At 40.4% G+C, this 72,089-nt stretch overlaps 2 protein-coding genes and 1 non-coding gene across 3 annotated transcripts; 1 reads left to right on the top strand and 2 right to left on the bottom strand.

The window, feature by feature from the left end:
• Window positions 1-2,064: 2,064 nt before the first annotated feature.
• On the bottom strand, window positions 2,065-3,046 carry LOC114353785 (segmentation polarity homeobox protein engrailed; the record flags this gene model as incomplete). Its single annotated transcript, XM_028305891.1, has 1 exon — window positions 2,065-3,046. A coding segment is annotated over exon 1 (778 nt), but the record flags the coding sequence as incomplete, so codon positions are not given.
• Window positions 3,047-26,983: 23,937 nt separating this feature from the next.
• Window positions 26,984-56,343, bottom strand: LOC114353784 (ral GTPase-activating protein subunit beta-like). The gene is made up of 29 exons (XM_028305890.1): window positions 56,100-56,343; window positions 55,686-55,817; window positions 52,971-53,103; window positions 52,445-52,750; window positions 51,435-51,595; window positions 49,923-50,065; window positions 47,970-48,090; window positions 46,141-46,278; window positions 44,479-44,568; window positions 43,977-44,105; window positions 43,486-43,563; window positions 43,128-43,293; window positions 42,362-42,571; window positions 41,521-41,723; window positions 40,852-40,956; window positions 39,735-39,869; window positions 38,445-38,666; window positions 37,434-37,540; window positions 36,807-36,975; window positions 35,849-36,023; window positions 33,951-34,080; window positions 33,364-33,465; window positions 32,422-32,627; window positions 31,254-31,401; window positions 28,885-28,991; window positions 27,998-28,158; window positions 27,649-27,735; window positions 27,293-27,521; window positions 26,984-27,059 (listed from the first exon to the last, which is right to left on the bottom strand). Exons 1-29 carry the CDS (start codon window positions 56,341-56,343, stop codon window positions 26,984-26,986), a joined length of 4,413 nt encoding a protein of 1,470 aa, XP_028161691.1.
• A 14,703-nt stretch (window positions 56,344-71,046) lies between these two features.
• TRNAR-CCG (transfer RNA arginine (anticodon CCG)) lies at window positions 71,047-71,118 on the top strand. Its single transcript has one exon. It is a non-coding gene; the product is annotated as a tRNA-Arg (tRNA).
• Window positions 71,119-72,089: the final 971 nt, after the last annotated feature.

The raw sequence follows: 72,089 nt of genomic DNA, 5'->3' as shown, positions 1-72,089 counted from the left end.
GTAAAAAACTATTTTTCAACACAAAAATTCACTTTTATAAGTGTAGGCATTATTTTTGTACCACAAAATGATAGTTTCTTATTAGTTTAAAATTCTTACAAGAAAAAATAACTTATTAGAATTTTCATTACTTTAACCTAAAAAACAGTTAAAAAAAAAACGTTTAAGAAAAACAATACCACAGACAAGTGAAAAAGAATTATTATAATCTGTATTTCAAGTGCGTCAATGCGTTAAAAGGTCAAAGGTGTCGACCCGTTGTTGAATTATTCTATGGAAATGATTAGTACCTATTTGTAAATTGAATGTTGTATAGTAATGGATAATTTGTTGATTTTATAAGTGGGTGAGGCATGTTTGTGTACGTCTACAATAAATTTGGAAGTCAATAAGTTGTTCTTTGATATTTACAACTACAACTAAGCTTAGTTCGAAACTTTTATAATGATAATGGTTTCAAAAAATCTTGATTGAGCCGGGTATTTTTTGCAGGCTTGTGTCTGCAATTTGAACCACTATCTTGAAATGTAAACCCTATGAAAGTGCTTAAAAAAACGTCTAAAGTACGTAGTTAGTTCATGATCGCGTGAGCATCACGGGCGGATCAAAACAATTGATTTTCTATAATAATTACCAACTCAAATGTTAATTGTAAAGAATTAAGAAATCTTATTAAGCAAAAACTTTGAGTTAAAATTTTAACAACGGGCAATTCAATAACATCCAAATAATGAAACGTCGTAAGTATGAACCTTTCAATTGGCCAATTTGGTTCGTGACTAAATAAAAAAAATGCTTTATTATTAAGATGCGCCCGAATCGCTTAATTTAGCCAATAATAAAGACTGATATCGATCAATATTAAAGCAATTGAAATTCAAAAACATGATTTTTGAAGCAATCAAATTATAGTATTGAGTTATTATATCCTTCAACTAGTTGTGCCCGCGACTTCGTACGCGTGAAAATAGTTTGAATAATTTTCCCGTTTTTGAAACATTTTTCTTTACTGCTCCACCCCTATAGGCTATAGGGGTGGAGCCTTCCTGGCTAAATGGGCTCACCAACAAAAAAAAAGTTTTTCAATCGGCCCAGTAGCTTAACGCTTTTAAGCAAACAAACAAACTTTTCTACTTTATAATATTAGTATAGATAAGGACCTTCAACTAAGCTTGCCTGATATAAGAACTACGTTGTTACTTTAGTAAATATTCGATCATACAGCATCGGGTTCTACCAGGTAGTAGAAAAATAGAGCTCACTTTATTGTAGACAAAAGACAAGAAAAGAATAAAACTCATTTATTTTGCAAGTAAGTAGGCTTTTAAAAAGCACCTTTACACCTCCCAGTATTAACCCTACCACTGCTTCGCGACAATAAATGGGCCGGTGCTGAGAAGAAGCAGCGCAAGAAACTCGGAAGAATAAAATAAATACAAATACAAAAGTACTAAAGTAGTTACCAAAACAAGTTCAAAATACTATTATCGTTAACAAAATTACTGTTTGCAAAACAAGCGCCTTAAAAGGTGTTTAAATTGCGCATTAATTAATTAAGGCTCATTAACCTGACACCGAACTTATTTTAAGAAGTTTGACACATGAGTCAGATATAAATACCTACTATTGATCATTGCACAAAAATTTGACCCATATGAGATCCGAAACCGGAACCATTAACTGTATGGTAGAGCGCAAACTAGTAAAAAAGAATCAAAATTAAAAAAAAGATTAAAATTCTTCGAACTGCTTTTAATACCTGTCTGAAAAGCCGCATATTCTTCCGAAAAAAACGTTCAGTTGTTGACTCTACATTAAGTTTCAATAACAATTAATCTATTTTTGTTGTCTATATCCATAATAAAGTTTACTTTTTATGGTTACGTCACTTTTTTTCCAAAAAATATTTCAATACTGTCCCAAATTGGAAAAAAATACTCCTAAATATTGCGTTAAGGATATCAATTCAATATTGATAGCGCAAAATGACTGGTTACGGCTGCTGCATCGCTAGAAGCTGCTGCTGTATTACTATAAGTCATTTAATAAAGAAAAAAGACTTACCAGAACTAGGTCGGTCACTGTATCTGGTGCAATACACCCACGCCGGCCATAGGGTCGCGTTGGAGCCCTGGTTGTTGGTGTCAGTGCTCCCACAAGTCGACGGTGCCCCGCTCGACGTCGAAGAAACGATCGAACTCGCAGAATCTGGCCTCTTCTGCGGTTCCACTATCTTTGGTATCTCCTTCTCTTTCTGCACCTCCCCAATTTGAGAGACAGTCTGCCTCAAACCCCCCAAAGGAGGTAAAGGATTGAACTCGCTCTCTTTTGATTTTAAATAATCGAAACTGTACTTCTGATAATCAGTTTGCGCTTTCGATAAATCGTACGGTTTGTACAAAATACTGTGGTTGGGTCCAACGGGTTTCGGACCTTCGATCTTGCTTGTTTTTCTTATAGCTGTCAACCCAAATTCAGGATGCAAGATATTGGTTATAGAAAAGGCTATGGGAGTGGTTTGTTGTTGGGCACGCATTCGCTCCGGGTCGAATCTGTCGTCCGCAATGCGAGGCTTGACGTCCGGAGTCTCAGGTCTGTAATAATTTTGGTAGTTTTCTTCGCTTTGGTTTTGTTCCGGACTGGGAGGTGGTGAGGTCGGTTGAACCTTCACGATGGTCATATTGGGGGATCCTCTCTCGTACCTTGATTCAATCGTCGTGCAAGTATACTGGCTGGGCGGGCAGTAGCTCATCGGATTCTCGGGGTGAGGAGGCGGCACTCTCCCTGCCACTGGGCCTGGGCTGTTCGCCTGGTTCGGACTGCACCGGTCTTCGAAAGCCATCACTGAATCGTCCGTAAAAACTAACACACTCAGTTTCAATTCACGTTAAAATTCATGAAAACATGTCTTTGCGTCCGCGTCGATTATCTGTATGCGCTTTAAATATATTAATATTTATTGAGCTGATGATTTCTTAATCTGTCGTCGCGTCAGCTGTCACTAATTGAAACGTCAGCGCACGAGACTGCGTTCGCCACGGCTGCGGCCGATCGACTGGCCGCATCGCGCCCTGCTAGACACGCCCCCAAACAAATTACCTCTTTCCCTACCCTCCTTTCTGTAGGCGGCAACTTTAACCGCACCGTCAAACGACACCTCTCTCGCTCTAGCATATAAACTAGTACGTTGCCAGAAAGGGACAGCACGACCACAATTGATTTAGCCCGATTGTGTGTTTAGTGGGTCCACAGATTTGTAATCCAGTTGTAAATTGACGGCACGGCTCTTTGCGGCCTCGTAATGTATCAATAATACAGCTTTAAGTCCGGAATTTCAATTAAAGTTTGACAGAATTATTATATTGATAGACAGACGCGAGTTTGATGAATTATTGAGGTTCGGGCCATTTTTACGGGGACAACATTAAGTTGTTTGTAAGCAATTATTCTTAAGACAAGATTAGGCGTGCGAATAATCGGTTTGAATGGTTATTCGACTTTTTCGAGCAATTAAGTAATTTGGAAGAATCGAATATTAATTGATTGGCTGAAATAGTGCCCCAAATTGCTACCAGTTTATCCACTGGTAGTTATTTTCGTTGTTTTATCACTTTCGGACATTTTATTGTATTGTTGGTGTTTACTGCCGGTTAATGGTATGGTTTGCGTTCGCAATTGGGTTAAAAGAGTAACGACAAAAGCGTAGAGTTTCAATCTCTACATTGTTCTTCGGAGCACTCTATTTATCTATTTAATTATTTATTTAAGACAGTAAAGGCAAAAGCGTAGAGTTTCTATTCTCTAACATTGTTTTTTAAGAACTCTATTTATCTATTTAATTAATTATTTAAGACCATAACGACTATGGTGTAGAGTACCATCCACTGAAATTGTTCTTCGAAGCACTTTATTTATTACTATGTTACTCGTGAGTAATGTAGCTTTCGAATGGTGAAAGACTTTTTAAAATCGGTCCAGTAGTTTTTGAACCTATCTATCCATTACAACTAAACAAACAAACAAACAAACAAACAAAGTTTTCCTCTTTATAATATTAGTGTAGATAATATAATACACAGCTATAGATAATCTGTTTTGCCTAAGGTTAGCTGTGAGAGAATGCCACATGGCATTAAATTCGATTTTTTGTACCTACCGCTTTTTTTGTGTGTGAACTAACTTAAAAAATACATTTGACACATTATAACAATACATAGCATTAAGTCTGAACTCTAGCCATTTTTTTTTGTCTCTAGGTAATCAATTATAGAGCAAGAACATGACACAAGAAAGGATTTTTTTTAGTAACTATGTTTTATTGAGATGTAATAATATTAACTAAACTAATTAGATAATTAACTATACTAATTAGAGAATCAAATATTAGACTATTGATAATGTAATAAATTATTCATAAATTTTAGAGGATGTTATAATACAACAATAGTTATACCCGCGACTTCGTACGCGTGAAAATAGTTTGAATAATATTTACCGTTTATTCAACATATTTCTTTACTGCTCCGCCCCTATTGGCTATAGAAAGAAAGAAAGAAAGAAAGAAAATAATTTTATTTATAGGGTGATGTTATATAGCCTGAAGCCTTCCTCGATAAATGGGCTATCCAACACAAAAATATTTTTTCAAATCGGACCAGTAGATCCTGAAATTAGCACTTTCAAGCAAACAAACTCTTTAGATTAGTCATATTATCATCATCATCATCATCATTTCAGCCATAGGACGTCCACTGCTGAACATAGGCCTCCCCTAATGCTTTCCACGTTGATCGATTGGTAGCGGCCTGCATCCAGCGCTTCCACCTTGACGGTGGACGTCTCACGCTGCGTTTTCCGGTACGCGGCCTCCACTCCAGAACCTTGCTGCCCCATCGGCAGTCAGTTCTGCGTACTATGTGCCCTGCCCATTGCCACTTCAGCTTGCTAATCCGTCAGTCATATTGTAGATTTTCTTTTTATGTAATTAAAATTTTACACTAACTTAAGTCTTTAAAAATGCAGTAAGTGAAAGAATTTCACATATAGGTAATTTTAATGTAAGTGAAACAAAAACGACTTTTCTTTATGTTTAAAAAATGAAACCTAATTAGTACTGCTGACAGATAATTAGAGAATCAAATTAAATAACCGTTACAGTCATGGACCTATAAAAAAAGGCGGACGGAACTCGCGCTACAACAAAACTGTGACGCAAAATTTTGGCGTTTGTCTATAGTGTGAGTGAATTTAGGGATGCCATGTTAGCCAAAACATTTTACCCATTTATTTTAAGAAAAACATAGATCGGCAGATGGTACTTGGAAATGTAGACAGAATTATTCCGGGCCATTTTAAAAGGATGAAAGGTGAATGCGTTGAGGTAGGCGCGATTTTCAATGTTCAAATTTTCTTACTTTGTTTGCAAGTCAGTGTGTCAGGGTATGTACTTAATGTTGATCAAAAATGTTTCACGCAGTTACAAATTATGAATCTTGTGTACATTATAATCATAATCTTATGCATCATCAATATTTATCATTATTATCTCTGATAGATTTTTTTAACATACAACCTGACACTGACTTGCAATCAATGTAAGAAAATTTGAATTTCGCAGTTTCACATTTTTGGGAAGGATCAAATTTGCCTATGAAAATATATCCCAATAAAACTGCTGAACATAGGCCTCCCCCAATGACTTCCACGATGGCCGGTTGGTGGCGGCCTGCATCCAGCGCCTTCCCGCTAACTGTATAAGGTCGTCGGTCAACCTTGTGTGACGTCCTACGCTGCGCTTTCCGGTGTGATTTAGTAATCAGAGCTCCCTAGAGCTAATGTCCGCCACAACATTTATGTTGTGTTGTATAGTTGTTGCTACTGATGGGATGATAGTCACCTTTTGTGGTACAAATGAGAAATAAGGAATACATAATACAATCTATACTTATAATAAATCTGTAGAGAGGTCAATTCTGTACATGAAATATATTCTGTATATCAAAATAACTATCAGGGGGTGATTAGTGATCGATACTGATGCTAAAAATGCAATGAGGAAAATTTTTGTCTGTCTGTATGTTCCCTATAGAAACAAAAACTACTCAACGGATTTTAACGAAACTTGGTACAATTATTCTTTATACTCCTGGACAGGTTATAGTATACTTAGGAATTCCCACGGGAACGGGAATTAGCGGGAAAATCCTTTTGTATGAAAAATCTAAACCGCTTAAGATAGACGCTTGAAATTTGGCATGCATACCTTAGTTAACTTAAAGCTTAGTTCAACTGGATATTTAAATTTCCCACGGAAACGGGAGTTAGCGGGAAAAAACATTTGTATCAAAAAATCCAAACCACGTAAGATAGATGAAGGGGGTAAAAAGTCGCGGGCGGCCGTTAGTAATAAATACGAGTAATATCCTTGGACATTTTACACTGCGACACTAGTCCCAAACTATATATTATAGACAACAGATATGAACATACTTAAATACTTTTTTTTAAAACATACATAATATTATACCTACATAGAAAACACCCAGACCCGTAAAATTCATCATTTTAATTTCTGCCCGGCCGGGAATCGAACCCGGGACCTCTCGGCATAGTAGTCCGTTCTGAACCACTACTCCAAACGGCTGACAAAAAAGTATACACTATTTTTGATTGACTCTATATAAGTAATTGAGGTTTAATTTTGGAGAGAGAGACACCTTCTAAGAAATTTTCGTGTAGGTACCTAAAGTGTAGGTAGTTGGAAATTGGCAATATAAAACAGAAGCGACTCGCTTACTTTAGAAACTCGAATTGTTTTGCATTATCGATTTATTCGAGTTGATTGTTCTCTCTCACTCCCATTGTATAGATGTAAGTGAGAGAGACAATAAAAAAGAGATAATGCCTATGTACCTACAATATTGTTCTAGAATACTAAATTTTAGCCTAGCTAAATCTTTCTACAAATTAATGTAGAGTTGCATTTCTATTTTGTGTTACGGACGGGAATAATCCCACCTCTCGTTCCCACCACTGCAACTCCTGTGTAGCCAGGATCTACAGCTTGACCGCCAATAACCCACCCAGTGAGAAGTTTGTCCCAGGAAAAGTTAAACTGTCATTGGACCCGCAACGAAATTAATCAGAAGAACATAGAAGTTCGTACAACATTTTGGTAATAAGTAAAATATTTCTACTGACAAAATCTGTTGGCGTTCCTTCATTTTATTTTACAAACACTTTAAAAAACAACACAAACGTCGACTAGTCGTGTGCCCCGACCCCACAACAATAGTCGGTGACTTCACAAGCCATGAGTTAACACTATGACACTCATATGGTAATCCTCCATTGTTTATATTTTCAGTGTTGTTAGCATTGTCGCTGCTTTGTCAAAGTTACAACGTTGACTGGATCATTCGTGATTCAAAATTCAAATTGACTTTTTAAGAACCAGTAGCTGAATATTTTACTTTTATTATTTTTAGACTAAGAGCTGGTGAACGCCAGATCTACGTCATTTTATAAAAGCTGAAAGTTTGTCAGCGTATGCTCCCAATATAGGATAGAATGTTGGTGAATCATGAAGTTTGGGTCATAAAAAACGGGTTCCCTGCCAAGGAGATATATTGGGAGCATACGCTGACAAACTTTCAGCTTTTATAAAATGATGTAGGTCTGGCGTTCACTAGCTCTTAGTCTATTTTCTATACAAATATTATAAAGAGGAAACATGTAATTGATTATTTGTTTAAACGGAATATTTTTTGAAACTACTGGATCAATTTGAAAAATTCTTTGACCATAAGAATCCTTATTTTTTTCTTCTGAACATAGGCTATAAACACACATAGGGGCACATAGCTGGTAGAGACGATGGCCGTTGGGGCAGAACAGAAAAGTTCTCCAGTGGCGACCACGGGCCGGAAGACGTAGCATGGGCAGGCCTTTCACTAGATGGACCGACGATCGCGGGAGGAGTCTGAATGCGGGTAGCGCAGGACCGATCGTTATGGAAATCCTTGGGGGAGGCCTTTGTCCAGCAGTGGACGTCAATTATTGTCTGTGAAGAACGAATGAATTATAGGCTAAATAAATAAGTTACTTAAAATAGGTATTTACTCCGCCGGCTTTCGCGATTGACACCTCATGTCAAAGTTCGCAGCGCCAGCTACTGTCAAATGTAGGCGTCAAACAGGATACATTCCAGAGTAATGTATCGATATTATAGAATGACTAGCGGCCGCTCGCGACTTCGTACGTGTGGATCCCGTTTTACCCCCTTAGGGGTGGAGTTTCGTAAAATCCTTTCTTAGCGGATGCCTACGTCATAACATCTACCTGCATGCCAAATTTTAGCCCGATCCGTCCAGTGGTTTGGGCTGTGCGTTGATAGATCACTATGTCAGACAGTCAGTCAGTCACCTTTGTATATTTAGATGACTTTTACTGGCGGTACGAAGTTCGCCGGTACAGTGGTAATAAAATAAAAAAACAAGTGTTTCTTTGCGCCTTTTTTGATAGGCACTAATTGTTGAAATCGCCACCGTTTAATGACTCGGCTGTAATTAGTTGTTTAACTAGTAATCAGCTGACGTAATGAGCGGATTGATAATCAATTATTAATACCTTATTATCTTTTGTAAATTGCAGTGGAATTACAGCGCTTCACTCAATGGGGACGGCACGGGAGGGGTGACTTAACATTATGACGTGACAGAGCGCATACAAAAATGAAGGAGGTCTGAAATCTCGCTGACGTTTAACGTCACAAAAACACCCTACCATACCCCTCTCATACCTCAGACACTGACTAAGTTGAGCGCAAATTTTTCTGACATCGGTTGCCAATGAGGGCTATCGTTTTAGCGCTCACCAGTTAGCGCCACTGTAGAGTAAGGTCCTGTCACTTGCTAGTAGCGAAGACAGTGGCACCAACTGGTGAGCGCTAAAGTGGTAGGAGGACTATCGCATTTGCACTCATCAAGATGGCGCCACTGTAGAGTAAGGTCCTGTCAATCGCCAGGGGTGCCAACTGTTAAGTATAAAAACGATAGCCCTCATTGCCAAATAATAGGCCTAGATATTTGGCAACCGATGTCAGAAAAATTACAATAACCCTGTATAAAGTGAGATTGTTGCTTTTCCAAGTTTTCCAATTTTGATTGGATGCTTTTCTAGCTTTTCTGTGCTTTACTTTCGTCATCATCATCATTTCAGCCACAGGAAGTCCACTGCTGAGCATAGGCCTCCCCCAATGACTTCCACATCGCCCGGTTGGTAGCGGCCTGCATCCAGCGCCTTCCTGCTACCTTCATTAAGTTGTCGGCTCTATGCTCTATTTTTCAAACATGGCGCAATAAAGATTTGAATTTGAAGGTTTGTTAAAGTTAAAGTAACATGGTGCAACTCAGACTAACTTTCGTATGTGTGTGTGCACGAGTACATGCACATAACGATAGTGTAATGTCTATCAACACTTTTGGAAAACGAACAGTAGCGAGCCACCACACATGTAAAGCTCACTCGCCTTTGTGAATTGCAACAACTTTAATAATAATGTATGAATTTTACGTTAAATATGTTGTGTATGTTAAAAACAGGATATAGTGGCACACTTTCGCAGTAGTACAAGTAAATAAATATGTATAATGTTCACATTTCCTGTGACCACTTATTTTCGGTGCCAAAATATTGTCCAATGATGTCTAACTTTTTGTAATGATGTTGTCAAACAGCTTATGATTAGCGGATGATTAACAATTTAAATGAAGCGGAATATGATTTTATAAAATATTGAACTCGCAAACCCGTTGTCAATGAAGTTAATGTTGAAGGTACATAATTACGTCCACCCAAGGTGGACCGACGACATCATAAAGGTAGCAGGGAAGCGCTGGACGCAGGCCGCTACCAATCGATCAACATGGAAAGCATTGGGGGAGGCCTATTTTCAGCAGTGGACGTCCTATGGCTGAAATGATGATGATGATGTACATAATTATGCTATGTATGTCACTATTAAAGACTTATCAACTCGGAAAGGGATCGTAACCGTATCGCCTTTCGCGAGCTGTTACGGTGCGGATAAGTGTGCGTTGCAGCATGGAGTTTCATACAAAGAATACTGACCGCCTCGAATTGGTACAGTTACGACTTACGATCCCAGGTTGATAAGTGTGCTACGTCCGTAATTTTGACTACTACTACTCTTGCAGACTTCTTCAAGATAGTAATTTAAGCTATTTCAGCTTTTTTGTCAAAGGTCCAAGTATATTTAACCAATCGGAAATGCAAATTCAAATTCTTTATTGCGCCATGTTGGAAAAATAGAGCACAGAGCCGACGACCTCATAAAGGTAGCAGGAAGGCGCTGGATGCAGGCCGCTACCAACCGGCCATTCTGGAAATCATTGGGGGAGGCCTATGTTCAGCATTGAACGTCCTGTGATGATGATGACGTGTGTTCACACCAGAGTCCAGCTTTGCGGGATCCAGTAATGCATCCCGCAAAACTGGACAAAACAGGACGCCACGCAGAACAGAAAATCTAAGTACACTTTTAAATTAAAAGTAAGTCCCCTAAGACAGGAAACAACTAGGTACTGTATAAACTGTAAATTATTTTGCAATTTTTCTAATCAACACTCCATACTAATTATTCAAAACACACTTAAACGCCATGCTTCATTTAGCTAAGTATACCTCATTAAGTAGGTACGTTTATTTAGTACCTATGTCTAGGTAAAAACTAATAAGACCTTATTTGATGGCTATAGAGTCGGTTTTGCAACAGAAATGTGTAGCCTGATACACGACAGCTGTAGGGAATGGTATATGCAATATACTTGGTTCTGTAAGGAGGTAATTAACAATTATATGACATGGGTGAGAGATATAAATGATTGAGGGTTTTGTAATCAAAAACTATCCAGAACTAGCGGCCACCCGCAACTTCGTACGCGTGGATCCCGTTTTACCTCCTTAGGGGTTGAATTTAACAAAATCCCGTCTTAGTGAGCACCTACATTCTAAAAGGAACCTCCATGCAAAATTCGAAACTCTTACCACTTGTAGTTTCTGAGATTTCGGGATGAGTGAGTCAGTGACCTTTCGCTTTTATAGATGATGCGCGAATTTCAACTTCAAATTCTTAGTAAAATTAGTAAGTAGGTATGTAAGTCCTTTTCGGGGCACTTATACACGTCTCAAATATAAGTTGCCTGTCTCCACTTGTCGGGACTACTTATGGGCTGGTGCTGAGAAGTGGCGGTAGAAACTCAGTCACCCTTGAATTCTAAATCCGTCACTTAGTTTTAAAATCTGAAAAAGGTTCGTAAATAGAACATTTGGAAAATCTTGCCAGAAAACTGTAGGTAATTTTTTGAGTTTGTAGGAACTAATCTGCGGAAATACTGAACTAATTTCGAAAATTACTTTCCCAGTAAAAAGCTACATTATTCCTGAGTGACATCATCATCATCATCATCATCTCAGCCATAGGACGTCCACTGCTGAATATAAGCCTCTCCCAATGCTATCCATGTGGCCCGGTATAGTACCAAAACCACTAGCCTCGTCAGTCGTTACTATTCGCCTACGGACCCCTAAAAACAGCTGTTTCAGCGCGGTAGGTGCGGATAATCTTACTGATATTATCCAGAAGGGATAATTATCGTAAGAACTACAGAATAATCTAATGGTTTATAAGTTTATTGCATCTGTGTTCATTTGGAATTAATTTATGAAGGTGTTATCCATACTAATATTATAAACGCGAAAGTAACTCTGTCTGTCTGTCTTGCTTTCACGCCTACACGATTTTGATGAAAGGCATAGAGATAGTTTGAGTCCCGGGAAAGGACATAGGATAGTTTTATCCCGATTTTTGAAACAGGGACGCGCGCGATAAAGTTTTTCTGTGACAGACAAAATTCCACGCGGGCGAAGCCGCGGGCGGAAAGCTAGTACATACATAATTTACCGCTTTAATAAGGTCTTACTCATCTAAACAAACACATCGAACAATGCGTGCGCCGACAGCCTTTCAATAACAAATTATTGTAGCAAATTATACAAGGCCCGCGACTACAATGCCCGCGATTGACGTTTGACAGCTATTTAGGCGGGAAAACGGAGTGACAGCTGTCGCCTCGTTAGGCAGCCATGCTGCTTTTTAGGGTTCCGTAGCCAAAATGGCAAAAACGGAACCCTTATAGTTTCGTCATGTCCGTCTGTCCGTCTGTCCGTCTGTCCGTCTGTCCGTCTGTCCGTCTGTCCGTCTGTCCGTCTGTCACAGCCGATTTACTCGGAAACTATAAGTACTACAGTGATGAAATTTGATGGGAATATGTGTTGTATGAACCGCTACAAAATTATGACACTAAATAGTAAAAAAAAGAATTGGGGGTGGGGCCCCCCATACATGTAACTGAGGGATGAAAATTTTTTTTCGATGTACATACCCGTGTGGGGTATCAATGGAAAGGTCTTTTAAAATGATATAAAGTTTTCTAAAAAACATTTTTCTTAAAGTGAACGGTTTTTGAGATATCAGCTCTCAAAGTCGTAAAAAGTATGTCCCCCCCCCTCTATTTTTATAACTACGGGGTATAAAATTCTAAAAAAAATAGAGGTGATGCATGCTAATTAACTCTTTCAACGATTTTTGGTTTGATCAAAGTATCTCTTATAGTTTTTGAGATAGGTTGATTAAATTGACATAATAAGTTTATTATATTTGCTGCTACGGAACCCTTTGTGCGCGAGCCCGACTCGCACTTGGCCGGTTTTTTCTTTTTCCGTTTTTTTTTTCTCAACACCTACGTGCTTCGAGAAAACTTTTTGGTGGATTATTTTTTTAAATGTAAATTTTAATGTATTTTTTGTGCCAGTGCGTTTGTGTTTGTGAGCAAAACTAATAAATGCAAAGAGGTTTTGTTTGCATTGTTTATTTGATTTTTTAATCGCGCAAAAAGTAGCCGCTTTGATATTAAGTTTTTGCGCCGTCGTATTGTAATAGATGTTGAATAAGAAATAAAATCCATTTTAGAAATAAACTTTTACGTGACGATTGTAGTTTTATTGCTCGCCATAAACTGTATCACTTTTTACGCTTCAGAAACGCTTGTTTTCAAAGCAAACCGCTTATTTAATATGATTGCAACAAAAAACAGACAAGACATACGTATTATTTATACGTATATTATATTTATTGCATTGCTATCTTGCGTGGGTATATACTATTGCTTTTTTGTTGTTATATGATTTTATTTATTTATGCAGAGTAAGTATATGTTAGATGTGATGTTATGTATCTTTATGTGTTTAAATTGATATTTTTATATTGTTTTTACAATGAAGCCGTACTTCAAACTGCTTATAATTATTATTTAGTATAATATTAAAGAGTAAAGAGTATTTATATGTATTTAGCATAGACAAAGAATTTTTTGTGTGAATGCATGATTTAAAATGTAGCGGGAATTGTTAAAAACTGTCTCTAACATAATAGAAATTATTACTTTTGAGCTTCTTGAGTTCATCGGTTGTAATAGAGTGACAGAGTTTTTATAACAATAAGTTCAGTATTTCTACTAAAGTACCTATTAAATAAATTACCTCAGGGTTGACATTTTAGTGAGTAGAAAAATACTAAATAAAAAAAAAGATTTGTTAACATGAAACTGGCCATTAAAAGAACTTCAACTCAATTCAATATTTAAAAGAAATAACATGGGTGCAAACTGCAAAGCGTTCTTAATTCAAATAATCCAAACGTATTCCATATTCGAATCGAACTGTAACTGAAAGAAACGTAACGTAACTCAAAACATCTATTTCCGGGCGCGCTGTGTGGTCCGTTTACGATGTTGATTCACCAGCGCGGCGGGAAAACTGGGCGGCTTGGAGCTGGTAACACCACCATGGTCAGTAGGGGTATCACATTAGAGTTGGTATAACCACCATAGTAAATTAAGTATTTAATTCAATTCTATTAAAAAAAATCCCTAGATGCGCGCATCGCAGGACCGGCCATTATGGAAATCCATGGGGGGAGGGAGGCCTTTGTCCAGCAGTGGACATGATTTGGCTGAAACGAACAAACGAGTAACTAATAATTCTTCTTCCTCGCTCTACTAGCCTCTAGCTTAAAGTTAAAATATTTTTAGTAGCTTAAAAAAAACATACATATGTACAACCGAACATTTATGGAAGGAATGAGAATTTGGCCTACACTCCCCACGCTGTCCCAGACGGGTTGGGAAGGCCTGATACTCACATTTGTGTATTAGTTCTTGCAACTCACGAAAGCGAGTGAGCTTAACTTGTGTGTGTACGTGTACTTGACATGCACATAACGATAGTGTAATGTCTATCAACACTTTTGAAAAACGAACAGTAGCGAGCCACCACACATGTAAAGCTCACTCGCCTTTGTGAATTGCAACAACTATATGTATATGTTTATTTTAGAGCTCGTTTCAGCCAAATTACGTCCACTACTGGACAAAGGCCTCTCTCACATTTTTGTTATGCTATATCCCAATAAAAATGTATAGACTGCTGCTGCTGTACAAACTGTGCTCATTTTTATTTGGTCTACTTATGTAATTTTCGCATAACTTTTCCATAAAACCTACACTAAAAAAGTAGAAAAATAATTACTAATTACCTACTTATTTATTAGGACGAATTATTAATATTTATGTAGGTATACCATGATTGATACTTCTGGAGTCGGTGCCAAGATTATGAAACATGTAAAGTTTGCCTGCACCGACTCCAAAAGTATCAATCATGGTATACCTACATAAATATTAATAATTCGTCCTAATAAATAAGTAGGTAATTAGTAATTATTTTTCTACTTTTTTAGTGTAGGTTTTTTGGAGTCGGTTTTATTTTTTTTTATAAAATTTAACTTATTTCTTGCTTTTTAGTTGACTAATTATTACCTTGATGTTACCACTGAAGGTAGGCAGTACATTGAGACCATATTCTTAATGTATTTTATAAGAAAGTTCATCCCCAATTTTCCACCCTTGGGGGTGAAATATTTTCTTCAAATTCGCATGAAACCACCCTTTTGATAATACCTATTCAACAAAAAAATAATCGTTCAAATTGGTTCATAATCGGCGGAGATATTGCGTATAAAAAAGTTCATCCCCAATTTTCCACCCTTGGGGGTGAAATATTTTCCTCAAATTCGCATGAAACCACCCTTTTGATAATACCTATTCAACAAAAAAGTAATCATTCTAATTGGTTTATAATCGGCGGAGATATTGCGTATAAAAAAGTTCATCCCCAATTTTCCACCCTTGGGGGTTGTTTTTTTTAATATTAAATTTAAATGGGACCACCCTTGAGATATTACCTATACGCTGAAAAAAGATTTGTTCAAATCGGTTCATAATTGGCGGAGCTATCGCGTAACAAAACAAAAAACCTCCTCCTTTTTTTGAAGTCGGTTGAAAAATGCACTAACTCAATACAACAATGTAGTATGAAACGTGTATTTCTTCACGGTTTGCAGTTGATCCCATAAATATGGCTCGCACATTGTAAACTTCATAAATTTTGATCAATTAACATCTCACTTTAGACTTTAGTTTTTATCTGTAACAGACCAGCACTTCAACCTGCCATTTAAAACGTTCAATTCATTTTGCTCTTTATAGTAAAAGAAATAAGTTTCAAAATTCTCTGGAGTAATTTTTCATGTTATAAAGCGAATTTGTCTCGCGACTGTACAAAATGAACGTAATAATTCACTTATTTAAAAAAACATTTGACATTTGATGGAAAACTCCTTTCGTCAGTCATAGACAATGTTTGCGTGAAAAGGTTGGCAAATAGTTGTCATTTTAGAGCTCGCGCCAATAGAAGAGTTCAAAAGTAATTCGAAATTCAAATTCGAATAATGGCAAACATGGCCGACTGATGTTAACACTGATGATGGTTAAGTATGATATTACACAATAGAAAAATAATTACTTATTTATTTACTAGATTTAGCCCACAGAATATCTTTATCGATCCCTTATTCTATAGCCCATAATAATAATAATTATGTTCACCAGGGACCAGGGATAATGTAGAAATCTAAATGGTGAAAGAATTTTTCAAATCGGTCCATTAATTTCGGAGCCTATTCAATACAAGCAAACGATTAATTCTTTCCTCTCTATAATCAGTGTAGATTGTATTTACTTTTTGAACAATTAAATTCACAAATACAATGCTTAAGCTTAGTTGTTTAACTACAAGGCTGAAACGAATGTTCCTTCAGATGAGATGCGAGTCAAGAGCATCCTCGTTGTGGGTAAAAAAAGGTACTAACTACTGTAAAAACTGCGTAAACGTTATAAACTCATAAAAACTGTCATAAAACTCATTTTATTTTTGCAAGGCTTTTAAATGTCACTTTTTACACGTCCCAGTATTAACCCTACCATTGCTTCGGGACAATAAATGGGCCAGTGCTGAGAAGAAGCGGCGCAAGAAACTCAGTCACTATTAAATATGTAACTCAATTTTTAAAGAGATAGCTGTAACTATTTATTAACTTCACATTTACCCCTATCTTTTAACTCGCCCTTATAACACTTCTCGGAACCATCGAATGTGTCTATCGTATTAATTAGTTATAAATTACAATTAACAGCGTAATTAACACCATCTATAGATCAAAATGCTGCATTTGTCTGTATTGTTATGCAATTATTTCGAATGGAACCTTCGCTGGGAGGGTTCCGTTGGGAAATGAAGAATGGACCTCTCATATTTTCAATTAATTTCAGTGCTTATATTTACATACTAGAGGCCGCCCGCGTCTTTGTACGCGTTGACACCGTTTTGCTCCCCTAAGGGTTGAATTTTGCAAAATCCCGTCTTAGTGAGCACCTACGTTCTAAAAGGAACCCCCATGCAAAATTTCAGACTCCTAGCACGTGTAGTTTCTGAGATTTCGTGATGAGTGACTGACCTTTCGTTTTTATAATACATGTTATTATTTTAATATTTTTATGTACCTTTTGTCTCCATTTCAGGAGCACAACTCTCAAACTTACCAACGGCAAATGAAGGATTTTCCCAACACTCCCCACCCTGGTCAGGGTTAGGGTATAAGTGAAAAAAAAGTGTTTAACTTTTTCCCGGGACAAACTTGACCTTCACTGGTTGGGTTTTAGCGGTCAAGCTGTAAATCCTGGCTACACAGGAGTTGCAGCGATGTGAACGAGAGGTGGGAATAGTCCAGTTATCCACTTTTTACTGTACGGAACCCACAATACTGTCCCCTAACTCACCCAAAGCCCCATAATTAATGCAAAACACCAACACCCATACAAATACCTGCAAGTATCGTCTACATGTCGTTAGCGAGGTATTTGCTACCGTCGTGAATACATTACGATGTGAGAATACGGTATATTGACTTCAATTGAATGATTACTATCTTAGGCTGGGTTGCACCATCTTACTTTAACTTTGACAAACGTCAAAAATCTGTCAAATTCCATACAAAAAGCACCGGTTATCGTCATAGTTACCATTGAAGTTAGGTGGTGCAACTCAGCCTTAGAGTATGAAATGGACTGCTGACATGATAGCTTCTTCAGTTTTTTTCATACTAATTTGTTTTTGTGGTTTTTTTTTCATAAGTGTACGACTAAAGTGTGCATGAGCAGTAAAAGCTTATATTAAGACCGTTAAAAAGTCCTAAGCTAAATTAAATATGCTTCTGTTACGTCACGTCTTGAAAAGGCCTGGATTATTATATTCGGGAAAGACAGCAGCAGGCAGCGAATTCCAGTCCCTAACTGTTGGCATTATTATTTGTTTGTTTTGTATAAAATCATTTCACATTGGACATGTCATTCTCGGAAACTTTCCTTGCAAACAAACATCAGAACTATCATCAGCCGCTAAATAATTTGCTATGATAGCCGCGGCTAGTCTGGGGAGTAGGGTGACCATGATGCATCTAAAATCTATGCCTACAAGGTAAAACCCAAAAAAAACATTTTTTTTTCAATAATAAATAAATCCACGCTATAAAGAATACTGTATCAAAAACTTGTCTTGCCAGCGTGGGTAGTATAGGCCATGTCCTCTATTTACCTCTACTTAATTAGAGAAGTCCTTGTTATTATCCTTTCTCACCAATAAGCAAACAGACCAAAAACATTTTCATGTTAAAATGACAACGAGACTCGCATTGACACATCGCAAGGACACTAAATTGTCGCTGGAAGTCCACTTTGATCACCTGTATGTAGTGCCCTTGCACTTTGGCACTCAAGCCGTGTGCCCGTGTCCCTAGATTCACCTCCTTTTTGTTTAGACAAGCACTATTTTTTGTGTCAAAAAAATATCTCCTTTTTTCTCCACAACCCATGGTCACCCCTAAGCAAATAATAGTGCAACAGTTACCGCATCCGACCCGGCAATTATTACATAAGAAAATTACAGACTACCCGCGTACGAGACCTAGGACTAGAATTATAGTGTTTCTAGAATTGGGGGTTTAGAGCAATGACAGTGTTTATGGACTATGGTGTTATTTGCTTTACTAGATTGTCATTTTGAATGCGTGTTTTGAAGGGTTATATTGAGGACTAGCAGCCGCCCGCGACTTCGTACGCGTGGATCCCGTTATTTATTTAAATCTGTCAAACTCCATACAAAAAACACCGGTTGTCGTCAAAGTTAGGTGGTGCAACTCAGCCTTAGTGGTGACCGAAATTTTCTGTATTTTTTTTAATACCTACTTGAAATGTTTGTTAGGGCGCTGGTAGGGCTCCTTCTTCTAATTTTTTGACGTTTTTACTAAACTAAAGCAAAATTATAGTCAAAAGTGAATAAAGTTTTAATTTCTTAAAGTTTGAAGGCATAGTAATGCCCATAAATGGAAGCATGTTCGTATAAAATAGCAAATATTTACAATAGCAAACGTCTTTTTGTCTCTTCCAACGATGCGGTTTCATGTCAGCACACCAACCTAAACACTACGCTCCCTTATTATAGTTGTAATAGAGTTCAGTTTGCAATAAAAATGTACATTATGATGTGCTGTCAACAGTACATAGGGCTGCGGGCACACGGGTAGCACATTAACGGTGCACCTGGCCTATCCCAAGCGGTAGGGTGACCATGAATACGATTTTATGACGAAACTTGCTTTACAACTAATTTACCACGAATTTACAACGAAAGGTGACTGAGTTTCTTCCGCCACTTCCTTCTCAGCACCAGCCTATTTATATTGTTCTGAAGTGGTGGTAGGAGCTATATTTGGGACGTATAAGAGCCCTAAATGGCCTAAGTACTGAATAGTTACTTCTGACTTTGACTTTATTTTCGTGGCTCTCCGTCTCTATAGTTGCAAAGAAACTTAATTGACTAAGTTATTGGTTACAGGTTGCTACACACTTTATTTTACAGGTAATTAAAAGTAATTTCAGGTTTTTAAGGGTGTTACGCCATGAAATTATTTGGAAATAGTGTCAAATTAAAATAGAAAACCCGTCTTAATTATTTTTTTCACATTTAATCAAATCCTAAACGTTAATTTTACGATCATTTTACGATAATTTTACAATTTTACAATGGGCTTTTACATCAGATCAAGCGTTTTCAAGGTGAGAGTGAATAGGCACAATTACAGGGCACTATATGAACCATCCTAGACTACATCTCACTTAACATCAGGAGCGATTGCGGTCAATACCTGCCTTGTTCTGCATGTTGTTTTTTCCCTGTAGCTGTGCCTTAAATAAATAAAATAAAAAGAGCGACATTTAGACTAGGTACCTTTATTTATTAATTCTTCCGAGAAAAGTTTTTAATTCCATAATATCCCTTAGTCCCTTCCTTACCATGGTCACCCTACCCCACCCCCGAACTGGCATAATATTTTACAGCTCAGCGAACATTTTTCTTAATCTACTTCAGTAGGTGTGTATTTAGGGGTCGTAGATTAAATAGAGGTACCCATAGAATTGTCTATGTATAGAGTTTTATATAGATAAGGAGGTTGCATATTGCGTTGGTGTAGGTAGTCATAGTCATATTATGTTTATTGCATCATGTTGGTACATTTGGATCTTAAATATTAACACAGAGTCCCGAAACATGGCCCTATAAGGGCATTGCAACATTATAGGTACATACAATATTAAAATCTAAATTATCAAAATAACAATATTACAGACAATTGCTTAGGTATATTTATTTATTTATCTAGAGTTGAGATCAAAGAATTCTTTTAACGTGTAGAAACATTTACTTAATAGCCATTCTTTTAATTTTTTACAAAACAAATTATCTTTTTCAATGCCTTTTATTTCCTTAGCTATCATGTTATATATTTTTATCGACATATGATAGGTTCCTGAGCTAACTAGATGTAGTTTGCGTTGTAGCGGGTTTGAATCCCTATGGGGTCATAAAATATGAGATTTTGTGAACTGAAAAAAGAGTTTTTCTATGTGTATGTAAGTAATATTTATCCGTTATTTAGTCAGTTAATACAAATGCTATTTATTTTGAGACTAAGCAGCTTTACCTTAACTGTAAGAATCGTTGTTAACGTTCTATTATAATGGAAAGAAAAACTTAATTACTTACTTATCCACTTTATCACCGTAACTATTACTATAACCGGTGTTTTTGTATGGAGTTTGACAGACTTTTGACATTAATTGTTAAAGTTAAATAATGTTTAAATGTGGGCTACATCAATCCAAACGTTATTGTTCTCTTGTCAGATTTGAATTTTTGAAAATAGAGCTCAAAATGGTTCTCCTACTTAGTTAAAATAGGACCTATTTACCCGACTGCGCCAGAAGGAGGGTTATTTACTACAAAATTTTACTACATACAGCCTGTGTGTAAGACGGGGTGTCTTTTTGTCGGCCGATAGTTGGGTCTTGCTGTTATTCAGTATGAACATGTATGAAAGTGCGCACATTACACCGATTTGATATCGGCCGATTTCTCATACAGAACTGTAACTATCGGCCGATCAAAAAGTCTGTAGTGTCTAAGTATCTACAATAAATACAGCCGATTAGCATTAAAATTAACACAATAGGTACCACCGCATCAACTACATTTCCACCCTCTATTTGTCAAAATGACAGATGTCAATTTTCCCGCGCGGGCGTGCCCGTTCGACTCACTGAATTTCTGTAAACATACAATATATTATCGTCTATTCCGTTCCACGCGAACGAAACGTCGTAACAGTGCGTTTGGAACGTACAATTGCGCGCCTACTTCTTTTGAACGTCGAATTGTATCGCTGCGCCGTCATTGCCGTGTAATGAAACGACGTAAGCCCGCGCTTTTGTACAGAAAAAAAAAGTCAACGCAATAAGTTTTAAGGTTGGTTTTTGGGTATTAGAGCTTTTTGGTTACGATTTTTCTTTTGTTGTAATAATGGTTGGTTTTGCGTGTTCATTGTAGGCCCGAAATATTCTGCTTGTTAAAGCATCCATTGAATTCGTTAATAGTTTGTGTCTAATGCCCTCGTTTTGTCCGACATCCATTTTTGGATCAATTAGCCGTGAGGATAGAGAAATTTTAGTTTTATTAAAATTGACCCGCTACGGGCGGTTGGGTTGAGTAATTTACTAGATTGCTGTATTTCTATGAGTTGTATTAATGTTTGTTTGATGATAGTATTTAGTTCACGGTTAAAATTACTTCGGTTTTAATGTTCTGGACGGTTTTGAGGACACCGATCATTGTTCTGTGTCCCGTTGTGCGTAGAACGCGAAGTACATTGTTATTCTGTGGTAGAACATCCCAATTTTCAAGGGATATTCCAAGGGGCAAAGCCGCGTGCAAAAGCTAGGCTATAAATTTGGAGCCATAAAATTATTGTACACTAGCGGCCGCCCGCGACTACGTAGGTACGCGTGGACCCCCTTAGTTAGGGGTGTAGTTTCAATACTCAATACTCAATATTTTATTGCATCCATTATGTACTTAAAATTAGAACATTATGGGCCCTGTAGAGCACGGCAATTAGGAGAGAGGAGGACCACCCTAGATCAACCGAAAGATGTCAGAAGTTAGAGCCTAGTAATTTATCATTGAGATACGAGTTTTTTTAGTTTTCCCGGAAAGTATTCAAACTTTTCTCGCCGTAAAAAACATCCTTGGACGTCAACGAACATTTAAAAAAACAATTGGTGAAATTGATCCAGGCATTGTTGAGTTATGCGCTTACCAAGACATTTTGCGATTCATTTTTATATTACACCTACCTACATTTGATATGGTCTTATAGGCATTAATCTACCTTCACTTCTCTCATCAAATGATTTCTCCAACGTCTTATACTGCTATTAATTAGAAAGTTTATCAAGTTGATTGTCTGTCACAGGGACAGGATAATAGAGGACTAATTACGCATTTAATATTAATTAATTATTTACATTCTAAATATCAACATCATTCAATTGAGGCGCTTTTTGAAAGCTGTCAAAAAGAAGTTTCTCTATAAGTAGAGTTACACAAGCTGCATTGTAGAGAACTATAAACTTTGTCAATTTAGAGGTTTTTGGGTTTAATTTCAAGATAATTTAGTTAAATCTACTTAAAATTTTTTAAATACTGTTTGTAATGTAAGAAAGTTTAGATCCCTAGGATTACTTAACAAGTTTTTGGCATTTTAATTAAAATCTTTCAAAGTTTCAATCCTTTTTCGCTCTACTCATATCAAATAAACTAATAGATTATAAATCCTAATTATAATACATTGCCAGACGATTTTAAATAAATAGTCCAGTCATTTGGCAGTTATAACTTCAAAGTTTTCCGGGAGTTCTGCAAATTGGTAATTTAACCTCATTATTTAAAACCTACTGGACTGGTCTAGAATTGGCCCCATAGAGTGCGTGGATTTTACCTGCCTAGCTCGCACTTATTGCGTGTCATGTAAGCTACACTATATTGGATTGATGAAAAAGAGGCTGACAAAAGTGACTGAGTATCTTCCGCCACTTCTTCTCAGCACCAGTCCATATGTTGTCTCGAATTGGTGGTAGGGCAAGCCATATTTGGGACGTGTGAAAGGCCCTATGTACTGAATAAACTGTTTGAATTTGAATTTGAATTTTCCAAAATCCATCCCCTAAAGGGATGAAACGGGGATCCAAAGCTTTCAAGCAAAACCACGTGCAGAAGCTAGTTTAACGAATCTGTCGTATCTCTCCAATCTCGCGTTCACTAATCAACACACTGTTAATTCCCCCGTTAAGTTAACGACAAGCCCCCAGGCGATGCCGAAGTAAAATGTCAAATTATGGCGACAGATGTCAAATTTAGCATAGATAGCAATCTTGAAGGTAATTTAATGAACCTAATATGTTAAGAACGAGAGGGCAGTCTGCGATTATGAAGGATTTAGGAATCCTACTAATAATAAAAATGTAGAAGTTTGTCTTTCCTTCTATCAACAATACATTGTCGACATTCCACCAGCTCGCACTAAGCGTTTTGATAACTCTTTTATAATGCGAACAGCTAGAGGAATTCGCTGCCTGCTGCTGTCTTTCCCGAAGACTATAATCCGGGCCTTTTCAAGGCGAGAGTGAATAGCACTTACAGGGCAGATATGTACCATCCTAGACAGCATCTCACTTAACATCAGCGATTGCGGTCAAATACCTGCCTTGTTCTTCATAAAAATAGCCCCTTTTCAGGGCAATTATACATACATGTCCCGAATATAATAGCTTCCCTTCACTTTTGGGACAACATATTATGAGCTGGAGCTGAGAAGTGGCGGAAGAATCCCACGCCCGTATTCACAAACGATTCTTGCTTAAGTGAAGCAGCAAATCGAACGCACAGCGCTGAATAGAACTCTGTGATTGGTTCGTGTGTGACCCTGTGTGCCACGCGCACCGTGAGACCTCATAGTAATGTTTGTGAATACGGGCGTCAGTCACCTTTTTCAGCCTTATAATTATTTCAGGAAATACCACTTACAAGATAAGTTTTATAAGTTCACACTTATTTATCTTGTAGAGTCCATATCAACTGTCATATTATTTATTTATTTCTTTAATCACCAACAAGGTTACATTGTAGCGTTCACAAGAAAAACTTTATTTCAATTATTATGCTTTAAGGACTTTTAGCAGGATTGTTTCCAGTCACCCTTTGGTAGTTTTTCAGTAATAGTTAAGAGAACGAGCTTTCTAGAAAGTAATCAAAACAAATGAAGATGAGAGATCTAATAATCCTCGCAGTAAATCCATCACAAAATAACAATTATTATTATAAACGTCAGAGCTGTACGATCAAAAAATAAGTTATAATAATCTCACGACATAAACAAAATACACCCCAAAATTATTGCCCGATTAATACATTTGTAATCTCCCGTCTCGCTCGCACTCGCCCAATTAATACATCCATCCCTTTCCACGGTCATTTCGAAAATGGAACACCGCATGAGGTTTGAAATTAGTACCGCTTTTTCATCTCCCACCGAGTCCGATTTGAATTTGGAATCTTTTTTTCTCGGCTCCGTTGAAAGGGGCGGCCATGTTGGTTCTTTTTTTTAATTATCAGTGTTTTCGGCCAGAGATACTTAGGCGGTATTTTTTCGTCGACGAATTTGTATTTTTTCGGAGATGTCATTTTGGTAAATAGTGCTTTGAGGCCGATGCGACGGGCACAGGATGTTTTCAATTTTTTGAGCACACAAACTTTCTTGAAAACCTTCTGTATTATTAAAACAATGTTATAAGTATTAACAGAGTATAGTATTGTATGCTTACTTTTGATTATAATAAGCATATTTTCGTCACACAATGATTATTTATTATATTGAAGTTGATAATGTAGAGGCGATTCGCGTTAGCTTTGAAAAAAGCCCACTTTTCTTATAATTATGATGTTTTACAAAATTTACCTACTATAAAATATTGTACCAGTATCTCTGATACAAAGGACTACAATTCAAAACCACCAAAATAATAATAATTCATCTTTCTTCCATATAGCTACATAATTATTTCTTCATTTCAAGACTCTTGAGTCCAGTTTTGATAAAGATATTATTATACAATACATAACTATAATTCAAGTTCACAAGCTTGGTCGAACCGGTTTCAAAACATAGATTTCTCTCCAACACTGACAATATTGTTATTTTAGTTTTTATATCTTTACTAGCTTTCCGCCCGCGGCTTCACTCGCGTGGATTTTTTTCTGTCGCAAGAAAACTTAATCGCGCGCGTCCCTGTTTCAAAAACCGGGATAAAAACTATCCTATGTCCTTTCCCGGGACTCAAACTATCTCTATGCCAAATTTCATCAAAATCGGTTCAGTGGTTTAGGCGTGAAAGCAAGACAGACAGACAGACAGAGTTACTTTCGCATTTATAATATTAGTATAGATGGGACGCAGTAGTCAAGTATAAGTTTGCATTTTGCTCTCAATCTGTAGATCCTGGCTACACAGGAGTTGCAGTGGTGGAAACGAGAGGTGGGAATAGTTCCGTAGTCAATTATATAATCTTTTTTATGCATAACAGGGCAGGTATTTGACCAAAATCGCACCTGGTGTTAAGTGGGATGCAGTCTAGGATGGTACATATCTGCCCTGTAAGTGCCTATTCACTCTCGCCTTGAAAAGGCCCGGATTATAGTCTTCGGGAAAGACAGCAGCAGGCAGCGAATTCCAGTCCCTAGCTGTTCGCATTATAAAAGAGTCATCGAAACGCTTAGTGCGAGCTGAGGGCTTAGTGTGAGTTTAGGTACATCAATCGTCGTCACTAGTAAGCGCGTAAAAAAATGACATTGAATGTATTACAGATTGTACAGCGCCCCTAGCGGAAACTTTCAAGATTTACAATTTTTTTTACGCTCTTACTAGTGGGCGTTTGATTTAAACTCACATTATCCCTCTGGCGGTGGTGGTGGTCTAATCTTTTTGGATCACGCTGTATATACCTGACAGTAATTTGTTTGAGTTTCGTGATTATAACTCGGTGTCGGCCGGCAGATGGCGTCTGTTTTTTGCGTTTTCCGACATTTTGTATCGAATCCAATATTAATCGCTAAACTTCCATGTTTTTTCTAATTTATTCGCTTCCCGTAAATATATTTTGTTTTTGTTTCTTTTAATTGGTTTCCCGATTGATTTATCTGATTTTGAAGATTACACTGTTTTTAGTTGTGTGTTTTAAGAAATTAATGGAGGTCGAAAATGGAGGTTGCTTCCCGTTGTGTTAGAAACTGGCTTCTGCCTGCGACTACGGCTGCGTTTTAGTTTGTCATTTTGTATAACTTAAGTGCCTCTTAAAAACATCTTCCTAGAATTTCCATATTTTTACAGAAAAATAATGTACAAACTTTCATCTTAAGTGTTTTGTGACAAAAAGTAGCATAGCATTCTCCCAGCTCCAAACTAAGTGTATCTATATCTATGCAAAAAATCTTAAAATTATTGTAGAGCGTTGTTTCAATGCAGAAACGTAACAAACATTCTTTTTTTGCTGTTACGATATTGGTATTACATTCCCTATAATATTATTTTTCGTATTTCTTTTAACTGAAAGTTTTTTATAGTCTGCAATAAAGAGGAGGTATATAATTTTTTATTTCTTGTCTTTCTGTCAGTTGTGTATAGTAGTCTGCAGGTGTTTTTTTATCTACCTCCTCTATAACACCATAGAATTGAGGGCACCATCAGCATAAGGCGGCCAACCGTCCCGCATTCTGCGGGACCGTCCCGTAATGACAGTTGCAATCCCGCATTGCAATATTTAATAAAATAGTCCCGCAAATCGTCCGAGGCGTCCCGTATGTCCCGCATTCCTCGTTTCCCATCGTTTTGCTCGCATAATTATGTCTCATTGATTTTATGTCACGATCATAGAGAAAAGTAATACATAGGTCATGATACTAACATAGCATAAAATACGTAGCCTTATGCACAGATTAAATACTACCTTAGTGCCAAAGTCGCCTNCTGCGCTAGTTCCTGGATGAGGTGGCGCCGTTTCACGTGGGGCGGTTGATATCTGAAAGTGGTAAGGTAAAATAAGCCTCATGATAAGACCACAGTCTCGGGTTCGATTCTCAGTGGGATTTGGGGAGAAGATTGAGGATTCCAGATGGAGATTGCTTCCATCTTCAGCCTGATCAATAAGTCAGGCAGTAATCTCGGCGCCAACTGGGCGCCAATTGCCAGTATTCCCAGTTGAGGATACCGTTGGGCTACAAGCCCGGTTTGACATATCTCTAGTACACTTACAAATCAGTCTGCAGCCTAGCTCGTCTCGCCCTGTCCAACGCCGCTCTCCTAAGACAGTCGGGCAGTAAACTAGGCGCCAACTGGGCGCCATCTGCTAATACTCCAGCGGAAGAAGCAGGCGGCGGTACACGGACGAGTAGCAATCCGCTGCGACGAGGCGACACACACATAACGTAGGCCTCGTGGCGCCGCCACGGGAGACCAGTCTCACAGTAACGGAGAAGGTCATCTGTGGAAGATCGAAAGGGAAAACAGGGAAATTTGTAAATGCGAAAAATTTGTTTTTTTTTTGTTTTTTATGGTTGAACTGCGGAACCAATTATGCTAAAGAAAAGTTGTAATATGTGCGAACGTACCTATTGGTAGATTGAGATGGTCTTCAAAGTCGTCCAACCAAATGATGAGGATCTTTGGTGTGAAGTCTCTATTACGTCGTCCGCTGCCTATAAAAGAAAAAACTACATTACAAGACAGAAAAAAAGTATTTTTGGCCGAATATTCTGAACACATTCCAGCAGCAATGTCTGTGTTCATACAGGGTGACCAGTAATGGGATGCAAAAGCAATGATTTCTGATCACAAGTTGTAGTAAGTATTGCAAAATCGATTGGAAATGAGTTCTATTGTAACGTCTTTCAAGAAATGTATCGACCAGTTACCCAACTGTATACCTAGCTGTCTCAAAAAAAGGGTCAAATCCTTTACCCGTGAGTGCCGCAGGCTGCTTGTCCAAGTCAAGCGACAGCGCGCGCGCCTTGTCCAAGGGCGCGGACGCCTTGTCCGACTCGGACACGGAACGCTCGTACGACGGCGCGCCTGAGCCGGACACGTCCCAGCACGAGCCCGCCGCCTTGTCCGAGCTTCTGCTGACCGAACGAAATGGTTGTAAAGGGGAGTCACGTTGCATACGTCTGTAATAGCTGTTTGTAGGTCATCAATCAAGTTTTCATAATTTACAGCGCTGATCGCACATAAATGGACAATTTGACACCATTCTCGAATAATTCGAAATCACAACTTTTCTAAAAAGACACTTCATTCTGGTCTTAAAAACTTAATTAATTTTAAATTACCTGTAAATTACGATTTTTGGCCGCATTGTAATTGAAAAAAGTAGTTTATTTGAGTTGACAAAATAGTGACGTCACTTGCTTATAGTGCCATAAAAATCTAGGGGAGAGTTTCGTTTTGCCAGTTTTAAAAAGTACGTCAATTGATTGGTGGTGTCAACATGTCTATTATGTTCGCTATTGACCCTCGTAAGGGCATTATGCGACCTAATTCCCTTGATAAGGGCCCCTTGTTATTACGTAAATAAGTAATCTAATAAATAAATCAGCTCATTCAATCAAAATCACATTTCAGTTGAAGAATACAAAGTATGAGAATTTTTTTCTGGAACAAATCTTGAAATAAGTAAATAATGTCCATTTTCACTATCAATCTCTAATTTTTAAGTAATCCCTATTAAAACAAAATTGCTGTTAGGTGTTACCATAGGGGTCACTTAAAAATTAGCTATTGATGGTAAAAATGTGCATAAGACTACTAAATAAGTTGACGCAAAAGGGCCTAATAAATATCAGTGATACCTGGTAGATTGGCAGCCGCCGTCGGTATCACTTTTCTCTTCATCTAGCTCGTGCCCTGAAGGCACCACAAACGCTATCTCGTTCGTGGAGTCTGCCCAGTATATAACCTGAAAAACAATATCAAAATGTAAATTGACACAACACGCTTGCAACGAGCAAGCGTGTTGGTGTGAGCGAGATACAAGTCTGTATGAGTTCATTAAGATCGATGATCAATGCTCTACAATTTTGGATTGTGGATTGCAGGGCGAGAGGTATTGCTGTGTTGTTGAGATGTTGACACAGCAGTACTTGCCACTTACTTACGCGCTGGATGCAGGCCGCTACCAACTGTGCGATGTGGAAGTCATTGGGGGAGGCCTGTGACGTTCTGTGACTGAAATATGAATGATGATGAGGTAGAACTTTAGGTGACAGGAGGGATGCTGTTGACCTTCGACACAATGTACCTGCTCTCTCACATCGTAGACGGCAGGGGCAGGCGCACGGCGCGGACCTATTGGCGGAGGGCGCGGGATGGTAGCAGAAGGTGTTTAGGAGCGTTGCTCGGGCGCAAGAGGCTATTGATGATACTGGTGTTGACTCAGCACGTACCTGTTCCCTCGCGTCGTAGACAGCAGGCGCGGGCGCATCGTAGCTCGCGCTCTGTACACCGCTATTTACGTAAAGAAAACGTAGGTAGTTTTTTTGCAAGATTCCATTCGTGTGCTGAGTGCGAGGCAGCAGATGCTGTTGATACACGTACCTCACTGCCATCGTCATCATTTCAGTCACAGGACGTCCACTACTGAACATAAGTCTCCCCAATGACTTCCACATCCCACGGTTGGTAGCGTAGCCTGCATCCAGCGTCTTTCTGCTACCTTTATCAGGTCGTCGGTCCACCTTGTAGGTCGTCCCACGCTGTTTTCCGATACACACGGTACGGTGCTACACTTACCTGTTCCTTCGCGTCGTAGACGGCAGGCGCGGACGCGCGGCGCGGTGTGGATGCTGTTGACACACGTACTTGTTCACGCGCATCTATTCAATTCGTATGCTGCGAGGTAGAACCTTATGTGGTAATAGAGATGCTAGTGACCTTTGACAAATGTACCTGCTCCCGCGCATCGTAGACGGCGGGTGCGCGGCGCGGATCTATTGGTGGAGGGCGTGGGATAGTGGCAGAAGGTGGTTAGGATCGTTTTTCGGGCGCAAGAAGCTATTGATGAAGCTAGTGTTGACTCAGCATTTACCTGCTCCCTCGCGTCATAGACAGCGGGGGCGGGGGCGCGGTTCTATTGGCGGAAGGCGCGGGATGGTGGCAGGTGTTTAGGAGCGCTGCTCGAGTACAAGAGGCTACTGATGATGACTAAGCATTTACCTGCTTCCTCGCGTCGTAGACAGCGGGGGCGGGGGCGCGGCGGGGTTGGTGCTGGCGCGCCCCGACCAGCCGCCGTGCATTGCTACTGACGCGATGACGTAAAATAGGTATATCCACTTTCTCGCAAGATTCCATTCTTATGCTGAGAGGCAGACGGCACAAAGAGTGGCAGAAGGGATGCTGTTGACCTTTGACACACGTACGTAAAGTTCTGGAGTGGAGGCCACGTAGCTTTCAATCCAGCGAGGAATGTCCACTCATAAGGTGGACCGACGACCTGATAAAGGTAGCAGGTAGGCGTTGGATGCAGGATACTGCCAACTGTGCGTTGTGAAAGTCATTAGGGGAGACCTATGTCCAGCAGTGGACGTCCTGTGGTTGAAATGATGATGACACTTATCTGCTCTCTCGCGTCGCAGACGGCGGACGATAGACGGCAGAGGCAGGCGCACGACGCGGGTCAATTGGCGGAGGGCGCGGTATAGTGGCAGAAGGTGGTTAGGAGCGTTTCTCGGGCGCAAGAGGTTACTAATAACACCGGAGTTGACTCAGCATTTACCTGTTCCCTCGCGTCGTAGACGGCGGGGGCGGGGGCGCGGCGGGGGTCGGTGGGAGGGCGGGGCTGCGCGGGCGCGTGCGCGTCGTAGCTGGTGCTGGCGCGCCCGACCAGCCGCGTAAAATAGGTACCTCCACTTTCTCGCAAGATTCCATTCGTATAGTGCGAGACACACAGAACCAAGAGTGGCAGGAGGCTTGCTGTAGACACACATACCTGATGATACCTGCTCACGTGCATCTATTCAATTCGTATGCTGCGAGGCAGGTGGCAGGAGGGATACTGTTGACCTTCGAGACACGTACCTGTTCCCTCGCATCTTAGACGGCAGGGGCAAGCGCACGGCGCGGATCTATTGGCGGAGGGCGCGGGATGGTGGCAGAAGGTGTTTAGGAGCGTTGCTCGGGCGCAAGAAGCTATTGATGAAGCTAGTGTTGACTCAGCATTTACCTGCTCCCTCGCGTCGTAGACAGCGGGGGCAGGCGCGCGGCGCGGGTCGGGGGGAGGGCGGGGCTGCGCGGGCGCGTGCGCGTCGTAGCTGGTGCTGGCGCGCCCCGACCAGCCGCCGTGCCCGCGCACGTATACTGGCGTGCCCAATCTGCCGGAACACGTGACTTAATTAAAGATTTGATAACATTACCAAATCTTAATTCAATCCTTAAAAACTTAATTAGTGTGAAATCAAATGTGAAGTTCCATATTTAGGTAGTCGTTAAAAATATAATGACTTCAAAAGGGTCCGTTAAAAGGGTCCTTTGAAGAATGAAATAATTGGGTATTCATACGGAATTATTCCCACCTCTCGTTCGCACCGCTGCAACTGCAACTCCTGTGTAGCCAGGATCTACAGCTTTACCGCCAATAAAATCCCAACTAGTGAAAGACAAGTTTGTCCCGCGTACGACGCCGCAGCGCCGCCTCAAAGCCCGGCGCTGTGTCATCTAGCGTCTAGCTCTAATGGGTCTACATGACAAGTAATGTACGGGCGGGAGGCAGTGGTTGAAAGGCACCACTCCCGTGCCCGGGATATGCGGTCAGGAAGGGAACTAACTCCCTAGTGAGCCTAGAGTCCCTATTCCCTAAGACACTAAGTCCCTAGAGCCCTAGCCCTGCCTAACAATAAATACTTAGACATAATAAGGTTTGATATGAAGGAAGCTGCTCCCAGGTCGCCCAGGGCAGCAGCGTTAGGACGGCAGGTAGGCGGCGGGGACCCGCTGCCAGCCCGGCAGACTCACCGGACTGATCATAGCGACGGCTAAGGGTGTCTTGGCCGCAGCGGGGGGAAATGAGACACAACGACGGACGGTTGATATCTGATTTATTGGTATTATGATAAGCTATTTATATATGGTTTATTGTATGTACACATTTACGTCTATAAGTTAGTGTGCCGTCGGTGTAGAGTGCCGACGATGCACGCTGAGGGTTCATGGGTCGCCCGGCGGTCGATGCTGACGGTGCAGCAGGATGTACGATCGTGCTCGTACAAGTAAGATAAATAACTGACCCTTTCAGCATGCGAAAGAATCTGGGACCGGCATGGTGTAGCTGGGGGCTATTTCATCTAAAGTCTAACTCTAGTGGCTTCACACCACTAGTAAGAAAAGCAACTTACCCGTGCAACATGCGTATGAACCCAGGCGGCACGGTATCGCAGCTGTGCACATTAGCCAGTATAGCCGCGGCAGTAGTCTGTCCGGCGCGCGCGCAAAACACGTGAACGGTTAGTGGCGCGCGCGACCCACAGGCATCAAGACGCCGCAACGCTGCCTCGAAGCCCGGCGCTGTGTCATCTAGGGCTACTAGACGTGGGGGCCCTCCCTAGTGCGAGAATAAAATAGAACTATCTTTATTTGACACGAAAAAAAACATTAAAAACAAAAGAGACGCGGGATAATTTAGGCTCGATTCCACCAAACTTTTATCCGAGAATAACTCCTGGTATAACTGGCACATTGACAGTTTCAGTATGGGAAATATGTCAAAATGACAAGTTTATTCTGAAATTAATATTTACTCTTGTTTGGTCGAATCCACCATCAAACGTAATCTTAAACCGTCATTCGTAAGGGGACAATCGTACTGACTTATCTATCTATATAAATAAAAATGAATTGATGTTCGTTAGTCTGATTAAAACTCGAGAACGGCTGGGCCGATTGAGCTGATTTTGGTTTTAAAATGTTTGTCGTAGTCCAGGGTAGGTCTAAACGGTGAGCAAATACGCGCGCGATATTGTTTTTCTGTGACAGACAAAATTCCACGCGGGCGAAGCCGCGGGCGGAAAGCTAGTTACAAATACATAATGACGCAGTTTTTGCCTTGATATCACGACGTTTATTCATCCTGAAATTACCGCGACCTATAAGCTAGCTATACTTACTCGTACGCACTGGAACATTTTAGCCACATTGCAGCATTTTTTTTTTCATCTTTTTTATTCCACACATTTTTCCTTAGTCGTTCCATTTCTAACTACAAAAACAACTGCTTACAAATCTATTAACCCTGTTTATTTTAAATGTCCCTATAAGAGTAGAAAGTAAATAGTTCTTACCTTTTTATCCCCTCCGATGTTCAAATATCCGAAATGTGACAAGAACAGCCTCGCAGTCTGGAACTCTGTCACAGGCTCGGGCGGCACGTATTCTTCAGGTACCTTAGAATAAAAAACATTGTTTCGTAGTTTATGTTTTAAAAATTCACAATTTATAAAGTTACGTTCTAAGGCTGACATCACACGGACTGCATCGCAGTTACCGCGCGCGGTTGATATATTTAACTGCATGCAGTTGTACGTTCGATTTCGTGCAGTCATGATATCAACTGCACGCGGTCGGCTGCAGTCGAGTGAAGTCAATATCAACTGTATGCAGTAGTGCCTTCAATTTCGCGCGGTCGGTTACAGTTGTATAGTGTCACCGCATGCTGTCCACGGCCGTTCGCATGCAGTTAGTCTTGGAGCCGAACGCGCGTTGGTTGCGTCAAATGGTTTGAAAAATGGAGACGAAATTCATCAGAAGAACATAGGAGTTCGAAGTTAAGGTTCGACTTCCCACCAGTGCAAAACGGTGACAAAACAAAGATTAAGTAAAGTGCGTTCTAAATACTAATCTATTACAACTTTTCTACGAATATACTCACTACATTATCTTCGCTCTCCGTGACGCGTTTCTCTATAGCGGCCTGTTGGTCCAGCAGTTTGAACAGCGTCGGTGCTTCGGGATCGTTCAGCTGTCGCAGCACAGACTCTAGGCTTGGGAACGCACTGTCGCTGTGGAAAGAAACATGGTTTACATTATCATTTTTATCCTGAAGCTGTCAGAATCATTTCGTTCGTTTTAACTGAAAGACTGGACAAAGGCTTCCCCCAAGGATTTCCATATAACACCGGTCCTGCGTCGCCCGCATCCGGCACCTTCCGCGACCTTCACCAGATCGTCGGTTCACCTAGTGGAAGGTCTGCCCACACTACGTCTTCCGGTTCGTGGTCACCACTCGAGAAATTTTCTGCCCCAGCGGCCATCAGCTCTACGAGCTTGATTTTAGCGATTCTTCGGGCTATATCGGTCATTTTGATTCTCCTGCGGATCTCAATTTTTTTTTTCAAATTCAAATTACATATTTTGCGAAAATGGGTTTACATCAGTAGGTGTTAAAATTCTCCTCATTTCGATCACGCAGGGAAACTCCGAGCATAGCCCGCTCCATCGCCCTTTGGGTGACCTTGAGCCTTCTTATGAGGTCCATAATAAGCGACCACGTCTCAGATTCATATACCATCACTGCCAACATTGATCAAAGACTTTTGTCTTGAGACACTGCGGTATTTCGGACGTGAGTATGTCGCGGACCTTTCCGAACGCTGCCTAGCCGAGTTGGATTCGACGATTGACCTCTTTCTCGAAGTTGGCCCTACCTAACTGGACCTACCTAATTGTCAACATCTTCGAGTGTAGTCTCAAACCTTCAAAGGAGCGGGTGCAACACGGACATTAGATATGAGGTCCATAATAAGCGATCACGTCTCAGGTCCGTATACCGCTCAGTAGTCTAAAGCCTGGTCCGTGAGCACGTAGAATTTTGTCCAATGACCCCAAGCTACCCATCCTTATCGCTCGCGCGTAATTATGTTGCTGTCGCGCTCGCACACTCACTGCGGGCGCCCGTCGCACAGTCGCGACAGCAATATAATTACGCGCGAGCGATAAGGATGGGTAGCTTGGGGTCATTGGACAAAATTCTACGTGCTCACGGACCAGGCTGTACTCACAGCGCGCACGGGGGCGGCGGCTGCAGCGGGCGGCAGGCGGGGGGCGCGGCAGCATGTCGCCGGGCCCCGGCCCGCAGTAGTGCCACAGAATAAGTAATAGTACAGGTACAGAAGGATTACTCCGCAAGACGATTTAAATAAATGCGAGTCTTGCTACGACGCGATACAGTGGAATTCAGCTCGCACAGCACTAAGTACCTACAATTTTATTCACCTACAAGTTTTGTCTTTTTCTATCGCGTGCCTCTGAACTCTTCTTACGCTGTTAGGGTTGCTGTCTAGTAGTGTCTAGTAAAAAAATAATTAATCTACTTATTTGTAATGAGGTACGTATGTAGGTAAGTACGCATTGATTATGGAAAACCTTGGGAGAGGCCTTTGTCCAGCAGTGGACGTCATTTTTGGCTGAAACGAACGAACGCATTCTGAGCAGTAGTCATGGTAGGTTAGGTTCCTATACTATCCTAAGAATTATTGATTACCTACATGGCCAAAATACCTTTCAGCATCTTTGGGAAGCGAAAAAAAAGATAAATCCGGTAGATTTCTTTTCGAATTTAAACACCCGAACGCGGCACAATAATATTTCTTTCTCTTTATGTCAATTTTTACATAATACTTCGATCATAGAATTAGGTACTACAACGCACGCCAGCGTCCTGACGGGCGCGCGCGTGCCACTCGACTGATATAATACCCGCCGGCGGGGCGCTTCGCTGTAGGTAATTATCGGATGTACCGCGCGGAGTGAGCCAGGCCTGGTACTCACAGCGCGCACGGGGGCGGCGGCTGCAGCGGGCGGCAGGCAGGCGGCGGGGGCCGGGGCGCGGGCAGCATTTCGACGGGGCGCGCGCAGGCCGCGCCGGCGCCCCGGCCCGCACAGCGCGCGGCGCCCCGGCTGCTGAGCGACCACGCGAAGCGGCCCCAGCCGCACCGGATTATCACTGCAAGAAATAGTTCTTTGAGTAACGGTACTCGCACACCTAAGGCCTTTCCCACACTTGACAGAAATGCCGTCGCGGATCTTCCGCACCGCAAATCATTGTCATTGCATACAAATGAAAGCGACCGATCATCCGCATAGTATGCCAGTTTTCGTCATTTATAAGCAACTAGCGACCGCCCGCGACTTCATACGCGTGGATCCCGTTTTACCCCCTTAGAACTAGAACTCCACCCGAGTTTCGTAAAATTCTTTCTTAGCGGGTGCCTAAGTTATAACATCTACCTGCATGCCAAATTTCAGCCCGATCCGTCCAGTGGTTTGGACTGTGCGTTGTTAAATCACTATGTCAGTCAGTCAGTCACCTTTGAGTTACTCGTATATTTAGATAGCTTGTATTGGCGGAAAATCCGTGACAGCATCTCCGTCAAGTGTAACAAAGGCCTAAGAGGCTGCTTCACTAACGTAGACACTTTCTGTTGCCGACGCGTGGTAGGGATCAAAACGGCACACCGAATTGCTGTGTATCTAATGTGTCGTCTACTAACGACTTTAAGTTGCCGATTGCTGACACTGAACACTTTTTAATCGAAAACGAATATAATGTGAAGTGGATGGAAGCAACTGAACACAAAAAGTATCTTCGTCTGCACAGCGAAAGACTGCTTTCATATCGATTTTATGAAAACAAGTTATCGTAGCTGGTATGCAACACTAGGCACAAAAGTGTCCACATTAATTAAGAAGCCTCTAGCTAGACATTAGCTAAGTAACCAACACTCACCAACTAACGTAGGCTGCGGTTCCTGGCTGTTGGCCAGCGGTTCCTCCAGCAGCGACAGTAGTAAACCACCGTCCGCCACGAAGTGTCGAAGTCTTCCATGACCAAGCGCTCGTAACCATCTCTCGTCGAGTCTGCACCAGCGACCACCACCTGGTTCGTTCTCACCCTCCTAAAGATAACAAATTGTTCGATCTCATCATCATCATTTCAGCCATAAGACGTCCACTGCTGAACATAGGCCTCCCCCAATGATTTCCACAAAAGCCGGTTGGCAGCGGCCTGCCTTATTCACGTAACAAAACTTCAACTACAACAAATCGCCGAGTTGCGATCCTAACAAGTAATCGTTCTAATCAAATCAAATCAAATCATTGATTGCATTGCATTACATGTGGTGTCTATCGAAATGACCCTTGTGAATACGGATTTTTTTTGACGACTTCTGAACGTCAGCGAGATCTTGACTGTCAAAATACGTGAATTAGTCCACTGCATCCAGCGCCTTTCTGCTACCTTTATGAGGTCGTAGGTTTACCTTGTGGGTGGACGTCCTACGTTGCGCTTTCCGGTATGTGGCCTCTGCTCCACATTGTACCTATATGGATATAATTTGGTATTTGTAGTTACCTGATCCAATATGAGCATTAGCAAAGATTCGGCAGCATCTCGAACTCTCATGGAGACTGGTTTCAACTCCTTTTCGTCCTTCATCTTTGGTGGGTCGCCAGGTTTACCTGTGAACAGTACAACATTTGCCCTTATGATAGAGAACTGGTAACTAGGTGTAGTCGTTCAATCTGTAAAGAATTTTGTAAATGTGACGTTTTGACGTGAAGAGTACATGTACTCACCACCTAACTAACTAAGAAGGCGCAGCAACTCAAAGTGAGTCTTGGCCTCAGACAATAAGAATCTCCACTCCAGTGTGTTAAGCGCCACTTCTGGTCGTGGAACGAGGAGCTCACCTTACTTACCAACACGTCGTCGTCGTCTATAGTCTGGTCCGTGAGCACGTAGAATTTTGTCCAATGACCCCAAGCTACCCATCCTTATTGCTCGCGCGTAATTTATGTTGCTATCGCGCTCGCACACTCACTGCGGATGCCAGTTGCACAGTCGCGACAGCAATATAATTACGCGCGAGGGATAAGGATGGGTAGCTAGGGGTCATTGGACAAAATTATACAAAGTCAAAGTCAAAAGTCAAAATTTATTTATTTGTTTAGACTAATAAATAGTTCTTACAATTCGTCATTTTGCTCTTAAGGAGCCTCTACATGCCTCATAATCTTTTTACCCTACGTGCTCACGGACCGGGCTTTAGTAAACAACACGTCGTCGGCTGCAGCTGCTGCATGGAGTCGGCTACGAACTTGTACCTTAACATGATTCGGTCACGTGACTGGCTCGTGTCCTGAGTGCCACTACTCCCACTATATCCTCACCCTGGCTCGCTCAGCCAGACAGGGGGCACTCACCCTGGCTGCGCGCGCCGGACAGCCCCAGCTCGACGACCTGCAGCAGCGTGGCGCGCGTGTCGGACGCGTCCGGCACTCACCCTGGCTGCGCGCGCCGGACAGCCCCAGCTCGACGACCTGCAGCAGCGTGGCGCGCGTGTCGGACGCGTCCGGCACTCACCCTGGCTGCGCGCGCCGGACAGCCCCAGCTCGACGACCTGCAGCAGCGTGGCGCGCGTGTCGGCCGCGTCCAGCAGCGCCGGACACAGCCAGGCGGCGAGGCAGGCGTAGGCGCACACGACGCACGAGTGCAGGTCGCGCGAGTGCGCCTGCGGCGGCCGCGAGCACTGCACCACGATGTAGTCGCATATCCAGCGCACGGCGCGCTTGCGCTCCACCGCCTCTGTGCACGGTAGTCATATATACAGGGTGGAATTTTGTAATACCGCCTGGAGGGAAAGTATATTTAAATTTTTTGAAATCTTTGAATGCAGTTCTATTTCTTTTCCTAAATTAAGGAATGTTTCCTTTGAGTAAAATTTTCTATCTACAGTATTAAGAGTATTTTCCCTCCAGGTGGCATTACAAAATTCCACCCTGTATACTGTGGTAGAGGCGCGTTATGCACACGTCAAGCCCGTAGCCGAACGTGCAACTTTAAGGCTGGGTTGCACCATCATACTTTAACATTAAGAAACATCAAAAATCTGTCAAACTCCATACAAAACACACCGGTTATCGTTATAGTTACTGTTAAAGTTAGGTGGTGCAACCCAGAGTAAGCGTTTTTTCACGAAATATTACGGCGAAATAAGATCTCGATTTACACGCAGTAAGCACACAGCTTTCAGCCAACGAGCGAATGGAAAGGTGTAGTTCATAAATTAACTGCAAAAAGAAATCGCCAGACTCTTCGGAATCGGATCTCGGAAAAGACTCTCAGGTTACATTTAAGGATACATTGTAAATAGGACATACTCAGAACATTGAGTGGACGTCGATTTGATCTTCCCTGTCCAAAATGTTTGAGAAATACTTATCATAAAACTTAATATGAACCAAAATGACAACTATGACGCCGTTTAGCAATCTTATTACTCACCGATCATATATTCTAGAATGCATGAAAACAAATAGAATGTACATATTTTTAATATATTCTGAATATTACTTTCAAATCATTTGTCGGCCGTTTGGTGTAGTGGTTCAGAACGGACTACTATGCCGAGAGGTCCCGGGTTCGATTCCCGGCCGGGCAGAAATTGAAATGATGAATTTTAATTTCTGTGACGGGTCTGGGTGTTACTATGTATAATATGTATGTATTTAAAAAAAAAAAGTATATAAGTAGTATATCCGTTAAGCTAGCACCCATAACACAAGCATATTAATTGCTTACTTTGGAGCTAGATGGCGCTGTGTGAGATTGTCCAAAGATATTTATTTGCATAGTATTGTAATACAAACTTACCCGGTTTAGCGGAGTGTAGCTTGGCTAGACCTGACAGCAGTTCCAAGGCAGCCAACGAGACCTGCAAGTCTCCCTTCCACGAAGAAATGAGCCGGTGGCACACGAGGTACGTCGCGCGAACCACTAACGCTGCACCTATATTGATTGGTGTCTCAGCTATTTGCTTCAAAAAATTGGTCACGTGAATGCTTCTCGTTCGAGTGACTATGGAATATTATAACTATAGATCGTTTCATCCACAAAGACGCACCCCACTATTCTTCCAATAATAAATTTCGGTACACGCTAAATTATCCATAAGTGTACACGCACACTACAATAATGACGCTCAGATTGCTCGGATCAAACTCCCCGCACCCCGCGCTTTCCTCGACCAAAAATTGATGGGGCGCGTCTTCGTGGATGAAACGATCTATATCACATTAAAAATTCGTAATCCATTCTAGCTATCTCAATAGCCCGATCACCATTCTAACAACAACTAACATGTGACTCATTTTTAATCAAAGCCCAAGACAATAATATGTGCAACAAGAAAGTTTTAAAGATATAAACAAAACTAGTTTCTAACAATTAGATATGTATATCAAAAACTAGTATTCAAGAAACGTACTTATTACATTAAGAATTACATCGAAAACGTGTTATAATGTGCAGGAAACTAGACACTTTAAAAACTATAATATATCCAGAAAACATACATAATTATAATTAAAACCGTAGACCTCTTATAATTTAACATTTAGTTAATCTACTATAAAACTTACTGCATAGAGGTATAAAAACATTGTATATGATTGATTCTAGCTCATTTCTAAAACGACAATGAACAATGAATACTGAATAAAAACAGCAAGCAGTATAAGCAACTTAGAACACAAAGCGAATACACCGAGAGTACTTTAGTAGTGTATTCATGGGGTGACGTTTGTCGAAAACATGGTCCTTCGAGCCGGATGAAAATAATTTTATAGTAGAAAATTGATTATCTTATATACTCTTGTCTGTAAAGGGACGAGATATATGGCAGTATTTGTTGATTGGCTAAAATATATGGACTTAAGTCAACGTCAAACGTCATTCCATTAGTAATAGCAAACAAAAAAGTGAATGTTACCGAAAACAGGCGAGGATGGGTCTAGCTCCCTAACGTCGGCCGCGAAGTCGTCAAGGGACGAGTGTCCTTCAGCGCTGCCCGACGCGCTGCCGCTATCCGACCGCGCTAAAACACCCCCCATAACCCTTTCATTTTGAATCTTAAGACAAGGTGACGGTTCCAAATGGGATGCAATATATGAGAGTCCAAGGTTAACCGATGTATCATCTTAATCTCTCTACAACAGGACTCGTCATGGGAATGTCAGTCCGAATTGATTCGTCTTATGGAAAAGTAACCAGCCTATAATTAGATTAAAAGGATTGATGTTGGATCTTGGAGCAAAATAAACGTAGCGTGTAACGGAAAAATGTATGTGTGATTAACGCATCGATATTGGTCGGTGGGTAAAGCGAACTAGTGATAAAATATGTGATATTTATTACATTTTCTGTGTTTTATGTGGTTTGAAATAAAGACGAAATTAAAAGTGATTGGAATAAAATATTTCCGTTTTTTTAACACTAGTCAAGTGAGAAAATATGATTCATTTCAAAACATTGTGTATTTAAAGTGATTGCAGTAACTTGAACAAACGTCAAACACCTTTGATGACGGTAATGTATAGACTGAAATCATAATACTATTACTTTTTAAACACCCTCTATTATTATTATTCGCACCACTCACCTTTATAATCAGTAGTCTGCGACATCGTCGATCCAGGCGGCGCAGACGCGGCTCTCCCGCCAGACTGTGCGTTGTGTCGAACGCACAGGTATAGCGCACTTAGTAACGGCACGGCGAGTGCGTCGGACCACTCCACTTGGACAGCTGAGACGCAGATCAGAGACAGTTTGCCTCGCACGAGGTCGCCTAGCGTCATGCCAGCACTGGAAAGTCGATGAAGCTTAGAAAGGACGAAGTGGATACGAAACGCTATTGTAGCTAAAACGAAGCCACACAGTTTTAGAAAATGTGAAACATTATATATGTTTCTCCTATATATTTTTTTCGAACTTGCTTTTTTATGCAGAACAAGGCAGGTATATGACCGCAATCGGACCTCATGCTAAGTGAGATGCAGTCTAAGATGGTACATAGCTGCCCTATCGGTACTATTCCCACCTCTCGTTCCCACCACTGCAACTCCTGTGTAGCCAGGATCTACAGCTTGACCGCCACAAAAACCCAACCAATGAAGGTCAAGTTTGTCCCGGGGGAAAGTTAAACTGTCATTGGACCCGCAACGAAATTAATCAGAACATAGGAGGAGTTTGAAATTAATTAGCTGCCCTATAAGTGCCTATTCACTCTCACCATAAATTATTGTATTCGGAAAACAGTAACAGGCAGCGAATTCCAATCCCTTTTCTATTTTATTCAGTCTAGCTATTCGCATTATAAAGGAGTTATCGAAACGCTTAGTGGGAGCTAGTGAGATATCGACAATGTTGTTTATTTTAGTGTTATTTTTAGAAGAATTAGCAGTTTTTGGGAAAACCAATAAACATCACATTAATTTACTTACTACTCATTACACCCAGGGAACTCAGGCACCGGCAGTCCCTTATAATGGTGCGGGAAAGCGACCAGAGACAACAGCGCGCTTATAGCGGCCTTGCGCAGCTCGCGCTTGTCTATGGTCCCGCACTCCAGCTTGGGCTCCCGCTCGCAGAGGATCTTCTCAAGTGCCGAGATGAAGTCTGGCACAAGAACTAATACGCCGTCTAGGTCCAATCTGAGAAGAGAAAAAAAAGATAAAACTTATTTTTGCAAGTAGGCTTTAAAGCACTTTTACATATCCCAGTATTAACCCTACCACTGCTTCGGGACAATAAATGGGCCAGTGCTGAGAAGAAGCAGCGATAAGCCTTATTACATTAGGATTAGGAAAAATAAATGACAGTCAGTGACTCTTGTCTACGATACTGGGCGCAACACTTATTTACATGAATCTCTCTCTGATACGCTTTGAAATACTGCATTTGAACTGGGCCAACTATAAAACTGAAACTTGTAAAGACGGTTTTTGGACCATGGGCATGACTGCATCGAAACTGCGAACAATTCGAGTGTATTACCCAATAGCAGTCAGCTTGTAGTAAGCCTCTAAGCTGCTATGGCGGGGTCACACAGACCTCTGAGTATGCATTTAGCAGCGTGTCAAGTACAGCACCAACATTTCGTGGCATTTGGTAGGTAACAATAAACCAGCTGTAATTATTAAATCCTTGGACATTTTTATACTACGCCATCTAGTCCCAAACTAAAGGCAACATTTGGTACTATATTACCTGAATATGTCGGGCGCGTTCAAGACCACGGCAGCAGCGGTAGCGGGGTCTCGCAGACCCCGGTGTATGGCGGCGTAGCATCGGGCCAAATATGGGGCTAATACTTCTTCGCGACACTGCTTCGAGCATAGCACGCGGCAAAGCGTACCCAGGGCTTCGGCGCGACCTACGTACACAGATATTTATGGTATGGTGGCCAAAAGACTGTGGAAATCTTGCAAAACAATAGGTAAGGTCAATCAACATTGATATCAAACTTTCTTTAGGCAGACTAATGATAGTAAACCTATCTTTGATTTTAAAAAGAAATAACAATGATATAACATGTGAATATGCTAATTCTAAAGTTTAATAATACCTGGTTGATAACTCATCATATTGAGTTTGTACGTAGCGTCAGACATCGACGGCGGTGGCGGTGTGCCGTCGGCGCGTTCTGAAAACATATCGCCAACTTTATGCTGTTGTAATAAGTGCTATTTTGCAACAAAAATGTGTAGTCTAATGTGCTGTCGTCTGTACGTTACATGTTTTTAATAAAACTACCTCCCAAGACTAAACTAACTAAAGCCTGGTCTGTGAGCACGTAGAATTTTGTCCAATGACCCCAAGCTACCCATCCTTATCGCTCGCGCCTAATTGTATTGCTGTCGCGAATGTGCGACGGGCGCCCGCAGTAAGTGTGCGAGCGCGACAGCAACATTATTACGCGCGAGCGATAAGGATGGGTAGCTTTGGGTCATTGGACAAAATTCTAGGTGCTCAAAGACCAGACTATAGATAAAATTCTCTGGTAAATTGAAGAGGCTCCTAAAGTAGAAAGTAAATGACTGAATGATGATGACTTACGTTGGTTGTTGGTGTAAGGAGGCGTGGTCCCGATGAGCGCCGCCTCAAACAGCCACTCCCCAAACAGGTGGAAGATAGAATTCACTTTCGGCCGCAACGGTGTCAATGGGGGTTTTTCTGCGTCGCACACTGGAAATAAACGTTTAATATGATGAATACAGAAGAAAAGTGAAATAAATATGCTAAACCTTTTTGTGACTAGAAATAGCACTATATTTCAAGGGTAGATTTTTTGCTTAATTTTCCTGGCCATAGAGCCTGTTTCAGTTTGCAATAATGTTCTTGATATTTATAAGAACATATCTGGTTACACCACCGACCACTTCTAAGCTTATACAGATATCAGATAGAGATATCTGACATATTGCCTCTATCTAAATTTTTCGACACAATAGCTAGTGCAGTTTCCCACGTTTTTTGTGTGTAGAGTGTGGCACTATGCTATAAGTCTAGCTTGACTCTTGCAAATATTTTGTAAGTCAAATAATTTTTATTTCCTTACCTTGCGACGTAATGGAGTTGGGCGGCGTGGTGGGCGCAACGCTTGCCGGCCGGCTGCTTGTCAGTCCAATCAGAGACGTACGCGGGGTGCCTGCGTTGTATAACACTCATGTACTCACGTACTTGAAGATCAAGACTCACGTTAGTCACAAACATAAGACGAATAAAGTAAGCACCAGAAAAATATTACAAAAGTTTTGAGCACTGACACCAAACAACACCCAAAACTAAAGGTAAGTACCAATTAAAACAAAACTAGAAACAGAAACCACTCATGCGCATCCCCCACCATTTGCTTCAATGTAAAGTCCGTATTCAAATGACATTTATACGGTTAAAATAATGCATCTAACTTGTGACAAATGCGACTTTAACTTTGTATCATAACTTAAATCAATCATCTACAGGCGACTAGATGCAAGACGTGCCGTACAAAACTAAAATAGACGAGTATTATTGATAGAACTCAGCCTACCTTATGTAGAAACACGAAAAACTAGTCATCGGGATAAGGTCTAAACATTGAAGCAAATCAGACATACATGACCGCTTTTGAACGATTAAAGTACAAACTCATATTTGGCACGAGCATAAAATATTTTAAGCGACAACATTTACACATGCAGAACCTAATTTCACCCAAGCTTTGTGTGTGCATTTATACATACATACCGATATTCAGCGTGAAGTGGTTATTTACACACAATTACCTCTTATCTAGTTTCTCTTTCCACTTGAATACTTCGAGTACCGTATTTTCATAATTGGCGATAGAATTACGTGTATAAAAGCGAATCAAATTGATATCATAATGTGTAAGTCAATGCTAAATATTAATGACGACAACCCCATTTTGAAAATTTTTCACTATAAGTATTTTATTTATGGTACTTGCAAATAGGGTATTTGACACCACCAATCAATTCACGTACTTTTTAAAACTGTCAAAACGACACCATAGATTTTGTACGGCAATACTAGCATGTGACGTCACAATTTTATCAACTCAATGAAAATACTTTTTTCAATTATAATGCAACCAAAAATCATAATATACAGGTAATTAAAAATTAATTAAGTTTTTAAGACCAGATAGAAGTGTCTTTTTAAAAAAGTTGTGCTTTAGAATTATTGGGAAATGGTGTCAAATACCCAATTGAGTTTAGCGGTTAGCCGCCACGTGGAACAAATCAAGTAAAGTAGAACAATGCAAGTAATAATCCAAAACGCACACAAGCATCTTATGTTATATTGTAAGATATGACCATAACAACGTCATTGTAGTTTGAAAGACTAAAATCTTCTGTAATAGACAATTTGACACCATTCCCCAATAATTCGAAATCACAACTTTTGTAAAAAGACACTTCATTCTGGTCTTAAAAACTTAATTAATTTTAAATTACCTGTAAATTACGATTTTCGGTCGCAATGTAGTTGAAAAAAGTAGTTTATTTGAGTTGACAAAATAGTGACGTCACTTGCTTGTAGTGCCATACAAAATCTACGGGAGTTTAATTTTGACAGTTTTAAAAAGTACGTCAATTGATTGGTAGTGTCAACACGTCTATTGTAATAGGGACTATTTTGCAAATGATCTGTGGATCACAAAGAGTCTGCTTTCGAATGCGCCGAAGTATCCAAGCGCAAAGCGTCCACGTACCGCGCTCGGGCTTAGGCTCCCTCGGCCGGGAGGACACGCTGAAGGACTTGGCGAGGCGGCGGTGCGCGGGGGGCGTGTCCTCGTCGTCGGCCGCCGCGCCCGCTTCTGGCACCGCCCACCACCGGCAGTCGCCCCGCCCTAGCAGTGCGCGCGTTAGGATAGCTCTTGTGGTGCCAATGTTTCATTATAATCAGGTTGTAGTGGGCGTATTACGCACCTCACCTTTGTACTTAGTGCAAGGAAGTATAAACTATAGTCTGGTCTGCGAGCACGTAGAATTTTGTCCAATGACCCCAAGCTACCCATCGTTATCGCTCGCGCGTCATTATATTGCTGTCGCGACTGGGCGACGGGCGCCCGCAGTGAGTGTGCGAGCGCGACAGCAACATAATTACGCGCGAGCGTAAGGATGGGTAGCTTAGGGTCATTGGACAAAATTCTACGTGCTCACAGACCGGGCGCTGTAAGCCATATTTAGACCAGTAATGAACCAACAGTCGACTAATTAACGTCTTTTATTCCGTCTCTTTGGTCCCAATGGTCTTTTCTCTCCTTTACATGAGGACGACCCTTTATAAGTTACCAGAGACAAGATGTTTCAGATCTCGCCGTTCTCGCGAGATTAACCGGAATTTAAGTTTAGATATACGATTCAAGAAGTTGATGAATCTTTCCATTGCCCCAATATTTATAACACGAAACAGATAGATTATTTTATTTAGTGCAAAAATGTTTATAACTCTCGGAGTTTGCGTTTAGACATGATCAGGTAGGGCTAGAGCTCAAATTAAATCAACAATAATCACGAGTAAATCTACAATAAAGGTAGCACATTGGCAGCACAAGATATATCCAACAATATACATTGTTTCCAAGTGTTGAAAAGCTAATATCACAATGCAGAAAAGATTTGAAGCTGTTCATAATTCTTATTTCCCAAAAGTTGTTCAATCATTTTCGTAAAATAATTTTCTAAACTACTTGTGTTCAGTTTCAGGTACTTAAAATCTTACAGTGCACTGAAAGTTCAAAAGTATATTCACAATATAACCTGTGCTAACTTAAAAACTAAGTGCAATTTAAACAGAATCACCTTGTACCCATAGAAAATGAAGTAACTAAAAATACTGGTATTCAAACCTCAATTACTGATCCCACTACTCCTCCAAAATATGACACAGCAAACAATTTTATTACATCTCTGTAAGTGCTTATGAAACACTCACGATCAATAAAACTATAAAAAAATCCCAAAATATCTAATGATTATTTCCAAGTTTGTGACTTCAAGTAGGCCTGATTGACATAGAAAAGAATACAAGAAGCATTTCAAATTACCTAATTAGTCAGTGAATATATTGATCAAGTGAGTCGGCACTAGTACTGATACTAAGGCCGAGTTGCACCATTTTACTTTAACTTTGACAAACGTCAAAAATCTGTCAAATACTATACGAAAAGCACCGGTTATTGCTTTTGTCACGGTTAAAATAAGGTGGTGCAACTCAGCCTAAATCATTTAGATCTCCTTAACAAAGGCATACTTCAAACATTAGTCATCAAATATCAAGTGACCCGGAGCTAGTATTGATAGTAGGTTTTAAAATAACTAGGTAGGTACTCTCCAACTTTAGTCAGTGAACATCTAGTATCAAGTGACCCGGAGCTAGTATGATACTAGTTAACTAATTTAAACCTTCTCGAAGTCACAACCGCACACTTCAAACATTAGTCAGCAAATGTCAAGTGACCCGGAGCTAGTATTGATACTAGGTCGCTAATATCAAGTGACCCGGAGCTAGTACAGCTACTAGGTCTGTAGCACTCACCGAGGAAGGCGTCGACGTGCGCGGCCACGCCCTTCATGGCCTTGTGGAAGATGGACGGCAGCGCCGCCAGGCACGGGTGCTGGCTCGGGTCGCGTGCGCCTTCTTCCGCTGTGATTGAATACTGCCAAGGGAAGTTAGTTCAACATCATCATCATCATTAAATAAAATAATAAATAAATAAATATCTTTGGACAATCTCACACAGCGCCATCTAACCCCAAAGTAAGCAATTAATCATCATCATCATCATTTCAGCCACAGGACGTCCACTGCTGAACATAGGCCTCCCCCAATGACTTCCACATCGCACGGTTGGTAGCGGCCTGCATCCAGCGCCTTCCTGCTACCTTTATCAGGTCGTCGGTCCACCTTGTGGGTGGACGTCCCACGCTGCGTTTTCCGGAAAACGCAGCAATTAATATGTTTGTGTTATGGGTGCTAGCTTAACGGATATACTTTACTACTTATATACTTTTTTTTTTAAATACCTACCTACATATTATACATAGTAACACCCAGACCCGTCACAGAAATTAAAATTCATCATTACAATTTCTGCCCGGCCGGGAATCGAACCCGGGTCCTCTCGGCATAGTAGTCCGTTCTGAACCACTACACCAAACGGCCGACAAAAGAGCAAGCAGACAAACATTTCAGCCATAGGACGTCCGTTGCTGAACATAGGCCTCCCCCAATGCTTTCCACGTTGATCGATTGGTAGCGTTAGTTAGGGAAGTTAGTTACATGATGGCTATGCTATAGGTATAGCGCGATGGGTCAGTGCCTGAGGTATGGAAGCGGCACGGGAGGCCCGAGGGATCACATTGACATATTATGACGTGACAAATCATACAAATCTGAAGTTCCAATGACGTTTGACGTGTCAAAAACACCTTCCCGTACAGCTCTCATACCTAAGGCACTGATTCAGCTTAGCTCTAGCTAGACCTATAATAATCATCCTTTAACAAAGGACTCTTGTCTTTTGCATCCACGTTACCAAAACAATGTTGGTATAGGAGAAAAGCCAGGGAGTGGTGGGGGGATCTACGCGGGATACATAGAAAGTTAACTAGTTAATTATTTCATTATGAGTCTTTGCTTGCTTCGAACGCCGAAATTTTTTCATTTTTATTCAGCTCCAAGAATGGAGATGGCGGGACGTGGATGTGGGGTCTGACTGCTGCGTGATCGGTGGATTTTGACATATCTGTCAATGTCATGTCAAAAATAACCAATCATGCAACATTTGGACCTCGCGTCTACGTATTGCCATCTGGCGGATTTTTCATACGCGAAAACCCTCATTGCTTCATGTGTTTCATAATAATCCAATTTGAATTTAGTTTGGGGAAAATTTATTTATTTTTTTATTTATTTAGGAAAACCAGGGGTTTACAGTGTGTAATAATGACATAAGATAGGCAACGAGTAAACCACTTATAGGTTCCCACAGGTAAAAACAATTTAAAAAATTTAGTGAGCCTTTGCACCAGGGTTACTACATACTACGTACTACACTACTATAATATACTATGTATACCTAAATAAAAAGTATTGGAAAACATTGCCAAACAGAAAAACAATTTAGTTGTCCTTAAAAAAACGGTCGCCTAGCTTTCTCCTCGCCACAGCAATGCTAGTACAAAATATGTCGATGTTAGTCTCCTTGACAAATTCGTTCAAGTTCCTACTCGCCCGCCAGAGAAAACTATTTTCTTCTTTTCAGCCAAATGACGTCCACTGCTGGACAAAGGCCTCCCCCAAGGTTTTCCACAATGAACGGTCCTGCGCTGCCCGCATCCAGGCTCTTCCCGCGACCTTTACCAGATCGTCGGTCCACCTAGTAGGAGGCCTGCCCACGCTACGTCTTCCAGCCCGTGGTCGCCACTCGAGAACTTTCCTGCCATTAGTCGAGAACTATTTTCTTATTTCTATTAAATGATATCCTACCTGCAGGAAGTCGGGCGTCTGGCTGATGAGGTGCGGCCGGCACAGGTCCACAGGGTTGCCGATGGTGTGCAGCATGCGATACCAGCTCTGCATCACCGCTTCCGCGCTCATGTCTGCCGGTATCAGGGTCGCGTCCTCCTCGCCTGGAGGGAGGGAGAAAGTCAAATTAATCTGAGCTTATCTTTTTTATTATTACAAGCTTTTTATTACAAGCTTTATTATTACAAGCTTTATATTGACTTCACTTGTTAGTATGTGTGTGGGACAAATCTTGCAACTGAAATTAAGACCAGTTCTCCTCAACCGATTTAGCTGAAATTTGGTATACTTATGTAAGTACGATGACAATGCAATATTATGGTACCATAGAGCCGGTCTGATGATGGAGTCAGGAGGTGGCCATAGGAACTCCTAAACGAAACGGCAGAATCGCATCGAATTTGGGTTCGTTGGATTTGTCGTTTTGAGAACTTTAGCGCTAGATAATGACCAGGATAGAGATACAACTAAAAAGTGTAAAATAAAATTATAATAAAAAAAACTTTTTTAAAAACAAGCTTTATTTTGCAATGCAGTTGTACTAAAACGAAAAAAATAATTTTATACAAGGTTCAAATAATTTCGAAAGCTTGTATCGCGCATGGAATTTATTCCTTTTTTTTTCTGTTTGCGCTACAAGCTTTCGAAATTATTTGAACCTTGCATAAAATTATTTTTTTCGTTTTACTACTCTGGGTGGTCTGGAAGAGATCGGTTCGTAAATAAAGCGTGTTCTACCTATCTACTATGTCAGTTACCAATCACGTTCATGTTTCGTTCCGTTCGCTAAAGACCCAAGATGAAACACTTCACTCAAATATCGAGTGGCGCTTGCGCAATATCAAGAGTGTAAAGTGCCGAGCGGGAAACTAAAGGTAGCTGCCGGTGTCTCACGTCTCCAAGTCACTGTTCCCGACGGCACTTCATAGCTGCGTAGGCACCTACTTTCTGCTAAGGTTAGCGATGTCACCAGGGGCGACTGGTGAATCAAAACGGCTTCACACTTTAAATGGAATCACACTGACCAAACGGCCAATGTTTCTTGTCTGATACTTACTACAGGATTTTAGTGGATGGGTCCCACTTTTCTGCCAGTTAGGCCCGATTTCCACCAAGGCGGAGCGGAGTGAAGAAGAGAGATGAGTCGGGCGGACGAATTTTTCTATAGAATTTGACAGCGGCGGAGGCGCGGCGCAGAGCGGAGAGAAGCGGAAAAATAAAATCGGGTCGGTTATTCAAAACACATCTCCGCTCCGCCTTGGTGGAAACCGGGCCTTAGAGCCTTGCCACACTGGCGACGAAGAAGTCGCGGCTGCGCGGCGGACACGAGGCGAAAACTCGACGCGGAAACGTTGAGCTTTCGCGACGTGTCTCGTGCGTCACGCTTCGCTTTGAAACCGCTTGCAATCTGCCCACTGCTCCGTCAGCGTACGCACTGCGCCGCAGCGAGCGCACAGGGCGGGGAGTACTCACTGACGGGCATGGCGGGGAACAGCGGGCCGTACATGTGGCGCAGCAGGCGCGCCGTGAGGCACAGCGACGCGCGCGCCCACTGCTCCGTCAGCGCCGCGCGGTGCCGCCAGCGCACGCACTGCGCTCGCAGAGTGCGCCACAGCGGCGGCGACGGAAAGCATCTGCGGATGACATCACACTGTCAAAGTCCGGTCGCCGAGCAGATAGAAGTGCGTACAATGACCCCAAGCTACCCATCCTTATCGCTCGCGTGTCGCGCTCGCAGACTTACTGTGTCGACGGGCGGCCGCAGTGAGTGTGCGAGCGCATCCGAAGTTTTGACCGCTTTCACTTTGACACATTCAGCCCTGTCTCGTGGGCACTCGGCGAGAGGGTACAGCCGGCATTAAGTTATGGTCACTGCCAAGCGGCGTGCGAAAGTCTAAGAAGCAAGTCGGGGCGTGACTAGACCACTTCGTTACATTAGAACGATTGGAGTATATCCCCTCGCCACGTGAAAATGTCTCCCCAAAGAAATGCTTGAGAAACTTCTAGCATGTCTCTGAAATCATGTGGAACAGATGTATCGGAGGGCTCAGCGTTTGACGTTTACTATGAGGATCCCGTAAGCTTAGGAGGCTTTTGCGGCTGAGTTTCTTCCGCCACTTCTTCTCAGCACCGGCCCATGTTGTCCCGGAGTGTTGGTAGGGCAAGCTATATTTGGGACGTGTATAAGCGCCCTGGAAAGGGCCTACTAAGTACTGTTAATTGTGAAAGATCTAAAACGTTAAAATAACGGTATCGTTATAGATAATGAGCTGCTATCATAGTGACATTGACGAAATGTCAATTTCACACTAGAAACGTCAGATTTGAGGGACGCGTGGACGACTCCGCGCGCTTTTGTGCTAAGTGATGAATTGTATTTTAAAATGAGGCAATATAATGTGAAAGTTAAATATCCAGTGTTTTATTTATGAGAATAAAACTACCGACCTCTAATAGTACTGAATAAAAAGCTTTGACTTTACCTGTGGCACGCCAGTATCCACACTTCGAAGAGTACGCACAGCACGCGCTCGCACAGCTGCTCAGCGGCCGAGTGGTGCGGCGCGGGCGGCGACAACAGCGCGGATGCGCACGCCAGCAGCAGAAGCAGCAGCGAGCGCCACTCGCGCGCGCCCAGCATGGCCGAGCCGGCGAGGGAGCGAGCGAGTCGGAGCACCCGATGGCAGAGGACAGCTTGCTTGCTGATCAGGTCGCCGCCTTGGGGGCAACGCACCAAATATGAGCCCTTGTTGAGACACGTGCGGTAACCGCGCGGTTTCTCGGTGGTTCTGATTGACGATGCACTGAGACGGTAAATTGTACGAGAACTGCCCAGTAACCGCGCGGTTATGGCGGTGTCTGAACAAGGCCTAAGTTTGCTTTCTAATGACGCAGAATTAGACGAAGCGGAGCGAGCTTCTCGTTTGACTTATATGTGTAACCACATCCTGAACTATTGGTCATAAAGTGCTGGATGGTTTGGAAGTGCTTGCTTAAAACATTACAAGCGAATATCCAGCGCCAATTTTTTTAAAGGTCTTCAGTGGAATTCGCACGCCCTGCAAGGCCGAGCCGGCGAGGGAGCGAGCTAGCCGTAGCACGCGGTGGCAGAGGACAGCTTGCTTGCTGATCAGGTCTCCGCCTGGGAGCAACGCAGTGACTTTAAGGCCGGGTAACAGAGAAAATGGCGAAAATGAGGTTTTCATTTTTCATTTTTGAGGTACTAAACAGTAAAATAAAAGGCTAAGATTTTTTTTGGGCATAGTTGAGGATATTTTCTAGGGCTATTAACGGATGGAAACACGATTTGATGAAGTTGACTCGATAGAATAAATTCCCAAAGTTACCTCTATTCGTTTTCTAATTATGGTTTTATTTTTAAAATAAGCGATTTGAGATTCTGAATCTTTTACTAAACTAAAGTTCAGAAATAACTTGAGGGCTTTTAACGGATGAAATTTTTATATTGCGTCTTATTTAGTTACTATGTTAAAAAATGTGGAAAAAATCGCCCATGACGGCTTGGACAATCTCAATCAGTCGCGCGGTGGCGCTTACGGAGGACGGACGCGTGCCAGTTTTTTGGGTTAAAGGGATCTCTAGAGTATCGTTGGTCGAATGGAAAATAGGCATTGAATTTGGAACATAGTCTGGGGCCAGCATACACAAAAGTTTTTCTTTTTCTTGATCAGTTACAAAAAATTTTGGGTTCTTAATATTTTTGATCCATCGCATTCGTTTCCATAAGTCTGAAGCTGAAATAGATTCGTCAATGCCGTCACAAAATTGCCTCCAACTACTCGATTTGGCTTTTCTGATTTCACGTTGAGTTTCAGTTATTTTAATTTTCAAGAGTGCCAGATTTTGGGGGGTGGGATTTCGCCGAAATTGTTTTAAAGCCAATCTACGTTCTGCAACGAATTTGGATAGTTGTTGACTCCAGTAAGGTTTAGGTTTAAATTTACTTTGAGGATTATTGCAGGTTTTAATCATAGGTATGTTTTGTTGAGCTGCTAAGTTTATTTGTTCTGTAAAAAAGTTATATTTCTCCTGTACATTGCAGAAAGTGCGATTATCCTGTGAAAATGAATTAGTTACTGAAAGTTTATACCCGTTCCAATCAGCAAGCTTAAAATTGCGTCTCTCTGCAAAATTCAAGCTATCCATATAATTTAAATTAAACTTAATGATAAGGTGATCACTTCCTAAGCACTCATTTGTAACATTCCATTTGAATTGTATTGCTATATCCGATGACACAAATGTAATATCGGGTGAACTTTGCTGTAAAACTCCATTAACTGATTTAATTCGTGTAGAACTACCATTATTTAAACATATGAAACCATTGTCAAATGAGGAGTCAGCTATATAACCACCCCTTGTATCATTTCTATTTGACCATAATGAATTATGACCGTTGAAGTCTCCTGCAATTATAGTTTTGCGTGGTTGATTAGAAAATAAGCTATCCCAATCTGAAAAGGTTGTAGAAATTGACGATGGACAATACACCGATATGACTTTATGTAAACTTGGACAATTTAAGATGATTATTTCAATCATTTCTATTCCAGGATTATTGTTATGTGTATTACATACCTGGGTTTTGATGGACCTGTGTGTTAGGATTGCAACTCCCCTGTAAGAATCCCATCTATCCCGTCTATAAATATTGTAATCTCTAAAACAAAATGATGTTTCTTCATCCAACCAAGTTTCACTCAATACTGCGATGTGTATTTTTTCCTGAGTTAGAAGTGATTCGAATTCAATTGACTTTGGACGAATACTTTGAGAGTTCCATTGAACTAAGTTGACTCCAAAAACGCGTTGAATTCTATTCTCCATTTACAAATAAAGAATGTAATTTATTTAGGACATCACCGCTACACACCAACCCCATTATATAGATTTTAATTTCTTCATAAATCATTTTAACCACTTGTTTAAATTTCTCTTCTAGCGCTGAATCCGATAAAATAATGTCTCTAGCTCTGTATAACATCCTTTTCAGTGAAAATGGTTTTTCTCTAGACTTTTCTTCGATATAAATTGAGTCACTCGAAGCTCGTCGCTTATCTGAAGTTTGTAGATCTTCCTCAAGTAAAATATCCTGTCTTTTACTATTCTTAGGTGTCTTTTTCTTTTCTTTATTTAGTTTTTCCATCTTCTTTTTGTAAATATTCCCATTGTTTGTGTGATCTTCTTGTGAACTCTCCTCTATTGATTGAGATTCTTCTCTGTGTTCTGTGGCTCTTGTTACTAAAATATCTCTATATGAAGTTTCAAAGTGATGCTGATGCTCAATAGGTTGATTTTGAATATATTGTGTAGGATTCCGGTCTTTATCTTCTTTTCTTGAATGATAAGTCCAAAGCGCCTTTTTATAAGTGCAGTTCTCTTTACACATTATAGACCTTATTTCCTTTTCTTTTAGGAATATAGGACATCTTTTGTCAAAGGATGTATGTTCGCCCTTACAGTTTACGCATCGGAAGTTGATAGCCTCACAATTGACATGGAAATCACCACATTTAGGACAAATAATCTTTTTAGTTGGGCAGGCTCGTATAAGATGACCGAATTTCCAGCAGCCCGAACACTGAGTAACTGGAAAAGTGTATGGTTCCACCTTAAAACGACACCCGTGTGCGTAAACAAACGGGGGTAAAGTGGAGCTTTTAAAGCATAATCTTACAGTCTCACTCTCTATCCATTTACCATCATTGGATAATCTTTTTAATCTTTTTGCCGCTATAATCTCGAAGTCACACTGAAATATTTGTTGTAATTCTGCTTCATTTACTTCAGTTTCTACTTGTTTGACGATCCCATATGATAAAGTTACTTCATCTGTGAATTGACATTTATAGCCCAAATTAGCAATTTCCTCACAATGTAGTAATTTTTCTGCATTTTCTTTTGTACCAAAGCGAATAAGAACTTTATATGGATTTTTATATTTAATTCTTACTATGTTTGAGATTTTTTTTGATTGCAAAAGCTTTGCCATGGCCATCTGTTTTGGTAGTAAATCCTTTGAACTCATACATATTTCAAATACATCATCATTTTCATTCAAATTTATTGTTTCTTGGGTCCCAGCATTTCCAACAGGCAAAATCAATGAATTACTTCGCGCTATGCGCTTAGCTTTCTTCCTTGTTACAGTTATGAAACCGTCTTCATTCTCATCACTATCATTTCTACCTCTTTTATCCGGACGGTTGTCCTGTGATAAAATATCCATGCCAACATTATCCCATTCAAATTCCTGGGGAACTGCTTGTATCTCACTTAATGAATCGCTTTTCTCTAAGTTATCTTCATTTATTTCACTTCCAACAGATTGCTCATTAATCAAGTTCACTTCATCCATTTCTAGTACATTTATTAAAAAAGGTGGGTAGTCGCACAAAAAACGCAGCGCAAGATTGCGGACCGATCACAGTACGTGCGCTCGCTACGCCGCACCGCGCGCAACTGGTGACACATATTNGATAAGGATTTGGTAAGCGAATTAGGTCTTGTTAGTTCTCAGTCTAGCCCAATAAAATTTATTGATGCCTTTGGTATTGAAATATTTCAATCTGATGTACCTAAAGTTATGACAAAGATTTCTGGTTCTTTTGAAAATAAATATAATGACGTCACTTTGCGACAGGTTGATAATTTAAATTTACCTAAACATAAGGCGGCCAACCGTCCCGCATTCTGCGGGACCGTCCCGTAATGACAGTTGCAATCCCGCATTGCAATATTTAATAAAATAGTCCCGCAAATCGTCCGAGGCGTCCCGTATGTCCCGCATTCCTCGTTTCCCATCGTTTTGCTCGCATAATTATGTCTCATTGATTTTATGTCATGATCATAGAGAAAAGTAATACATAGGGTCATGATACTAACATAGCATAAAATACGTAGCCTTATGCACAGATTAAATACTGCCTTAGTGCCAAAGTCGCCCACTAGATGGCGTTAAGTGTGTAAGAAAAAGTCTTTTTTTTTTCTATGGAGTCGCCGTTCTTCTCGTCAGAGTAAATATATTCTTTGATAGTGATCGAATCAAATTAGTGCACGCCGTGACACATATTTTTTTTTTTTTTTNGCATAAAATACGTAGCCTTATGCACAGATTAAATACTACCTTAGTGCCAAAGTCGCCTACTAGATGGCGTTAAGTGTGTAAGAAAAAGTCAATTTTTTTTCTATGGAGTCGCCGTTCTTCTCGTCAGAGTAAATATATTCTTTGATAGTGATCGAATCAAATTAGTGCACGCCGTGACACATAATTGGTAATTCGTATTTTTCGATATCGCTAGAAAAACTAATTGTTGTTTCAATGCCGCCGACCGCGAAAAAGCGAAGTTGTAAGTTCACGGAAGACTTGCAAAAAGAATTTCCTTTCCTGCAAAAGTGTTTAACACCTTCAGAAGTGCGTTGCAATAAATGTAATGGAACATTTTCTGTTGCTCACGGCGGCAGACACGATATACAACGACATTTGACATCGGACAAGCATAAAAAGGCATTAATTATCGCAAGTACGTCGTCGTCACTAACTTCTTACTACCGTCACGAAATATACGGTGATAAACAAGCAGAACTTGCATTAGCGGAGGGTATGTGGGCTTTCCATACGGTATGTCATAATCAAAGTTTTCGATCAATGGAATGCACTTCCAAATTAATTCAAAAACTTTTTGAGAAGAAGTTTAGCCGCGGGAAAACTAAGTGCGAAGCTATTGCAAAAAATGTGATTGCGCCGTATTCTTCAGATATTTTGAAGACAGAACTTAACGATGTTCCGTTTATCTGTATATGTTCAGATGCTTCGAACCATAAAGATATCAAAATATATCCAACGCTAATAAGGTACTTTCACCCGACAACCGGCATTAATGTCAAAATATTAGATCTAGTGAGTTTACCTGGCGAAACCGCAGAAATTATTTACAACTAGCTGACCCGGCGAACTTCGTACCGCCTTAGCGTAGAGATTTTCTTAATATTTTTTTCCGTAAGAACCATCCTTGGACTTCCACAAACATTCAAAAAAAAGAATTATCGAAATCGGTTCAGCCGTTCACACGTGATGCCGTGACAACGCGAAACGGGTTTCATTTTTATATATATATAGANATTTACAATTCCTTAATGGACATTTTGGAAAAGCACACCCTTAAAGAGAAAGTGGTCGGATATTGTGCGGATAACGCCAATACAAATTTTGGTGGGGTTCAGCGTGAAGGTCAATGTAATGTTTTTAAAAAACTACAAGAGGGCTTGGAAAGACAAATAGTCGGTGTGGGCTGCGCAGCACATATCGCGCATAACGCCATTCAAACTGCAGCAGATTTGTTACCGGTTGACATAGAACATATAGTTACCAAGATTTATTCGTACTTTTATATATATACTGTGCGTGTAGAAAATCTTAAAGATTTTTGTGAAGAAGCAGAAATGCAATACAAAAGAATGTTGGGATATAGTAAAACAAGATGGCTTGCACTGTTACCTGCAGTTGAGAGAATTCTACAAATGTATTCGCCATTGAAATCATACTTTTTATCGCAAGATAAATGCCCTGCTGTTCTAAACCACTTTTTTTTAAATGAATGCTCAGAACTATGGCTAAAATTTGTTCATGTGCAAGCATCTGTATTTAACGATTCCGTAAAAATGATGGAAGGAGACAAACTAAGTTTTACAGAAGTGTCACATCTGTTTGTGGATTTAAAAAACAAATACACAAACCGCTTAGAAAATTATTATATGTCTCTGACCATAAGAAATGAGTTAACAAAACTTGTGGAGAATGGTCAAATCAACAGAGATTATTTTATGGGGCATGTTCGCAATTTTTATCACAACTGCATTGAGTACTTACAAAAGTATATTTATCAATACAACGAATTTAAAACTTTTACTTGGATTCAATTAAAACAAAATCTGAAATGGGCTGATGTACAGCAGACATACCAACAGTTATTGGTGCAGATGCCTACAACTGCTGTGACTTTAAAAGAAGATAGTCTGTTCGACGAAGTAAGTTACGTGGCAAATTATGTGAATAATGATGTCCTAAAGAGATGGGAGGAGTTGAAGAGCAGTACAGAACAGCGATGGATAGAGGTGTTCAAACATTTCAAAGACAGCGGAATACCGTTCCAGAATTGCCTAGCCATCGTCCAGTACCTACTTTGTTTGCCAGGAACAAACGCTCCTACGGAACGAGTTTTTTCCTTAATGAACAGCTTATGGACATCCGAAAAGTCGTCACTAAAAGTAGAAACATTACGTGCAATGCTGATTATAAAATTCAATATGGGCAGCTGTGAAAACTTTTTGGACATTCTGAACCAAAACCCAGACCTATTAAAAAAATGCCACTCATGTGAAAAATATGATTTTAAAAATAAATGTTAATTCAGTAGTAGTGTTGTTTCTTTCTAATTTAAGTACACCATTATCAATTCCAACAAATCCTAAGTCTTATTGTGGATAGGGGTGGGTGTCCCGCATTGACTTATTATAAAGTTGGCCGCCTGTCTTTGGTGCTGATGATCAGCACCAAAGACATACATACCTTCACGCCACCAACATAATTGTAAGCAATCATCCGAAACTTACCTGTATTTACCTAAATTTCTCTCACTACATAACCAACAAAAAACTCCTTTCTCACTAACGACGGACGGAATTAAGTTTTTAAATTTCGAACCCAAAGATGGCGTCCGGAAATTTTTTGTTCCCGCCATAATTTTAACGGGAAGCGGCGAGATAGATTATAAAATTGGAGAAAAAGTAATTATAGTCTATGGTCGGAACATGCGATGTTGATTACCTGTCTTGGAAGGCTTGTCTCTGATAAAAAGTAACGGAACTGGTAGGAAGGCCCTTCCATCTTCATTTGGAATGGTTTTTAAGTTTCTATTTTGGGTGATTATTTAAATTTCTTTTATGATAACATTTCAGGTAATATTGTTGCGATTCGGCTTTGTTATAATTTTATATTTAAACCAATATTTTGAGTAAGTGCTTACGCGAAAGCTGGTGGTGAGGATCGAGAGACGTTTGGTAGACCTAATTTTTCGCGCAAAAACTATGGGAATATTATTGAAACTTTACAATGTTTTTTTATGAAAATCTAAGGGCAAATGCTAATGTTCAATTAATATCAATTGTCACGTAGTGTAAGTAGGTTAACGAATTATTTAAAAATGGCTGGACCGATTTGACTGATTCCTTTTAAGTTATGTTAAATATAATAATATGACACGGTCCAATCTTGTTCCGATTGCGTCTAACCGACTCAAGCGCGGATTCATATTTCTTTAAAAAAGAACCATTCAAGCGTGCTGCTAATTGAGATCAATTGTGTCCCTTTCAGGAAATGAACTGGAACTTCTGGGTCATTAATTTTTGAAACTTCCGAACTAAAAGCGAGCAAACTTACATTTAAAGGCCGTAGCACATTTATCAATCCGGAAAGGGATCGTAACCGTATCAACTCGAGGCGGTCAGTATTCTTTGTATGAAACTCCATACTGCAACGCACACTTATTCGCGCCGTACGTAAACGCCTCGCCTCGCGATTGACAGCTCGCCAAAGGCACAGTAGATATAATGATTTATCTACTGTGCCAAAGGCGATACGGTGTTGATCCCTTTCCGAGTTGATATGTCTACTATGACCCTTATGGAGCTATTTTATCAACAACTAGCTTTCCGCCCGCGGCTTCGCGCGCGTTGACTACCTACATTATCTACATATTTTACGGAACCCTATTTTGTTTCAAAATAAAATTTTGCCTATGTTACTCGAGGATAATGTAGCTGTCGAATGGTGAAAGAATTTTTAAAAACGGTCCAGTAGTTTTTGAGCCTATTCATTACAACCAAACAAACAAAGTTTTCCTCTTTATATATTAGTGTAGATAACGCGTAACTCATTCAGTAACTACAGGAGTTCTTTACCTAGAAACTACAGATACGGGTCATACATAGCCCGCATTCGCTCTATTTATTTATTTACTAGCTTTTGCCCGCGGCTTCACCCGCGTGAAATTTTGTTTGTCACACATCGTCATAAATTATAGCCTATATGTTATTCTGGGTTATAAACAATAATACTGCAAAGTTTCATCAAAATCCGTTCAGTAGTTTTTGCGTGAAAGAGTAACAAACATCCAGACATCCAGATATCCAGACATCAGGACATCCAAACTTTCCCATTTATAATATTATAAGTAGGAAGGATTGTTCTTCTACCCTCAACTGTTACTTTTACATACATCATTTTGATCCTGTCCCCATGGTATATTATTCCACATTGTTCACATGGGTGGTGAACAATATACTAATAACAAACAAGAAAATGAGGACACTAAAAAAACACTTTGTTCACCCAGGTGAACAATTTTAAGAGTATATTGTTGTGTTCCGGCAGTTGGAGGTAAGACAGCCAGTTCCTCTGTGGTTGAGGATTCCAGGTGAAGCTCGCTTCCACCTTCGGCCTGATCATCACTTTCCTTCAAGTGAGAGGCAGGCCAAGAGGTTCTTCATTGGATAAATAAAAAACCTACATGCTTTATTTATAATCAAAATAATCCACGTTTTAATCAATAATACTTCCCTTTTTATACCTCGGAATCTTTGATTAAAAGTAAATACACTTATGTTTTATTTGTTTGATTTAATACATAAAATAAAAGAACAAAACGTTTCAACCTTCATAAACGCGGAAAACAACGTTCCCAATAACTCAAATTTATTGCTCTTTTACAAATTGATTGGCTAAATAACTCCGTAAATCCAAATTCAAGATTAAACAGATAATCAAATTCTAATGGCGCGCGGTACGAACCGCTTTAATTTTAAAACGAAATACTCCAATATGATAATATTGGAGTAAGCAGAAGTCGCGTAAAAAAACAAAAGTCAAATTCAAAAAAGGAACGCGCATTCGCCCGCGTTCGCGCTTAATGCGTGTGTAATCACGGCCTAAGCTTTCCACAGACCACGACCGCGCATAAATTAATAATGTCATCCTTGCCTAATATTCGTTATCTCGAAAAAAACAACTGTACCAACGCTTATCCGCGGAGAAAGCTCTGCACTCAACTTTCCTTTTCTTATACTATACGTTAGAGCGAGACAGCTACAGGTGTAACTGTTCAATTCGAGTAGAGAAACAGAGTTGTGATTGGCGGTCGGCGACGGCGTAGAGGGCGTAGCCATCGCGTTCCCGCCATAAATTGAGTTGTTGACACATTAATAAGGTAAGGTTATGTTTTAATATTGTTTTTTTGGCGCGAAATTATAAGGCCCTGAATATAATTATTGCTGTTCCGATACTGGGTTTAATGAGCGACGTGTGTGGTCTCGGATTGCACATTTAATGAAACTGTTTTCGTGCGCCTTCGGCCATATTTTGTTTCGTTTTACAGCACGTAACTAGGCGATGCGGCCACTGTAGCTTTTAACTTTTTATTGGTGTTATGGGAATGTTTGTTTGTGCGTATTTTGATATTTCCTGTGTGTATTTTCGTTGGGAATGCGTGTGTCTTTCTAGTGAGTTAAATGGCGTCTGTTTGTGATGGAAATAATTGTAAACAAAGTAAACTTTCAAATTGGTTGCTACCACTTTGGTGTTCCCGCTTAAAGATACTTATACTATACAAAAATCTGTCAAAATCCATACAAAAATCACCGGTTATAGTTACAGTCAAAGTTACGTAGTACATCTCAGCCTTTTTGAGCGAAAAAACGCCCTAATATTATAAAAAAAAAACCTTAAATAATATCTTGTTTTTTTTTAATTAAAGATTGTAAAGATAGAGAAGTCGATTTTTTCACATCTAAATATTTTATATTTACATAATTAGCATTGAGATTTAGTTATTTACGGTTTAAAATTGTTTTTTTTTTTTTTAGATTTTACTGAAAATTTCGAATAACAAGTAAAGACGCGCGCACAAGCTAGTGCTAAAACTTTTATTGGACTCCACGTATCGCGTATTTTATTGGACTCTAGAAAATCATTGTAGGGTTTTATCGGATTTTCATTAGTAAGGAATTTCCAATTAATTAATTAAAATAAGGGCTTTGCTACCATTTTATGTGCTTGTTTGTATGGAAGTTAAAATTAAAATTGTATTTTTATTAATAAGTTACTTAATTGAGTTTTGGACGAAACCCAATTTTTCGGTCCGATGGACAGTTGTTTTAGTTTGTGTGAATTTCGTACTCATTTTATTTATAATTTTGTAACTAAAAAAGACACTAAAACTGTAAAAAATGCACATGAAAATTAATATTTTTATGAAATAATCAAGCAGCGCTAAATGTTAAAGAGGTAATAACGATATTCTTATTTCTTATCACCCGAATCTAAATGATGGCTGACCCAGCCTGTAATCAAGCCTAAGAATTAAAGGTATAATAGCGCTTACTTGAGTCACTGCCCAAGGCACGGGAGGGGTATAATGAGGGCTATCGTTTTAGCGCTCACCAGTTAGCGTCACTGTAGAGTAAGGTCCTCTCACTTGCTAGTAGCGAAGACAGTGGCTCCAACTGGTGAGCGCGAAAGTGGTAGGAGGACTATCGCATTTGCACTCATCAAGATGGCGCCACTGTAGAGTAAGGTCTTGTCAATCGCCAGGGGTGCCAACTGTTAAGTATAAAAACGATAGCCCTATGACGTGACAAACCATACAAATCTGAAGTTAAGTTGATGTTTGACTGTCACAAAAACCCTCCCTTGCTCCTATATCTCAGGCACTGACTCATTTACGCGCTAGCCCTAAAATACCTGTTTAAAATAACGTCTCTACTTACCTTGCTGACGTCAAAACCAGTAGAATAAATCGCTTATTTCAACAATAAATGAATGAGTACAATGACTTGAATACGAAACAAAAGAAAAAATAGAAAAGAGGTCTAACTGTCGCTGCGCCAATTCGCAATGGTGTAAACACGCCTTTGTCTATGTCAGGTGACGTCCACAGACAATGTAGGACTTTTTCCGCCAGCTGTCAAAGTTAACGTCAATATTTTGGCGCGATTCGTGCCGCAGTGGGCGATTCTACGTTTGAATTTTGTACATTTTACAGCAAAGTAATGTTTTTGTAGTTGAAATAAGGTTGTAATTTCGGTGTTGACACTTACTTTTGCTTGCTGTACTAGTGGATGCCTAATAAGTTCCGCTTGAGTCTAATGAATTGGATTTAGTTTGGCTTTCTTAGAATTTTTTCTTGAGGCTACATTGCTTCGAACCTTATTAGTTGTTATTTCAATAAAAATAAGGTCGCATATCGCTTGAAATGGGCACATTATGCGCGTGGAGCATGCATTTTGCGGTGAATTGATTATCAGTTGTGTTTTGACACTTTGCGAGGTTATTCTCTTGTTAAATTACACTGTGACGATGTTGGTTATATTTTCGGAAATGCACGGTCCTTTGTACGAAATCGTTTAGGCCGTGAACTTAGGATCACCTGAGCGATCCGTTGACACTTTTTACGGCGTTATTGTGGTACAATGTAGTACGGACAATAGGTATTTCGCGTTCTTGGATTTTACCGGGTGACAATTGATTTTTATGGATGCATTTTTAATGGTCACGAATTAACAATAATATTCTTAACATGCTCAGTAACAACGATGTTAACAAAGTAATAAGTAGGTACGTATAAACCAGCAGTTGTAAATAGTTAATAATGTTTATGTAAGTAAAAGTTATGTTCTTTTTTCTAAATGTCTGACGAAGGTAAAATTAACGCTAAAATTAATCAGTAAGTACAATAACTGTGTAGAATTGGTTAGTAAGTACCTACCAACTTTCATCATTTTTAAACGACTTCAAAAAAGGGGGAGGTTATACATATGTTCGACTGTATGTATTTTTTTTTTACGATTTATTATCAGAAAAAAGTAATTAATAGTTAAAAACGGCATCATCTAAGGTGAAATTAATAAATGTGTCAATTTAAGTGCACAGTAGAAAAAAATTCTATAAATAATCACTCTTCAAAAAACAATCGCAAACCGTCACTAAAAACAAAAACACTGACCGAAAAAGCTTCGAGTATTCAAATACCAAACGTCAAGTGTCCAAGGAAAATAAAAACACTGGCCGAAAAAACTTCGAATATTCAAATACCGAACGTCAAGTGTCCAAGATCAATTCGGTTCGCAGTTTGAATCTTTGAAAATGGAACCCGAGTGTCACTTGAACTCGAGAGTGCGTCCGAATGTTACGCACAGCGGTACGTTTATTCAGTTTCGTCAAAACACAGACCTTTGAGTGCTCTAACGGTGTTCTTTGTTTGAAAAAGAATAAAATTTAGAACTCGTGGACGATAATTATATTAACGTGTTTTGAAAAGAAAATTACTTCTAAATTATGGTTTCTGAGTTAAGATATCCACATAATCCACATATATGATATACATACATATAATCTACCTAGAGTTTACTATGAAATATTGATTGGACAAAATATGGCCTTCCTCCATCTGGCTAGCGTATAGGCCAAATCCTCTATTTGCCTTTTATAAATTAAAGAGGGTCATGCTCAGAGGACACTTAATGACCTGATGAAGATTATAATTAATATAATGTTTAAGTGTTTGCTTCAAATTTTTGACTGAAATGTCTGTCACTGTCACTTGAGGCCTCCCCCAACGATTTCCTATAATGACCGATTGGTAGCGACCTGCATCATCGTCTTCCTGTTACACTTACGAGGCCGTCAGTCCACCTTGTGGGTGGACTGACTACTATAGTCCTCATCTCAAGTAAACAAGCTACACCTCGTTAGTGCCTGTAAAAACCTACAACCGGCGAAACAAAATAATTCGGCTGAACTTGAAACAATGCCTCGCGACCGGGGCCTGAAATGCCGGGGATTCAAACAAAATTGAAAAAATATCGAATAATATGATCTGTAGAGCAGGTAGGGGCTTACACGCCGCAGTATCAGCTATCAATGCCATTGTAGTCTAATTCCTGACTAAAAAATTAAAATAAAAAAATAACCCTCCTTCTGGCGGCAGTCGGGTAAAACATGCTTTGCGGCTGGTCTTAACCTTCACTGGTTGGGTTGTTGGCGGCCAAGCTGTAGATCCTGGCTACACAGGAGTTGCAGCGGTGGGAACGAGAGGTGGGAATAGTCCCGTATGAGTGCGGGGCGACAATAGACCAATGGTGTCGCTGGGTCTAGTTGATTCGAAATTTGAGAAACGCTGGTTCAATCCCCACCGCCTGGACTACTGTGGTGAATCCACTCCTAACACAAGCATAATAATTAGGTATGCATATTTAGTGTAGCTGGAAAAAACTAGCTTTTGCCCGAGGCTTTAAATAAAACAGGGTCTTAATCGCGCGTGTGTCCTTCCAAAAATTCTCAATCATCATCATTTCATTTATAGACTTCATTAGAAGAAGACCCTCTCTAATTTACCAGAGGCAAATGGAGGATTTGGCCTACACTCCCCACGGGTTGAGGAGGCCTGATTCTTTCATATTATTGTCTCTTAAGTTCCCTCATTCTTCATTACATTTAATTTTCATTCTTACATCTCATTTAACAACTCAAGGCCTACTATTATGAAAATATCATTTTTTTTTAAAGGGAGTATAGATCGCACCACAGATCACAGAAACTAAAGGGATAGAACTTTTAAAACGAGGCATCTATCATCCAATTTATCTGTGAACACCAAACGATTTGAGGACAGCCCGCTGCGGCCACCATTTTGACCCATTGTGTGAGCTGTCAAAATATTTCTTTTTTTCACAACCGCCGGACCGCCGGCTGGTGAACTAAAAAGGTTCGCTTCAAATTATTAAAACTTTTTTTGTTGTTCAAAAAATAGGTTTTGACGTTGATTAACTAATTTTTAGGTGTCTACCTACGTTTAATCTGTAATTTTAAATTTCTATTGGGTGTTAGAAGAAAAAACTAAACGTTACCTTGCAGTACTTACCTACTTTTCTTTTTGAGTAAAAATAAAACTGGTCTACGTAAAGCTCGAATTACTTTATAAATTCAATGATAAAAAATACTCAAAAACAGATTGAATATTGAAATGTAACTAATCACAGTTTGTTCATTAGGTATTCATGGTATTTCCTGAATTTTTCTGTAATAAATAGAGGCTGGCAGCGGCCTGCATCCAGCGCCTTCCTGCTACCTTTATCGGGTCGTCGGTCCACCTTGTGGATGAACGTCTCACGCCGCGTTTTCCAGTACCGCGGCCTCCATTCCAGAACCTTTCTGCCAACCAACTGTGCGATGTGGAAGTCATTGAGGGAGGCCTATGTTCAGCAGTGGACGTCCTATGGCTGAAATGATGAAATAGAAAAAAGTAACTGTACCAGCCGTTATGTTGTCCCGAAGTAGTGGTAGGGCAAGCTATATTGGGACCTGTTGAGACTTTATCAAATTAAATTATTAAAACATAAGTTAAGACACTTTTTTATTAGCGGTACGAAGTCCGCCAAGACAGCTAGTTCCTGATAAAATAATTCCAATACACATACATATTCAAACTGTGAAGTCCAATGATTCCATTTCAGAATAATCTAGAATCATATCGACAATCGATATCAAACTGCCAATTAGGCGATTATAATCCAATAATCGAGTCCCTGTGAATAATTACCGATTCCATCGGTAGCTGGTATGTACACCAGACCATAAATTTTCGTTGAAAAATCGCACCTATTTACAAGAAAATAAGAACCAAAGTTTATCGATTTGAATCGATTGTATCGCTCCAATCGAGACATCTTGATGTAATCGATTCGAATGTTTTCATAGACCGCAAGTGATTAAGTTTTGTGTTTTTTTCTTTCATTGCAATAATTAAAAATGGCTATAATTTTTTTGTTGTTATTTCGCGGAAACTAGCACTTCGTACGCGTGGACCCCGTTTTACCCCCTTAGGGGTTGAGTTTTGCAAAATCCCGTCTTAGTGAGCACCTACGTTCTAAAAGGAACCCCCATGCAAAATTTGAGACTACTAGCACTTGTAGTTTCTGAGATTTCGTATTTAACCCGTACGAAGTCACGGGCACAGCTAGTCTTATTATCGTGAAAGGGTAGACTTTTCAAAATTTACGCCCGTATTCACAAACGATGCGTGCTTAAGTGAAGCAGCAAATCGAACGCACAGCGTTGAATGGAGCTCTGTGATTGGTTCGTGTGTGACCCTGTGCGCATTGAGACCTCATAGTAATGTTTGTGGATACGGCCGATAGTGTTGTGCACGTACAATTTCCGTTAACGTAATTCCAAGTTTGGGCCTACAAAGTGGGCCAGTCCCGGGAAATGAGACACCTTTGTAGCAACGCATCCTCTACCAATTAGTATGTATTTAAATTTAATCATTTAATTAACTAAATGCGCCCTTTTAAAGTTAACGTGACCGACTTTCAACTTTCGGTGAGATAATTCGCACTTAAACCGGTTAATGTCGCTCAATTATTTTAAACTAACTTTCCCTGCGGCTCTACACGGGTGGAGTTCTTTACGAAAGTCTTTATAACTCCTAAACCATGTATATTTTTGGGATAAAAAGTATCCTATGCTATTTTCAATTAATTTGGCTTTCTCTAAATCTAATATTTTTTCAAATCGTACAGTTAGTTTCAGAGATAACCCCGAACAAACATACACACAAAAGTTTTTCCTCAATATTAGTGGGTACAACACTCAACTTAATTTATTGCAAAATAAATGCAATTACGTACAAAATGGAAGGCACAATTGAGCTACTTGAAGCCATTATATCTTTTTAAACCGCTTTTTTGCGATGCGATGAGGCGTGGTTATGACATATTCGCTTCTGAGTACGCAACGTAAAATTTTAAACAAGTCTTTCGTGTGTCAAAATACTTCAACAAAATAATAAGTAAATTTTTGTTTTTAATACGTTAAGCTCGTTTTGTTAATAACATTCATTAAAAAAGTTACAAATTGAAATACTTATGTTGCGAACATCCGAGAGTCTGTCTTAAGTGAAGCAGCAAATCGAACGCACAGTGTTGAATAAAGCTCTATGATTGGTTCGTGTGTCGTCACCCTGTGTGTCCATGCGCACTGTGAGACCTCATACTTAGTGATGTTTGTGAATACGGGCGTCACTCAAAAAGTCTGCCTACCTATTAGTCCAGTCAATGAATGCCTTAACGACGGTGTAGAGAGAAATCCGTGGAACACAATTTCTGACCTCGGGACTTTATTTAGCCTAATTAGGTGGTGAACATAGCAAAAGTCCCCGCCCTTAGCCCTTGAGCCGGCAGGGAGAGGGGGGTTTAAAGGTACCACTTTTCGGTTTTTCGCTTAATCCTCGGAAACTATGCGTCCTAGTGACATGACTACTATGAACCAAAAAAAGCCTATTCAATTTGCTACAGGTGAGACCGTCAAGTTTTTCTATATCTTGTACAGTTTTTGCGGCATCTGCTCTAGAAGGTCTGTAAAATTGGAAATTTTATTGTTGTCTTACATGTTCCTTTCAGGAGAAAATCGACTAAATCAACATTGAGCAAACACTATAGACATGCGGGAGCATGTTAAGCCTAGTTCCATGGAGGGGACTGCACTGTGCGTATATTTAGACGAACCAATTAGAGCCACTTTTGACTCCTCATCATTCAAAAACTACTGTGCATTAACACTTCAAATTTGGCTCATGTATTGAGACTTGCAAGATCCAAATTTGAACCTTCGAGGTCATCTGGAAGTGGTTAGAATTTGGTCTATAGGTCAGACATGTAGATTTTTGGACGTCAATATCTAAAGAACCGTTTGAGGCATATTTATGAAATTTGAAACTGATGTATATCTTGTAAGTTTCAACACATGAGCCAAATTTGAAGTGTTAATGCACAGTAGTTTTTGAGTGATGAGGATTCAAAAGTGGCTCAAAGTGATTCGTCTAAATATACGCACGGTGTAGTCCCCTCGCTGGAACTAGGCTTAACATGCTCCCGCATGTCTAGAATGATTGCTCAATGTTGATTTAGTCCATTTTCTCCTGATGGGAACATGTAAGACAAAAATAAAATTTCCAATATTACAGACCTTCTAGAGCAGATGCCGCGAAAACTATACAATTTATAGAAAAACTTGTCCATCTCATCTGTAGCAAATTGAATAAGCTTTTTTTGGTTCATAGTAGTCATGTCACTAGGACGCATAGTTTCCGAGGATTAAGCGAAAAACCGAAAAGTGGCACCTTTAAACCCCCCTCTCCCCGCCGGCTCAAGGGCTAAGGGCGGGGACTTTTGCTATGTTCACCTCCTAACTAGTCTAAATAAAGTCCTGATGTCAGAAATTGTGTTCTACAGTTTTCCATCTATAATGCTTTATTGACTGGACTATATAGCTACCACCATCTTACCTAAATCTGTCGCCATAACAACAATGTTAACAGCATTTTTGTGTTCTGGCAGTTAGAGGTAAGATAGCCAGCTCTGTGGTTGAGGATTCCGGGTGAAGCTCGCTTCCACCTTCGGCGTATGTGAGATGCAGGCCAAGAGCTTCTCAGAAATTACTTTAATTGAAATCAAACTATTTGCTTATCAACTCAACTATACATAATCACATCTATCTATAATGGAGCTTGCTAATTTTAAAGTAAATATAAAATTATACGAATTTGCATAATTTTCACATAAACATTTCAATACTTAGACCACGGATGTGGTGCCTACTTTTGATGAACTAGTTTTGCCTCTGACTCTGCTTCATCATCATCATCTCAGCCACAGGACGTCCACTGCTGAATATAGGCCTCCCCCAATGACTTCCACATCGCCCGGTTGGTAGCGGCCTGCATGCAGAGCCTTCCTGCTACCATTATGAGGTCGTCTGTCCACCTTGTGGGTGGACGTCACACGGTACATTGCCTTCACAGTTCTGCGTACTACTACGTGCCCTGCTCATTGCCACTTCAGCTTGCCAATCCGTCGGGCTATGTAAGTAATAAAAAATCGATAAAAACAGTCCCATCCGTGGGCCAACGACATGGTAAAGGTCCCGAGAAGCATCTAGTCTAGATTAACCGCCTCTGTGGTCTAGTGGTTAGACCACCTGCTTCCGACGCAGAGGTCCCGGGTTCGATTCCCAGTGGGGGCAGAATTTTCTGTTCGGTTTGGTTGGTGGTAGGGCTTGTTCTAAGTCCGCCAGGCTAGCTACCAACATTTTACCTAAGTCTGTCGCCATAACAACAATGTTAACAGCATTGTTGTGTTCCGGCAGTTAGAGGTAAGATAGCCAGTTCCTCTGTGGTTGAGGATTCCGGGTGAAGCTCGCTTCCACCTTCGGCCTGATCATCACTTACCATCAGGTGAGATACAGGCCAAGAGCTTCCTCGTTGTGGATAAAAAAAAGATGAAGGCAGCGCAGGACCGGTCGTTGTGGAAATCCTTGGGGGAGGCCTTTGTCCAGCAGTGGACGTCATTTTATTGCAAATAACGAAGCGAAAAACGGGAAGGTTTGGTGGACATCTTTAGGTTAATACAAAAAAAGGAAGGTATTGTTTGATTCGAAGCAATTTGGCCACAAACATACAAAGATATTTTTGTATATATCTCAACTCCCACTTGGCACTCCCGGCGCAATTACCGCCGCCATCTTCAGCGCCAATTACGTGGAAACATACGGGAGATATTGCGTCAGTGATCGCTGCGTTTGTGAAAACGTTTGAGAAGAACTTCAGAGGGGAAATTCCATGGGCAAGTTACAGTAGGCGCGCGAGTTCATGTCCATCGGGGCCTTACTTACTTACTTATTTACCTACTTATACTTACTTATAAGTTGCAAAAATATGGAATAAGTAGACAAGGTTGACCTACTTAATTGGTAATAATTATTTATCGATATCGACATTAGCATAATTAGTTAGGTAACAGCACTACCGCATTCCTCAGGATGGACATGAACTTGCGCGCCTACTGTAGATACTGGATTGGTACTAGGGTTTCTGATTTCTCGACCTATGTTTTTTCTCGAGTTTCGAGAATTCTCGAGGCCAAAGTCTCGAGTTTTCTCGGGTCTCGAGTCTTTTAATGAAAAGTGTTAAAATCGGTCGAAATTTAATAAAAACA

This window comes from Ostrinia furnacalis, unplaced genomic scaffold (genome assembly GCF_004193835.3).
Source record: "Ostrinia furnacalis isolate ACB-3 unplaced genomic scaffold, ASM419383v2 OfSCF1808, whole genome shotgun sequence".
NCBI lineage: Eukaryota > Metazoa > Arthropoda > Insecta > Lepidoptera > Crambidae > Ostrinia > Ostrinia furnacalis.
Note: the sequence above shows the minus strand (reverse complement) of the source record. Positions and strands in the feature narration are given on the sequence as shown.